Genomic DNA, 71,917 nt, shown 5'->3' with positions numbered 1-71,917 from the left:
GAGGTGTCTGTTACTTGCTCCTGAGTTTGGGTCGAGTCGGAGGGGAAGGAGGCCGAAAGAAGTTGAGTCTAGGTGCGCACGGCATGCTCTCTGTGTGTAGAAAGGACGAAGCCCTGTGAAAAGTGCACATTTTGCCTGAGTGACGGTCCCTTGACTTCCTGTCATCCGTGGGGTTGGGTTTTTTTTGTTTTTGTTTTTGTTTTACTTTTAAAGAGTTTTTCACAGGCCTGCCAAGGCGGGAGGGGCGAGGGGTGTTTCTGGCAGCTGGGGCTGTGTCCTCCCCACCTGTAACACCGGGATTAATATCAATGATATCATCAGGCCTCACCCACCCTCGGGAAGATGGGGAGGAGCAGGGCAGCCAGGCACCAGGCACCAGGGGCCTGCCCGACTTGGCGCGGCGTGCCCGTGGGCTCCTCAGTTTGCGCATCTGCACGTTGAGGCTCGAGCGAGCCCTGCCTCCCCCACAAGGCTGTTGAGGGGCCCTGCTGGCGAAGCGCGGCACGCACCCCACGGCACAAGCGGCAGTGATCGGTGCAGACACTGCAGAGTCCGGGGTCCCGCCGTCAGGTCGTCCCGGTCGTGGAGGGGAGCACCCCGGGTCCCCATCCAGGCTTCATCACCCCACAGGCCAGACCGACCTTGACATCTGGTCATCGGGAGGTGGGTCACCACTGATGCCGGCTCTCGGGCAGGGAGAGGACTTTCTGCAGAAGCCGCCTCTCTTTCCCAGGAGGCGTCTCAATGACTTCTTCTATTTGTTCTTTTATCTTTTCGATGGGCTTGGCTGCAGGCCTTCACTAAGCATTGGAAACACGTTGGAAATGCATGCTCCAGTGACCTAACCCCGCGCTGGTGGCCCGGTGACACGGGGCCGACCCTGAACTGCTAGTGTCACCCTGAGGGCTCACCCTTCAGACCGCAGGCTAGGCGGGGCAGCTTGGTGTACTTGCGGAAGCCCTACGTGCTGTGAGGGGCTTCCCCCTCTTGCACCCTGGGTCTGGACACGGCTCTGGGCGGCTCCCTCGGGCGCTGGCACCCCACGGTGGCCCCCGGCGGTGGCCCCAGCATTTCTGGAGAGGCACGTCCCGCTCACCAAGGCTCCCGCTGGCCTCCACCTCAGCAGCAGATGAAAGGAATTTCTAGTGGCCTAATTTTCTCCCAGGGAGCAAGACAAGTGTTGGAGGAAGAGTTTGCTGTTTGTGTATGTTCTAGAAATTTTTAAAAAGCTTTAGAATGAGGCATTTAAAAAATGGTGTAGGGCCTTGGAATTCTTCATCAGGCCTGCAAGGCCCTGGGGTAGAAACCACAGCTGACCTGAAGGAGCCATAATGCCACGATGGCTTCTTGCATTCCCGGTGTCTGGAAGCCCTGGGCCCGGAACAGACTCACGCCCAGGGCGGCTTCCCCCTCCCCCGGCAGCCCAGGGAGCACTCCTGGGGTGCGGGAGTGTCACGTGCTGTGTGCCCCAGGGCCTTCACGTACCTCCCTATTTAATCTTCACGACACCCCTGTCGGAGTAGGTGTGATCACAATTTTACACGCAAAAACCGAGCCTCACAAAGATTAAGTAATTGCCAAGGTCAACAGCTCCTAGGCGACAGGGCCAGGCCGGGAATCCAGGTCTGCCCGAGCCCACGGCCCACGCTCTTCCCACTCTGGACGATGCGTCCAGAAACGCCACGCGCTCGCTCGGCTCACCACCCAGCCAGCTGGCTCCCACTGCTGGGCGGCAGGAGGGAGCCATGGGCTGGATGGGAGGCGAGGGCCAGGGAGGCGGTGCGCCAGCCCCTGCGATGTCTTCCTGAGGCAGAGGTGACATGGATTGGAGCCCTGTGCGTAAGGGGGTGTGCTCGGAAGTGCCTGGGGCCGGCCGCTGGCTGATGGACACCTGTCATCCCTGTCACCCCCCCCCCCCCGAAGCGGCATCCTGGGGAGACAGGGGTAGTGAGGAGAGCTGGATCATGAGGGAGAGGCAGGAATCGTGTGGGGGGTGGGGCTGCAGACATGTATACCGGAAGTGTGTTCGGTGGAAGGTCCTGGAAGGTCCCACCCCTGGGGGTAGAGGGTGGTGGCATCCTGAAGGAGGATGGGGACCAGGGCGTCATCGTGCATGAAGCTGACGGCTGAAGCTAAGGGGGTCAGCAATACAGATTACAAAAGGTAACACCATGGGGAGGGGGGAGGTGCAGGCGGGAGCCCCGGGAACACCCTTCCGTTCCACCCCTGCATGGACACCAGCCTTGGCGGACAGAGGCGAGCAGTCGGAGAACCAGCAAAGCCCAGCGACAAAAGCCAGCCGGCTCAAGATGGGCGCCTGGCAAAGGTGCCACGGAAACGATAAGGCATGGGGACTGTGGAGGCACCGCAAATGCAGCAGCCAAGGGGGCCTTGGGCCTGTCACCACCCAAAGGCAGCGGGCACAGAAGGCAGACTGCGCAGCTGAGCGAGCAGGACGGGGACTGAAAGCCCCAGGGGAAGGGACTGTTCCCAGATTCCGAGGGCGACATAGGAACATGTGGAACGAGATGGGGGCGGGGTTAAACGTAGTCACAGACGTCGGCATGGTGGAGACGGGAAGGAGCCCATGAAAGATAAGATTGGAGCTCAAGGAAGAGAAAGGATTCATGGGGCAAAGCTGAAGAGGGGCTGAAGTGAGTGGAGTCAGGATGGAGGGCACTCGGATGAGTGTAGATTAGAGAGAAGACGCTCTCTCCTCTAAGGTGGGACAGAAGGGAGCCGCAAGTGCAGAAAGGGGAAAGGGACCTCGCCCAGAGGACGCGGAGCAATCCAGAAAGCCAGCGACAGGGGCACTGCCTGAGCCCAGGGAAAGCTGACTTCTCACTCCCACCACGTCCAGTGCCAGAGGTGGGTGGTGGCAATCCCCTGCGAAGGCATGCAGGAGCCCGGGCCGGGTCCTCTGGCGTGCGCTCCGTCTTCCACAGGGGAGGTGGCAGCGGGCCCTGGAGAGACCCACCCCACACCCAGCAGGAGGCCAGAAGAAGTCGTCAAGCTGGGTGCCCAGGATGAGAGGGAAACAGGTGTCGACGGAACCCCCGACGTCTGCCACTGGGTGAGGGCTCCGGGTAAGGGGAGGGCATTCCAATGACTTGGGCGCTCGAGTGCGAGCCAGACATGATGGAGAACGAGCTGCCCCTCACGTGGGGCAAAGCTCTGAAGATACTGGGCGCATCGTGCCCCCCGGCCCGGCCCACGCTTCTAACTCGCTGGCCACAGAGACTTTCCACACATCTGGGCCATGAGACGGCATCCTGGCTCCAGCTGGCCATTGACCACCAGTGTCCCCAGCGTGGGACATTTGCAACAAGACGTCCTCCATGGTTCTGAGGAGCAAGGCCGTCCTAAACACCGCTCAGATACTCCCTGTAGGCCCCAAGTTCCTGCTCCACTCACCCCACACACAGAGAAGAATCCCAATGGCCCTTCACGGCCAACACAGCTAAGAGACAGGTGTAAAGATGGCCTTCTGCAGGTCAGTATGGCTCAGAGAAATCTCCCTATTTTCCCGTGACTTTTCCACTAGGACTTGGCTTTTTCAATAGGCACCCTGAGCTCCCGCACACCTTCCCTTCAATCCAAACAAAAATATTGGCCTCCGTTTGGCGGGGCGGGGGTGGGGGGTGGGGGGGAAGCAAAAAGCGAAACACATCCCTGGGGCTGTTCTGAGAAGCTCCTGAGGCTCCATCCTGCCCATCCTGGGAAACCTGAGGGGCTTATTTGCCCACAGGGGCGGCCGCGTGAGTGCTCTTACTAACCTGTTCCTTTAATCTATCGACTTTGTCATACGTGGCTGTTGAAAACCATCAGCATGAAAAAGAGCAAAAGAAACACTGGACCGGTGGATCTAACCAGCTTAGCGGAGGTGGATCTACACACCCGTGTTGAACGGATCTTGCAAAATCTGTAACTATGGGAAGAGAGGAAGAAAACACTTGAGGCCCAGAGGCATCTGGAAATGAATGGTAGACTGTGTCTGGGTATTGCTCAATAGTAACCAGGCCCCGGTGAAGGACGGGGCCCCGCCGAAGGCTCATTTCATCCCCGCTGGAAGGAGCACCGGGAGCCGGTTCAAGGTTGCAGTGTCCTTTGAACAGCAAAGAGCCAACGACGCCGGGGCATGAGAAGGGCATCTCTCCCATGCGAGAGGTGAGCCGACAAGCACTTACCTGCACAAGGTGTGTTTACAGGAGGAGAGCAAGGTGTCTATTTGCCTCCAACACGTGTGGTCAGGTCAGAGAACAGGAGCTCATTCATTGCTGATTTGCCCCAAAGCCTAACCCTTCCCCCTTCCTCCCCCTGGAGTTAATGACGACGACCACTCGCCATGAGTCAAGGGACGCGCGGGGGTCTAACACAGACCCCTCTCCGGGAGAGGCGCCATGGCCGGCCGACACAGGCAGCAGAGCCCAGAGCCCCCTCCCCCGCCGCATCGCAGCCGAGACTCTGACATCCGTTGTGGGATTCAACCAGAAGCATCCACCACCCGCCCTTCCTGAAGCCCAAGCAAAGGCCCCCCAAAGGGGAAACCGACAAGGTTTCCGACAAGCCTTGCTCCTCGGAACCAAGGAGCTGCAACTCAGGCCGCGGGGTCCCGGCGGACCCAGGGAATCCGAGGAGGCCGGAAACGGCAGGTCAGAGACCCCCAGGATCTGATGCCACCCCCCTGATGGCTCTGACCTCTGGCGGTCCGTCGGGAGCAGCCAGAAGATCCGACACCCAAAAGCCTCTTCTTCAGTGTGATCTGTGAAGACTTCGCCAAAGCTGGTGGACACCCGCTGGGCACCCAGCTGGACACCACAGCAGGCTGAGCTCCTGTCCCCCAGGAAGTCACACGCCCTGGGGCCAGCCAGCCGTGTGGTCAGCAGCTCTCCACCTCCCGCCTGGCTCTGCCGCTCGCCGTCTCTTTGACCCTAGGAGACTTACAGGACCTTTCTGTGGCTCAGTTTCCTCATCTGTAAGTTGGAAACCATAGCGAGGACCCAGCAAGGAAACAATGTACGGGAGGCACAAGTCTCAGGGGTCCTGGACGCCATCGTGGGGACGCCAGACAGCACGGTGACCTGGGAAACCCACGCCGAGTCCCCAGCCACGGCTCTTCCCTGTCTGAACACCGGATGCACCCTCCTACCAACTCCAACCCACACCCTTATGTCCTGTCACCGGAGCGCAGACGCGAGGGGACAGTTCCCTGGCCTCAGGGGACACAGCCACGAGCCGGCGGGGACGCTCCCCAGAGGGCGGGGCTGGGGCCAGGAGGGGCCGCACAGCCCGAGGTCACGGGGACTGGCTCCTGAGACGTTGCCCTGCCATGTGGGGACACCAGAGCCCCACTCCCGTGAGCCCCGCGCGCCTGCCAGGGTCCCACCCCGGCGCCGGACTCCACGAGAAATAAAACCCAGCGCACACGCCCCTCTCATTATATGCAAAACTGGAGTTCCCCATCTTTGCACTGACTTCTCGGCCTACTTTGAAGCACTGTAAGGACAAGTTCCCTCAGGGCGGAGTGGAGGGGATGCGCCAAGATTGGGGGCTGGCTCTGAGCCCGTCCTTCTCAGGCCCAGGAGACAGGCCAAAAGTCAGGGCAACGGCCAGGGAGGGACAGACCTGGGACCCAGAGGCCATTGCCGCTCAGCCTCTGCCATCAGGACAGCATGGTCCCCACACCTCCAGCAAACCTGTTGAGCCCACAGCCTCCCCAGGCCACCCACCCCTGTTCCCCCTCCCTGGCAAGGGGACCATCCACCCAGTCCCCCCAAGTCAGAAGCACAAGCCCCCTGAAACCTCCTCCTCCTCACCCTCCAAGCCCCTCCGGGCCCCCATGAGACCCCCTCCCTCCCGCCGACCACAATCCACTAAACCAGCAGTAGCTCCCTCGCCCCTCCCACCAGGCCCAGCTCCCCAACTTTGGCAGTTAGGTCCCCCCACTCCCCTATCTTGCCCACTTTCTGAGAAATGTTCCAGAAGAGGCTTGGGGGCAAGAGACCCAGGCCTGGCTCCACCATGTGGCAGGTGCGTGAACTCAGGCAAACTGTCCAAGCTTTCAGGGCCTCAGCTGACTCATCTCTGAGATGTAACAGTACAGCCTGAACCCAAGGCTGCCACGAGGCCCGATGTGAGTGTGAAGCCCACGGCACTGGAAACATTCCATCACTCCCCATTCCCGTCCCTGCGCTCACTCAAATCCCGTTGCATTAATGCACACTGAGCAACCAGGCAAGCCCTGCAGGGCCTCAGGTGGAGAATGAACTTGAGCTAACAGTCACCTCACATGGTGATAAGGCCCCGTGGCGCCCGCGGAAACGAGAAGGGGCACTGGGGCAAAGTGTGCAGCAAGGCCAGCTGGTCAGCAGGGCCAGGCCACGGGAGGAGTGAGGGTGCCCGTGCTGTGCATCCTGCAGGGCCAGCCCTGATCCTGTGGGGGGCAGGGCCAGAATCTGCACTAACCTAGCAGGAGAGAGAGAGGGAGACAGACAAACAGACAGACAGAGAGGGACACGTACACAGAGACGGACAGACTGAGTCCGGGACAGACAGACAAAGACACAAACACACAGAGACACAGACACAGAGAGAGATGGAGAGGGCCCATTCCAGAAGCTGGGCTAGAGGACCGGAAGGAAAGGGTTATGGTTCAAAGGAAATGACTGAATGACGTAGAAACAAGCTGTGTGATCCCGTCTGTGTCTGTGGGGGGGAGGGGTCAGGTGGGCAGCAGCACCAAGGACGAGGGACACCGAGAACGTAAGAGTCACCACGAAGCATCAGGAGTGAGGAATGTTCAGGAAGAGGCTCCAGGATAAGGAAAGGCACAGCCTTCGGTCAGCTGTTTGAGGACAGAAAAAGTTAGGAAAACACTGCCCTGGGTTATCTGCCTCCCACACGACCCAAGTAGTGTTCAAGGCCGGTGAGAGCTGGCACCGTGCCCCGGGATCCTTCATTAGGTTCGCCACACCGGCCTGCTCGGCTTTGTTACCTTTACGTCGCCTTGGAAGAGCCCGCTCCATCTGGTCGCGGCTGTTAAAAATGTGCTTGGCTTTCTTCTTAAAAATAAACCCCCAACCAAGGGATGAAAGAAAGTGCTTTGGAGAAAGGCCAGGGAGCCGTTGTGTACAGGTGGGGATGGAGGAGGGAGGGGAGATGATTGAGGGGAGGAGGCCGGGGGCGAGGGGGGGGGGCACTGAGCGCTGGGGCCGGGGATCCGGCTGACATAGCACCTCTATTAATGAACGGCAGAAGCCAAAGGATGTCTTTCAGTGCTCAGCCCCGGCGAGGATCTGTAATTTAGGGCGTGCAGAAGGAGCGGTCCGGGAGCAAGGGAGAGAGGTGTGAGCGAATATGGCAGGAAGCACACAGCTACTTTTAGCTAGGTAGCAGGAGACTGCTATTAAAAGTCTGCTTGGAAACTGCAAGCAGCATATGGTCCCAGCCCCGTTGTGTGCAAGCAGGTTTCCGCTGGCACCCAAGGCAAGGCCGGCCGGCCGGCGGGGCCTGGAAGGTCGAGCCATCGCCCGGCCACCACTGTCAGGGGCAGCCGGGCCCCTCACTCGGCCATACTTTGGCACAAGGACGGAATGCCCTGGCCGCATCCGGCCACCTCCCACCGACCCGAGCAGAGTGTACAGAAGCCGCCGCGGCTGCAGCCCAGAGGCCACGGTCAGAACCCCCTCTGGCCGCCCCCACATGGCGATGATGTGTCCACAGGCGGCCGTCTCTGACCTCGGGGATCAGCTGTGTTGGGGCAAAAGAGAAGCGGTCCTTGAAGTAAAGGCCGTGGTATGTGAGCAGGACCAGCATGGCAGGACACAGCGGCTCTCGGGGCCCCGCCGTTTCTTAAACTCAAGGGCTGGGTGCCCTTTGGGGACAGGCAAGGGAGCCCACACTCCTTCCCCCGCAGCTCCCGGTCCGTTTCCCGGGGAGGACGCTTCTGCCCAGGGTCAAGGGCTTCCCTTTCCTTCCCCAACTTTTTCTCCGTCAACAAAACCCAGTGTGGGAACAGTATTCCTATAAATTACGATACAAATTGATTAATGCCATAAAAATGCGACTGAAACCACCCGGCCCTTACGAACAGTGGGGCTTATGTTGTCTGTTCGGCTCTCTGGAGGAACGTTGCCTGAAGAGTTCGGGTATTGTTCACCCTTTTTCTTGGCACACATGCCAACTCCAAAGCCTATAATAATGCAGGTCATTAAACCAAACAACTGCACTTGGACCTCTTTCAAGGGAGTGATTCAGGCGAGCGCTCTCCGCACGGAATCGGTTTGTGTACGGGGTGTTATCGGTCGCTACCCTCCACGGAAAAGTGGGCAAGGACCAGCCCCCCGGGGTTTTCTTGGGGAAATGGACGTTTTTCCGTGGCCACCAGGTGGCGCTGTTTACCGAAGCGGGTCGGCTGGGGCCTCCGCGCGGCCCTGGACTTGGGGAAGTGTCCCTCCTCTGTGCACCGAAGTATAAACGGGAGGGAGGGGGCCATATTATGAGACGCATCCGAAAGTTTTATCCCGGAGGGTGCCCTCTCCCGCAGATGTGGTCGGAGAGGACCCCATGCCTCACTTTATCTGAAGAGCCAGGAAGGAAGGGGTGTGAGCCAGGAAGGTGGGGACCCTCACCTGCCTGCTGGCCCCCAGCTCCCCATCAGCCTTCTCCCCTGCCAAGCACGTCCCAGCCCTGGCTCTGCCGGGTCACCGTGTCCACATTCCCAAGCACCAAGAAACGCTGCTGACAACGGCCTGGCCCTGCGGATAGGGCTGCTGGGAGGACCCAACAACCCAAGAAAGTGACAGCGCTCTGAAAAGATAAAACATTCCTCAAACATATACTATTATTGTGTTCTTTGTTATCAGAAAAAAGACTGATAAGCTGAAGAGGGGGGCATAAGGCATTGGCTATGCAAGACATGTCGTTTTGCAAACTCAGCTATCTGAAGCTTTTTTTTTTTTAACGTTAATTCATTTTTGAGAGACAGAGAGAGACAGAACATGAGCAGGGGAGGGGCAGAGAGAGAGAGGGAGACGCAGAATCCAAAGCAGGTTCCAGGGTCCAAGCTGTTAGCAGAGAGCCTGAAGAAGGGCTCAAACCTACAAACTGTGAGATCATGACCTGAGCCAAAGTCGGATGCTTAACCGACTGAGCCACCCAGGCGCCCCTCTGATACTTTTTCATATGTGCTCTTTTTGGTTAAATTCATTTCTTAGGTAACTTTAAAAAAAAAAAAAAAAGGATCATGGCAAAGGGCGTTAAGTGTGCGGTGATCAAGTCCATGAGGTAATAAGCGTCGCTGAGAAAACCCTGCCCAGGCAGGGGGGCTGCGAGTGTGGTCGGGGCCACAGCGGCATGGGCCATGGGGTTCAACAGGAAAGGCTAGCTGACCTTAAACAGCGTCTGATTTAGGAATCAGTTCTGATTTAGGCTCAGTTCAGGGGAATCCAATCATACACTTAAAGACAAAAGCTGGTCGTTAAGTTCTACACAAATCATAAAGTAAAAGCAATAAGAAGTTTATTAAAGCAACATATATATATTTTTTAAAGCAGTAGAATTTTAAAGGAATCAGATTACTGGATCTGGGCAGGAGCCTTTAGCTCCAAGGTCTTCCGGAGCTAAGGAGAGAGAAAGAGAGAAAGCCTTTCTGGGCACGTATATAACATTTGCAAAACTATGGTTCTGGTCTCTTGGATAGCAAAAAGTCTTTTGTTTCAATTTTTTTAATTAAAAAAAATCCAGTGCCCCCTGTCTAAATAAATCCAGAAAGTACTGGATTAGAAAGGAGCCTGCCTGGGTGGCTCTGTCAGTTAAGCATCCAACCGTTGATTTCAGCTCAGGTCATGGTCTGGTGCATGGTTGGTGAGATTGAGCTGAGGGCATGAAGCCTGCTTGGTACTCTCTCTCTCTCCCTCTCTCTCTTCCCTCCCACACTCACACATGTGCGTGCTCCCCCTCAAAACAAATAAATAAAAGTTAAAGAAAAAAAATAGGAATGAAGTGCACTACTAAGGACTCTGGGCCCCGAAAAGGTGGAAGCTAATACGCAGTATTTTGTGAACCTATTTGCTCACGGAACCCTTCTTTCCTAAGAGCCAATCAGCCCTCTGAGAACTAGTATTTTGTGCAATAGTTCTGGAGGAACACCAAGCCGAATGAATGGCACATTCAGGCCGGTGCTGACCGGAAGTCAGGTTGGTACCAACTTCCTTCCTGGCGCTTGAGTAAAAATACCCAAGAGAGTTTGGTCAAAACAGCAGCGACAAGTCCAAGTCACGCTGGAGGAGAAAAGAGGGACGCAGATGTTCAATCAAAAGCGCACAGTCAGGAGTGCAAAGACTTAAAATTCATGATAGAACATTTTGAGCGGTGCCACTAGACTTCTGCGCTAAGGTTTCGTAAATTGTTTGCATCTCACTTTGTGGACTCAGCTTCTGAAACGTCAGATGGACTGAAGCATTATAAACAAATAAGGCCAGAATACTGGAGAAGGAATTTAAAATAGCTACAGCAACACAATGACACTCTTTGTGGGGTTACTGTGGCCCTGGTGTGGGCAGCCAGTGCCTTCATGGGCTTTGGTCTTTTGATTCTGATCACAGCCTGAGAGGTGGGAAGCCCTCAGGTTCAAAGGCTCGCACACAGGCTTGCTGCTTCCCTTGGTTTCCAGATGAGGAAATGGACAACTAAAAAATAAAGAACACTTTCCTGTTAGAGACACAAGTTCTCAAAAATGCAATGGGCTCACTATTCTTATCAAGCTATTGTTTATTATTTATGTCAAAACGTTTTGTAGCCTCAGAAAACAAAAACAAAATGTATTTAAGAGCAGGCTACTGAAAAGTGGATTTCCTAGAAGTACTAAAACCGGTATGGAAAAGTCAGTGAGTGTGCTGTTTTTAATTCTGAGGAGATGGAACATGAGAAAAGTTTAAAGAGACATCCAAAAAATGTCAAATTAAATTTCTTTAATGTTTATTTATTTTTGAGAGAGAGAGAGAGAGAGACAGAGTGCGAGTCGGGGAGGGGAGACAGAGAGGGAGACACAGAATCGGAAGCAGGCTCCAGGCTCTGAGCTGTCAGCACAGGGCCCGATGAGGGTCTCAAACCCACAAACTGTGAGATCATGACCTAAGCCTAAGTCGGATGCTCAACAGACTGAGCCACCCAGGCGCCCCCAAAGAATGTCAATTTAAATCATTAAACAAAGTATCCAAAGTACCTACGGACTCTTACAAGTGGCTTACAGATTTTACTGCTATGACTTTTGCTGCTGTGTGAGCTCAGGCAAGTTCCTGCCCTTCTCTGAGTCTCTGGTTTCTATTATGATGCCTCTAGCCTGCCATGTCAGTGAGGCTCTGGAGCAAGTGCCCAGAGGCGGTCAGCTATATGGGCCACTGTACTCTAAGCTAAGTAAAACATGCCCCCTTCTGGCCACACCAGTCTGTTTGAGAACTGACCCAAAGAAAGCCTTCCTGGCCTGCAAGGTCTGCTCTGTGCCTGAGGGTGACCAGCCCACTGCAGCTGTGAAGACTGAGGCGGCCCCGGTGATCCCCACTTCCTGCTGTTCCCACCTGCCACTGCGTAGTCCCCTCCCCCTCAAGTGTGGACAGGCGCTGTGACTTTCTTCTAACCAACAGAACACGGCCAATGGGATGGGGTGTCACCGCTGTGATGACATTACATTGTGATGTATACAGCCTTATGATTTGCTGGCCTTGAAGAAGCCTGCCATCACGTTGGGAACACCTATGGAGAGGGCCACATAGACGGGAAGCACAGGAGGCCCTAGGAACCAACGGGAGCCTTTCATCAACAGCCAACGAAGAAACAAGGTGCTCACTTCTACAGCTGCAAGGAAACGAATTCTGCCAACACCCTGAGGAAGCCAGGAAGTGGCATCTTCCACTGTTAAGCCTCCAGATGAACACACAGCCCGCCGGCATCCGGACCTGAACAGAAGCCCCAGCCAACCTGCACCTGTACCCCACCCACAGGATCTGCGAGGCAATAAATGTCTGTTTCTCAAGCCACTATTTGCACAGCAATAGATACCTCATATACCCATCCATCATGGGTGTCCAGTAGGCACGGGAGGGGCTGAGGCACAGAAAGGGGCTGATGGCAGGGATGGGAGCATTGGGTGTCAGTCATATCGGCTCACTCGCCAGAGTGAGGACCCCAGTTCAGCATGGGGCTGGCTCTCCATGTGCCTCCCTCTACTACATTCTTCCATCTTTCCCCACAACTATGGTTTGTGTCTCAGAAGGTACAATGTCAGCCTTCCGGCCCCCCCCACCAACGGAAAGCCAGAAGTCACTGTGGATTCGGCCTCTATCCCCCACCCATCACAAAGTCGTTCTGATTTTACCTCTGAAAAATATCTCCACTCCCAACCCTTCTCTGTCTCTCCTCAGCCACTCCCCAGTTCAAACTCTCCTCTTCAAATATCTCAGCTGGTCAACGGCAAGAGGCTAACCAATCTTACTTTCTCCAGGGTTCTACCCCTTGTAAAATACCACTAATGGAGACACGGACCATCGTGGACCATTTTACTCTGCCTCTACCATCACCCACGTACAGCACACAGATTTGGACACACACACACGTACACGCACTCATTAAATCTTTGCAAAGACCCTAACAAGAAGAGTGTCATTATCCCCACTTTAGAGATGAGAAAATGATCCTCAGAGGTATTGAGGAACACATCAGCGGGCACAGGGCTTCATTGCTAAGCCAAGACCGGAAGTTGCTTTATTCAAAACCCACGTTTTTTCCCACAAGCTGCCCCCTGGCTACAAACAGCGTCAAGGACGGGGTCCCGCAGGCAGAGGACATGAGGGTTGGATTTGGCCCGATGTTTCCTGGACATCCTTGCCCTGCACCAGCTCCGCCACGGCCCCCAGTATGGTTCCCTCCAAACCTCTCTGACAGGTTCCTCCCTGAAGAGTCCCTGCTCCAGAAACTCCCCACTGCCTGGCTTCCCCATTTCCCCCATGTGGAAGGTAGAACCTTCTAGAGTTCCCTGTAAGCAGCTGGCGATGTCCCTGATCCTCCTGACTCTGTTCCTATTCTCCCTTTGTCTTCAGTTTTCTCTTTTCTTTGCCTGGTTCTCTCTTCTTTCATCCTTCAAGACTCACCTCATTATCTCCTTCTCTGAGAAGCTTTCCTTCCCCATCCAGATCGGGGCCATTTACTCTCCCGCCATTCTGCAGAACTCTGGAGACACACAGCTAGCATGTGCGGTCCCGTGGCTGATGGCATGACATCACGTGGCTGTCCTGGCACAGACAGCTTACAAGCTGACTTGCATCAGTCTACAGGTCCCCCCCAACAACCTGTATACCCTTTGAGGGCAGGGCTGTGTTCTGTTCCGTTCTGTTACCCCCAGAGCTTAGCCCAGAGCTTGGGACCCAGTGGGATGTTGAAATGAAGCCTTCTGTCCACAAAATGCAGAAGCTGTCAGCACCACGGCCCCGGGAGTGTGTCTGCTGACTAAAGGCAAGGTTCATTGAGCCCTACGGTCCTCTACTCAAGCACCCATCCTGCACAGGCGTTTCTACAAATAGCTACTGGACAAATTTCGCACAACTGACTCTCCTTAGCCTACCCATGCACTTGCTGGGCTCAAGCCCTCCTTCCGGGGCAGAGAGTCCTCAATTGCCTCTGACAGTCCGTTCACCCCCTACCCCCTACACATTGACTGTTGGTGTATCTCCTGGTGGCCATTTAGAAGCCTCTGGATACAAACATGTCTGGGAGCATTTGGAGTGCACCAGATGGAGGCAGAAGAATGATCCCTAGTGGTCCTCGATGGCTTTGTTCATGTGTGAAGCACTGGGCCACTGTGGGCCGGGGGCGGGGAGATGCAGATGTGTAAAGTCTTGACCGTCTAGAAGAGCACCGAATGATATATGAGGATTCCGGCTATCACAACAGAACATACGGCCACAGAACTGCACAGTACATTTTAAATATATCTTTTTATTACTGTCCAACTACCCACCTAATGGAGGGTGACTAACACGTATTTTATCAATGTTTTAAAGTCTATGAAATTTTCCATTTAAAAAAGGCTTCGAGAAGCCTTGATGAGTATTCCAAACACGGTATACAGACAACAGGTACATCACAGTGCATTATTTCTTAAAAGGCGTGTTTTTAAATGACTCTTATCCTTTAAGAAAAAGTCCTCCTCAAGAATTACTATTCTTTTGTAATCGGAGAATTCGAAAGAATTCTACATGAACCACCCAGAGGGTCCATACATCCCAGCGCGTGCCCCCTCTAAATATAAATTTTTAACTTACTCCATTGAGCCATTTTCCCCGCGGCAACTTGTTACAGTGGAAGTTCAGAATTGATCAGCCCAGTCTGACTGTGCTCCTTTTCTGATTTGACTGCCTCTGTTTTCTTGGGTGGTAGTTCTTTTTTTTGATGAACACATAGAGTAGGGGGAACAAAACACCTTAGTTCCTTTGGTTAAATGGAAATGCTACCAGAATTTTCTCCCCGGTTTAGCTCAGAAACAAAGTTCATAACAGTGTTGCAGGGTAACAGTACTGTCAGTCAGTCTCCTTCGGGTGTTTGCTGAACTGTGTGCTTATAAACACGGGGCCTCTGAAATATGAAATAGTCTCTTTACCATGACCTCGAGACTCACGTACTAACATGCTGGCTGCCGCCCTGACCTAGCGGCTCCACGGCACACTCAGCCCGCGATCAAACCTTGGACTCGTCAAACATAAAACCTGAGGGATGGTTTCTACAATCAAGGAACAGCAGAGCAAACCCTACCTCCCTCTAAATTAGATCCTTACAAAGTCTACACCACCAGCCTGAAAAGCAGTAAAGCATGCCTGCTCCAGGAATGGCTGTTGTAAGTTTCAGGCTTACAAAAGATGAGAGTTTCACACACTCAGCAGGTCTTCCTTGCAGGCCCTGGGCTACTTTAACACACAGTTCAAGAAAGGACTTGAAGGAAATTTTATTTTTTTTTAGAAGGAGAGAGAGCACACATGGGCAGGGGAGAGGGGCAGAGGGAGAGAGAGGGAGAGAGAGAATGAGAAAGGGAGAATCTAAATGGTTCAGTCAGTTGAGCTCTTGATTTTGGCTCAAGTCAAGTCACGATCTCGTAGTTCATAGGACCAAGCCCCGTGCCGGGCTCTGTGCTGGTAAGACAGAGCCTGCTTGGGGTTCTCACCATCCCTCTCTCTCCTCTCCCTGCACCCTCTCAAAATAAATAAATTTAAAACAAACAAAAAAAGGTGACGCATTTGGTTAAACATCTGACTTTGGCTCAGGTCATGATCTCACGGTTCGTGAGTTTGATCCCCGTGTCGGGCTCACTGCCATCAGCACAGAGCCCACTTTAGATCCTCTGTCCCGTCTCTCTCTGCCCCTCCTCCACCGGTTCCCTCTCTCCCTCTCTCTCTCAAAATAAATAATCTTAATAAATAAATAAAATACATTTTTATAAAGATAATTTATTGTTTGTAGATTATTCTTCAATAAATCTGACTTAAAAAAAAAAAAAAGAGGGGCGCCTGGGTGGCTCAGTTGGTTGAGTGTCCGACTTCAGCTCAGGTCATGATTTCACCGCTTGTGGGTTTGAGCCCCGTGTCGGGCTCTGTGCTGACAGCTCAGAGCCTGGAGCCTGCTTCCGATTCTCTGTCTCCCTCTTTCTCTGCCCCTCTCCCACTTGCAGTCTCTCTCTCTTTCTCAAAAATGAATAAATGTTTTAAAAAAAGAGTGGGCAAGAGTGAAGCCAGTAAAGGAACAGGACCCAGAATTGTCAGAGGTCCCCGGAAAACGAGGAGAAAAGCAAAGACAGGAAAACGTGAGCAAACATTGGAAAAGGCCTCCGATTTTTCAGGAAATCAGAAATTCCTCTTCTCCACAGGAAGTCCCTGGTGTTTTTGTCCCCAACAGCCTGGCGGAAGCAGAGATCACAAGAGGCACTGGTTCGCATTCCTGGGACCCGAGGCTCCCTCTCCTGGGCACGAGGTAAATAATAACTGGCTTCACCATTTCAGACCAAAAGAACAAAGATGGGTAATGTTTTCCTACACCTACGCAAGGCGAACATCTCTGTAGCAACAACAACAACTACAATGACAACAGCAGCAACCTATGCGCATCCCGAACGCACTTCATTCCCACTAAAGAGCCCAGTCCACACAGCATGTCCTGAGCGACGGTTGACTGCACGGGGAGGTGCTGCTGGTGATGCGAGCCCTTCAGGAAGCTACACCCGGGAGTCTGCACCGCCGGGACCCCTCCCAGCACCTCGCCCACTCAACTGGCCGCGCACCCCTGCTCCACAGGCTGGGAGCCACGGCCACAGGTGGGGGTTAGCGGTGTAGAGGTGAGGAGGGCCGAGAGATCCTCTTCCCTTCCAGGCCGTCTAGCTAAGGCCAGCATGGGACTCGTGAACGGAAGTCCCAGCCCACATTTACATATCTTACCGCAGATTTAAAATAACGATACCACACGTTTGCTTTCCCCAGCTAAATCAGATGGTAGGAAAGCTTTTCCAGCCATAACCACTGAAAATACACAGGGGCTATTTAGTGACAGCCCTGAAGAAGTAAATCAACTTACCCTGTGGTACAGTCACCTTGAGATGCATTTGGTTTAACTACTAGAAATTAAGCTTGTTTTTTAAAATATAAAGTTGATGGGGGGCGGGGGGGGCCTGGGTGGTTCCGTCGGTTAAGTGTCCAACTTCGGGCTCAGGTCATGATCACACGGTTTGTGAGTTTGAGCCCCGCGTCGGGCTCTGTGCTGACAGCTCGGAGCCTGGAGCCTGCTTCAAATCCTCTGTCCCCCTCTCTCGGTGCCCGTCCCCCACTCATGCTCTGTTTCTCTCAAAAATAAATGTTAAAAGTTTTTTTAAATAAAAATACAAATTAAAGTTGATAGCAAATAAATACATAAATAGGAAATAAAAGTAAAATAAAGTCGATGGCAGAAGACAACTGGCCAGACCCAGGTCCGACCCCAATGGCGAAGTCCACACCACTCGAGAACAGGGATTCCTGCAAGCCCCCAAGTTCAAGAAGACCCTGCAGAAGTCCAGAGCTGTGGTTTCACAACCCCCTCTGTTCAGCACCGGTCTGCAAAAGGAGCACACAGTAAGTACTTGTGAAAGCAGGAACAGGCCAAAATGGAAGCATGAGCTCAAACTCCCTCCTGTTTCCTGATGCCTCTGTTCATGTCCTAGTCAAGCAAAAGTCCAACAGCCAAGAGAACGAGCGGGCCACCGGTCGATGCAGGAGTTTGATGAGTTTATGAAAGCTGTGCTCCAGAAGGGCACGGGGAGATAAAGAAGAAGGAAAGAAGGGGTCGCGAAGACGAGGAGTCGATTGCCCAGCAGGAGCCCCGAATGTGCGGACCGACAACCAGTGTGGAGCATAGCGGGACCCAGCGAGGTTAGGGACAGGTCGGCTGGAGACAGTGCACCTCCTCCGTTCTGCAGCAGCTGCATCCGACCCCGGGCTCTGCTCTTGAGAGAAAAAGAGTACGTGGGGAGAACCAGGGAGGTCAGCCTGGCGGCTGCCCCCCCAGATCACACCCTCCCTGCTGTGGCTGTCAGGGGCCGGCGACACCATGATCCCACATTCACCCCCAAGTCAAGCCAGCTGCCTCACAAACCCCAATCCTGTACGCAGAGCTCATGGCCCAGCTCCGCAGTCCCTCATAAGTAAGGGGCTGGCTGCACAACCAGGTCCCCGGATGTTGAAGGAAAACTGCAGCTTACAGAAAACAAAGAACAGAATAAAGAGCAAAACTGCCTAAGCACTAAACAAAGGTAACTCTGGATACCGGAGATCTAATATGCTCCGAAAGTCATGCTATTGCATCCGTGTGGCCAAGAACAGCTGCTGTGAAAAAGGGACAATTAGAGACAAAGAAAGCTGTTGTTCACACACACTGAGACTTAAATGACAAGTTAGAGAATAAAAGCTTCAGGAGAGCAAAGAATTTCATGTTTGGTCACTGCTGAATCTTGAGAACCTCCAACAGTGTTTGGCAAATCACAGGTGATGAAAGGAGATGGGAAGCAAGAAAAAGAGAGAGAGGGGGAGGGAGGGGGGTTCTGAGAAAAAAAAAAATACCCAGAACGTACAGGAAGAGACGCTGCAGGTATGAACCTAAGGGGTCCAAAAGCAGATAGCATGGGGTTTGGAAACAAAGCACAGAAAACAGAAGAGAGGAATTATTCAAAGAAATTTCAGGAGCGCATTTCTGAAGCTGAAGAGACATGAGCATTCACTGAGAGACACAGAGTGCCAGGGGGAGGGATAGGGAAGGTCCACATTTAGATGTGTCACTGTGTCATTTGGACGCTACAGGTGAAGAGAAGATTCTCTATGATTCCACAGGAGGAGTGGAAGCAGAGCGCCCATACAAGGGGACGTCAAGCAGAATAACACCAGCTTTAGCGGCAACAATAGGTGCTTGAAGAGAATGAAGCAAAGCCTCTAAGTTCTTTTTTCTTTGAATTTTTTTAATGTTTTATTTATTTTTTGAGAGAGAGATAGAGACAGAGTGAGCAGGGGAGGGTCAGAGAAAGAGGGAGACACAGAATCTGAAGCAGGCTCTAGGCTCTGAGCTAGCCGCCAGCACAGAGCCTGACATGGGACTCGAACCCATGAACCGTGAGATTATAACCTGAGCCAAAGTCAGACGCTCAACCTACTGAGCCACCCAGGCGCCCCAAAGCCTCTAAGTTCTAAGGGGAAATTATTTTGAATGTAGAATTCCCTTCCAAGCCAAGCCAGCAGCTAAAGGTGGGCAAAGGTACCAATATTTTCACATGAAGGGAGAGACTCTGAGAGTTTATCCCTAGGGCACCTTTTCCAAAAAAGTGCTCCAGCAAAATGAGGTTAAAAACCAATAAAGGAAGATATGGGAGACTGAGAAACCTGGAGTTGACCCCAAGGGGCCAATAAAACAAATCTCAGTGCGGGAGTTGTGCAGAGGACCTAGAAAGTGAGGAGCCCAACGATCAGGTGATCGCTGAGCTCTAAGTGGGACGTTTCCCAAAGAGGAATGGAAGCGGGTCCCAAGTGGCAGGAAGGAAGAAAGTGGTTTTGGGAAAAGAGGACACATCGTTATCCTCTCCCCAGCAACAAAAAAGCCATCCAACTTCAGGAAAACATGGGAGGAAGGGGGGAACCCTGCCTAGGAGACCGTCCCAGATGAAGCGAGCCCAAATGTGGAGTGACTCAGGCAGTTGATAGAAGGGTCCACGTGACTGGACACTCTGGCCGCGCTCCTTGGTGGGAGGGCGCCAGAGTGCGTAGCCTGAAGGAGGTGCACCCACCACATGGCGCGCGGTTCGGCGGTGAGTCATCTTTACGTGAGTCATCCTAATCAAATTGTTGTTGACTGGTATTCCACGTTTAAAAGGAAGCTACAGATAGAGCAGGAAGGCTTGAGTGATGGTCACAGAACAGAATGTTCACATCGTCGACCTCGATAATATACAAGGGAAAGGTGTCACGGAGAAATGGGAGGGAGTCAAGGGGGGAAGGGCAGCCGTGTTAATACCCTCACCTTTTGGAGTGAGAGCCAAGAGATTCTGTCAAGAGTTGCATGAATAACAAAAAAAGAAGCTTAAATATAGTTTTAAGGGGGACCTGGGTGGCTCAGTCAGGTAAGCGTCCAACTTCGGCTCAGGTCATGATTTCACAGTTTGTGAGTTCGAGCCCCGTGTCGGGCTTTCTACTGTCAACACGCAGCCCGCTTTGGACCTCTGATCCCCTCTTTCTCTACCCCTCCCTCTCTCTTTCTCTCTCTCTCTCAAAAATAAAAAATAAAGATTAAACAAAAAGTTTAGGGGCATCTGGGTAGGTCAATCGGCTAAGCGTCTGACTTCAGCCCGGGTCATGATCTCACAGTCTGTGAGTTTGAGCCCCGCGTCGGGCTCTGTGCTGACAGCTCAGAGCCTGGAGCCTGTTTCAGATTCTGTGTCTCCCTCTCTCTCTGTCTCTCCCTCACTCAACACTCTATCTCTTTCTCAAAAATTAATAGATATTTAAATAATTCTTAAAAATTGTTTTAAGTTTAATAAATAAACAGACAAACAAAAGGTGTAACAGTCACCAAGAGAGGAATGAAAACAGTCCCGTTACTGGCAAAAACCGGTTAGGGGTAAGGAACACAAATGAGCTGCTCTCTCATCTACTACAGCAAGTTGTCACTGGGAATGTCCGAGGTGGAAAAATCAAGAAATGACAGCGTAAGAAGGGTACTGAGAAACTCAGGAGCACCTACCACATGATCTGGGGATGGAAATGGTTGAACGGGACTCCAGGGAACGGGGCTGGAATAGGAGCAGCAACTCTAAGGAGCTTCCACCCCAGACACTTCTAGACCGTCAGAAGCGTAAAGCACATGCAGTTACAATTTTGATTAATTTTAATGAATTTTTTAAAATATCCAAGTCAGGGGGCGCCTGGGTGGCTCAGGCGGTTGGGCGTCGGACTTCGGCTCAGGTCATGATCTCACGGTTCGTGGGTTCGAGCCCCGTGTCGGGCTCTGTGCTGACAGCTCAGAGCCTGGAGCCTGCTTCAGAGTCTGTGTCTCCCTCTCTCTCTGACCCTCCCCTGCTCATGCCGTCTCTCTCTCTCTCTCAGAAATCAATAAAAAACATTAAAAAAAAAACTTTAAAAAAATCTAAGGTTCACTACTATAGCATTAGCTGTATCTCTGTGTACTTTCCCGGTGTTAATACTTACCTACTGTTAAGCTTCTATTCTATTTTATTACCATGTAGCTTCTAGATCAACAGAGGTGAATTCTGGATTTCAGGTGTCACTTAATTTAAATTTATATATTGTAATTCACATCATCTAAAACATGTAGCTTTCCCCACACTTTCATGTCGCTGGAATCAGGATCAGTTCACGTAATTAGCAGGGTTTTTTGCTTTGTAGTATATTAATTATGGTGACTTCTTACAGTTAGTGGTGGCTTGGATTTGACGAAGTAGGATACTTAAGAGCAAATTATGTGTCTAGGTATTTTTCCCTTACATCACTTCATGTAATCGTAAACTGCCACATCTTTTTCTACTACTCTGCCCGCCTTCGTTACACTCCAGCCGTACGGTCCGTGGGGTCTTTTCCCAAATGCCGTAGGGCCTTTGGACCGGCTGCTCCTTACCTAGCCCGGGAAGCCCCTGCCCCTCCCCCCAAGTGGCTTGGCACACGGTTCCTCCTTCAGACCTGCAGTCCCAGCTTCAATGTCCCTTCCCTGGAGAAGCCTGTTGACCACACAGTCGAAATCTGCTCCACTGCCCAGAAGCACTTCCAATCATGTTACCCAGCTTTATTGTCATCAAAATACTTACCCTGATACCTGAATGCTTTTGTCTCTTTCCCCACTGGACTATAAGCTCCAGCACAGCAGTGCTCTCGCCCACCTGGTTCAATACCATATCCCAGCACCTAGAGCACAGGCTGACACCAAGGAGGTGCTTAAATACTTCCAGAATGAATATGTTAGGCCTTGGACACAATATATAACCATTTAGCAAGTAACTATGTTTCTAATCTCTAAATAACATCGTGCCCTTTTTTCTATGGAGAAAAATTTCCTATGTATAAATTCTTTTGTTAAGAGGTGCATTTCTGATCACTACCCAGGTAAGTATAATTTTATTTTTTATTTCTTCTTTTTAAATTTTTTTAAATGTTTTATTTCTTTCTGAGAGAGAGAGAGACAGTGTGAGCAGGGGAGGGTCAGGGAGAGAGGGAGACACAGAATCTGAAACAGGCTCCAGGCTCTGAGCTAGCTGTCAGCACACAGCCCGACGTGGGGCTCAAACCCACGAACCATGAGATCATGACCTGAGCCAAAGTCAGATGCTCAACAGACTGAGCCACCCAGGCACCCCTTATTTTTGATTTCTTTCAAATATTTTTTTAATGCTTGTTTATTTTTGAGAGCAAGAGTGAGACAGACCATGCGCAGGAGAGGAGCAGAGAGAGGCGGAGGCACAGAATCCGAAGCAGGCTCCAGGCTCTGAGGTGTCAGCACAGAGCCCAATGTGGGGCTTGAACCCACGAGCGGTGAGATCGTGACCTGAGCCGAAGTCAGATGCTATAGCATGAAATAATTTATACCACCTTTCATATGTTTGTACATATTCTAAATCCACCTACTACTGACTGGAACTGATAGCAAACAGGTAGCAAACTAGGATGAAAATAAAAAGGTTGTTTGAAAACCTCAAGCGTGTGATTACCTTTAAGTCTTTAAATTTTACGATGGGCTCCTGGGTGGCTCAGTCAGTCAAGCGTCCGACTCTTGATTTCGGCTCAGGTCATGATCTCCCAGTGCACAGGATTGAGCCCCATGTCGGGCTCTGCGCTCACAGCATGGAGCCTGCTTGGGATTCTTTCTCTTTCTGCCTCTCCCCCACTCACTCTGTCTCTCTCAAAACAAAAAAATACACATTAAAAAGAAATTTTAAGAAGAAAGAGTAGTCCTCTCTCCCAAAGGAAAGATGAAGTTAAAATACTATTTATATTTAAATTTTATTTCCCACAGTCCAGTTCAAAGGATTCATAGAAACAAAGTTAGTTTGGTATCGCAGAGCACCTAACATAATCAATAATGAACAAGTTACTGTCAGTTTCTTTGATACTTGCATTTTACATGTATGACAAAAGGGTAAAATAAAAAGGCTGAAACCCTGAAAAAGTGTTATTTGTCTGCTTTTTTTTTTTTATTTAAAAAAGACCATGATTCTTTGGGAGGTGATACAAGATTGCTTTCCACTCAGATCATGATTTCCACAATTTCCGTAATAACCATAAATTTGAAAGGCTCCCAGTCTCCCCGCCCCAATTCCCTTTTGGCACCTATATGTGAAATGTCACTTCCAAAAAATGGGGGGAAATGTGCTGAATACTGGCTTTTTATCACAGTACTCCTTTCCTGAGGAAAAGTTTTCTGGTTGCTAAGATTAGAAGATGGATATACAAAAAAGCTTACCACATCTCATCAATAAAAGCCTTTTCCGAACCAACTCTATGGCTGTCTCAGAAGAAAACTATATTAGAAACAGCAGCCAATTCTCAGAGGTAAAAGGGCAATGGCTTATCCTTTCCCACTTCTCATTTTAAATTTAGAATTACAGAGCAATTCTATGAGAGGTAGCAGAATGTCAGACACTGGTGCTGGCTTTGTGATTTGAGGATACAATTTGAACTCATCACATTCTTCAGAAGAGCTCATTATACCTAAAAGAAACAAAAGAAGAGGCTTGCTCAACCTCTGCATGCAGAGAGGTCGACCAGAAGGACACATCGGTTACCAGTGGAGAAGGAGGGGCCTTACCACGACTGGCCATTAGGGGAGGACACATCCAAAGATAGATTTTTTAATCTGATAAGAAGAGTGTGTCACGTATAAAGTATAAAATGCTACTCTGGAGTCTTCACTTAATCTACTAAAACAAAGCTTCTCTGCAAGAATCAGGATGCTACAGGACAGAAATAGCCAACACGCGTTGTCACTGGCTAATATTTAAGAATGAAGAATTCAACTTTTATTTTTCATAGGTGAGAAGGGTTTATGAGCTTGTTACTGATCTATTTGGCCCAATTCATATTCATTTTATTTTTCACTGCACTTCAAATCTACAGGGTATTGCTAAGAAACTGACTGCAAAAAAATCTCTGAATTTTTCAGTGTCATTAGGACTTAATGTCATTAGAACTTTTTTGAGTATTTCTGTTATGCTGATAAGAGTTGGGGAGAGTATTATCCTACCCACCTGTCCCCAAACCCAATAAAGTAGGACATTTTTATTTCAAACCAAAAGATGGTAACGTTACAAACCTAGGGGGGTGGGGGATAAGATGCTATGACAGCGCATTTCTCTTTAACTCTTGACTATTTCCTACTGATAGCACTACACACGTGATTAAACTTTTGGGAGGGAGAGGGGGAAAGAGAAGGAAACTCTAAAACCTCCCGACAAAGTAGCCATTCCAATGCATGGACAGGGCTTCTTTCTTCTGCCAGCCACTGGTTCACCAATATTTTCCCCATTTAAAGAAGTATGTGTGAATGAGGTTGGGAGGGCAGGGAATACATCAAGAAGTGGGCTATACTCTTCCCTTGAGGAGCCCGCCCTATGTCCTTAGCGGCCATTGCTTTGTCCGCCATCTTGGCATTCAGAGTAAGCAACATCTTTCTTTAAAACTTTTCTTGTTCTTGCTGCTTTTCTTGCCGTTCTTGTCTTTGTTCTCAGACATCTTTTTTGCTCTGATTTCTCTCATTAGGTCAAAGAACACCTGGGGTGGGGAGGAAGGAACGAAAAGAATAGGAAGGAAAAAGCCATTTAATGATTTCATGAAGCAATTCTACTAAGCAGGAATTTAAAGCATAAAGCAAGCTTATTTTTGTAAACCCTGAGCCAAAGTTTGCATTAGACTTTCTGGCATTTCCAACCACGAGGAAAGGTTAAGAAGAGGGGTACCTGCTGCTGAGTGCTTTCTTCTATATCCCCACACCTTATGTAACCCTGATCATGACTCTATAAAGGTAGGAACATCACTATGCCTGCGGCTTCCCCAGCAGGACCAGCAGACTTGGAACACGGTGGAACTGGGAGACGGGGGGATAAAGCATAAACAAACTAAGGCTCCTGCACTAGGAAACTGGGGACAGGAGCGGAGAGATGTCGCACTACCCCTCCACAAGCATGCCCCTACCCTCCCTCTCTCAGGAACAGCCACTGTTCCTTGCGATGTTAGCTGAAAGGAACTTTATCGAGAACTGATAAGACTTGTCCTCTGCATGCAGTGTGTTATTCAGACACAAATTATCATTTGTCAAAATAGTTTGGGTTTTGCCCTCTGCTCCCAGCAATCGGGCCGAAGTGCCCAGATACCCAAGCAGACAAAATAAGCCTGAGACAGAGAAACATCTCAGATTTCTCAGGGGGAGTGATAGAGACTGAAAGCATGTGGCTGAGTGCAGGCTTTAATCCTTGGATGTTCACACGAAACTACAACCTCCTTTGATTTTCATAGACATACCTTCTTCTTGGTGAAAAGGAAGGTTAACCTTTCTGAGTGGGGGGCTCCACGTGCATGTACCACCAGCTCCAGGCACAAAAAAGCCCCCCCTCCCCACAAAATGACCTAAGCACCCCGCCCACAAGAGCAGCGGCAGCGAACAATTTCAAATGTTATGGCTCCTTCATTTTGTTCTAACAGCAAAGGCAGAGGAGGATGGAATGTGTCCAACGTAAAATGATGACAAAGTTGTTCAGGGGCCGATCTTATCAACCTTCCGTGTAAACCGTGTACAAGTGAATACAATGCTGCCAGTGATAAATTTCTGTGGCGTCTGGTTTGGCAGGTCAAGCTGGTCCAGCAGAGGAAGGAGACGCAGCTACCCTGTGACAGCTCCCACCCCAGCACCCGGTCAGAAGCTATGCATCCCCGCTTCCGTGCCAAGAAAGCCTTCCCGATGTTTTTAAAATAAAATACATGTCTGGATTTCCTGTGCGTTTTCGACAACCAGGAAACAGAGATTTGGAACGGCACAGCAGCCAGCACCGAGAAATTATAGAAAAAATAGTGAGTGAACATGCTTCCCGTTACAGACAGATTTATATTGTAGACGCTACCAAAACGCTTCCGAAGTGAACGCTTTCTGGGGCACCTGGGTGGCTCACTCAGTGAGGCCTCTCTCTGACTCTTGATTTCGGCTCAGGTCATGGTCTCACAGTTGGTGAGTTTGAGCCCCACGTCACGCTCTGCGCTGTCAGGATGCTATTGGGATTCTCTCTCCCCCATCTCTTTCTGCCCCTCCCCCACTCATGTTCACTCACACCCGCTCGCTCGCTCTCTCTCAAAATAAAGGAACATTTAAAAAATAAATAAAATAAAGTGAACCCTTTCTGAGGAGAAATAATGACTGACACCACAGAAATAAAAAAAATTATTAGAGTATTAAAAAACCATATGCCAACAAACTGGACAACTGGAAGAAATGGATAAATTCCTGGAAATGTATAATCTTCCAAAACAAAATTAGGAAGAAATAGAAAATTTGAACAGACTGGTTACTAGTAACAAAATTGAATTGATTAAAAAAAAACAAAAAACCTCCCAACAAATAAAAGTCAAGGACCAGATGGCTTCAACAGTAAACTGCACCAAACATTGAAGAAGAGTTAACACCTATTCTTCTCAAACTGTTCCAAACAAAAGAAGAAGAAGGAAAACCTCCAAATTCATTCTATGAGACCAACATTACCCTAATATCAAACCCAGAGAAAGACTCCACAAAGAAAAAGAGAGAATTACAGGACAATATCTCTGATGAACACAGATGCAAAAATCCTCAACAAAATATCAGCAGACTTAATTCAACAATGGTTAAAAGTATCATTCACTTTGATCAAGTGGGATTTATTCCAGAGATATAGGAGTGGTTTGATATTTCCAAATCAACCAGTGTGATACATCACATTAAAAAAAGAAAGGATAAAAACCATAGAATCACCCTCAATAGACACAGAGAAAGCATGTGACAAAATACAACATCCATTCATAACAAAAACTTCCGACAAAGTGGGTTTAGAGGAAATATATCTCAATATAATAAAGGCCATATATGAAATATGCAAAGCTAACATCATACTCAATGGTGAAACTGAGAGCTTTTCTTTTATGATGAAGAACAAGAAAAGATGTCCACTGTCACCACTAGTATTCAAAATAGTACTGAAGTCCTAGCCACAGCGATCAGACAAGAAAAAAAAAAAAGGCACACAAATTAAAAGGGAAGAAGTAAAACTGTCACTATTTGCAGATGACATGATACCATGTAGAGAAAGCCCCAAAGATACCACACACAGAGACAAAAACGATTAGAACAGATAAATAAATTCAGTAAAGTTACAGGATACAAAATTAACATATGGAAATCTGCTGTGTTTCTATATACTAAAACGGAAGTAGCAGAACAAAGAATTAAGAAAACAATTGCACCAAAAGGAATAAAACACATAGGAGTAAATTTTACCAAGGAAGTGAAAAACCTATAGTCTGAAAACTGTAAGATGTTGATAAAAGAAATTAAAGATGACACAACAAAGAGAAAGATGTTTCATGCTCAGAGACTGGAGGAACTAACACTGTTAAAGTGTCCCTACTCCTTACAGCAATCTACAGACTCAGTGCAATCCCCACCAAAATACCAATAGTATTTGTCACAAAACTACAACAAATAATCATAGAATTTGTATGGAACCACGAAAGATGCTAAACAGCCAAATCAATCATAAGAAAGAAGAAGAATAAAGCTGGGGGTACCATAATCCCAGATTTCAAGATCTACTTCTCCCAAGCTGTAGTAATTCACCAGCACGGTACTGGCTCAAAAACAGACACAAAGATCAACAGAACGGGAGAGACGGCACAGACATGTACCCATGATTATAGGGTCAACTGATCTAAGACAAAGGAGGCAAGAATATGCAATGGGGGGAAAGCAGTCTTTTCAATAAATGCCATTGGAAAAACTAGACAGCTGCATGCAAAAGAATGAAACTGGACCACTTTCTTACACCACATGCAAAAATAAACTCAAAATAGATTAAAGGCCTAGATGTGAGGCCGGAAGTCATAAAACTCATCAAAGAAAACATAGGCATGAGCACCAGGTGTTGCATGGAAGTACTGAATCACTATATTGTACATCTGAAACTAGTATCATACTGTATGTTAACTAACTGGAATTTAAATAAAAACTTGAGGGAAAATAAAGAGAAAACACAGGCAGTTACTTCTTGGACATCAGCCTTAGCAACATATTTATGGATCTGTCTCTTCAGGCAAGGGAAACAAAAGCAAAAATAAACTACTGGGACTACACTGAAATAAAAAGCTTTTGTACAGGGAAGGAAACCATCAACAAAAGAAAAAGACAACTCACCAAATGAAAGAAGATACTTGCAAATCATATAGCCGATAAGGGGTTAATATCTAATAGGTGAAGAACTTAGACCACTTAACACCTAAAAACCAAATAATCTGATTTAAAAATACACAGAGGACCTGAATAGACATTTTAGCCTGGGAGACATAAAGACGGCCAACGGGCACAGGAAACGACACATCACTGATCCTCAGGGAAATGCAAACCAAAACCACAATGAGATAATCACGTCTCACCACCAGTTGGACAAGTATCTTGTCGAAAAGAAAAGAAGTGTTGACAATGATGCGGAGAAAACAGAATGCTCGTGCCCTGCTGGTGGGAAGGCAAACTGGTGCAGCCACTGTGGAAAACGGTGTGGAGGGTCCTCGAAAAATGAAAAATAGAACAACCATATGATCCTGTCATTGCACTACCGGGTATTTACCCAAAGAACATGAAAACACTAATTTGAAAAGATATACACACCCTGATGCTCATAGCAGCATGACTTCCAACAGCCAAATTATGGAAGCAACCGTAATTCCCAAAGTATGGAAGCAATCCATCGATAGATGAATGGACAAAGAAGATGTGGAACATACATACAATAGAATGATATTACTCAGGCATAAAAAAAGAATGGAATCTTGCCATTTGCAACAACATGGATGGACCTAGGGGGTATTTGTTCCCCTAACAAGACAGAGAAAGACACATGCCATGTTATTTCACTTATATGTGGAATCTAAAAAACAAAACAAACAACAAACACAGACTCAAATACAGAGAACAAACTGGGGGAAAGTGGGGAAAGGTGGGGGGATGGGAGTGTTAGATAAAGGAATTTGGGGGTGTGGGGGTGCCTGGGTGGCTCAGTCGGGTAAGCACCCAACTTCGGCTCAGGTCATGATCTCACAGTCTGTGAGTTCGAGCCCTGCGTTGGGCTCTGTGCTGACAGCTCAGAGCCTGGAGCCTGCTTCAGATTCTGTGTCTCCCCCTCTCTCTGCCCCTCCTCCACTCGCACTCTGTCTCTCTCTTAAAAATAAATAAACATTAAAAAATTTTTTTAAAGAGGGGATTTGAGATACAGACTTCTAGTTATAAAATAAATAGGTCACAGGGAGAAAAGCACAGCCTAGGGAAAACAGTCAACAACACGTAATAACGTGGTGTAGTGATGGACAATGGCCACACCTGTCATCGTGAGCACCAAGTAACATCAGGATTGTTAAATCAAGTTGCTGTGCACCTGAGGTAAATGTAACATTGTATGTCGATTATACTTGAATAGTAAATAAATCATTTAAAATAATAAAGTGAGCCCCTTCTAATACCAACATTCTAAATACCAATGTTCTTCTAGGATCATTTCAAGCTAAGACAAAGCTTTGGTCACAATCTTCCCTCTTCAGGTAAGAAGTAAAGGAGAATTATTTCCCCGTAAGAAAGAGCAACATAAGCAATTTGGGGACTCAGATGCTGATGCCACATAAAAGCAGATGTATCCGGTGCTTGGCTGCCAAAATGAAATGGGTTCAGATGTTACAAGAGCATGGATCACGAAGTCAGAGCTACAAACACGGTGAAGGAGGAAGGTAAAGCCTCCTCTCTAAGGCTGTCCACTCTCACTGTGTGGCAACCACTCTGAACCTCAGTTCTTTAGAACCCAAAACCTGACAGCGGCAATCACTGGGAGGTGGATCTTCCAGCTGTCAACGTTCATCACTGTCAAGGTCGCCCTTTCACTGGCTTCAGAGATTTGAAGGAGAAAGTATGCTGGGCATGGCTGAGAGAGAGAAGGGGAGGGGAAGGGAGGGGAAGGGAAGAGAGGTCCCTGGAGAGTCGATTCCTGAGAGCAAATGTTGTCTAGAGACTGAGTTATAAAGCACAACACCTTGGCTCTGCCGGCGGGCAGTAAGGTGAAAGGAGGAAATCTAACCTATAAGTCACGACCAGAAAGTCAAGGCACCCCGTGATTCCCTGGGGAGCCCCCACGAAGCTGCGGACGGACGTGCTCGTGGAGAACGTGGGCCATGGCGGATGAGAGCATGGGGGCTGCTGCGCCCGTCCTTCCCGCGCTGGCCTCACTGACCCACGGTCCCGGTCACACTGCCATATGTCCCCAGGCCATGCCAGCAAAGGCCCGAGGCTAAGGGAGGGGACTCTGGGTTGGTTTACGTTCACGGCCAGACTGTCCTGGGGCTTCCCCTACACTGACTGAGACACCTAGAAAAATCAGCACCCCCTGCTTTCCGCAAACGGTTCCCTCAAAACCCAACAGATGGGACGTCCCCGTCCTGCTGTTTTCTAAGAACCACGTGCAGAGCAGAGCGCACACTGACCTTGTCCACGTTGGCCCGCGTTTTAGCCGAGGTCTCCACGTACTGCACGCCCCACTCCTCTGCTCTCGGCCTGGCCTCGTCGACGGGCACCTGCCTGCGCTCCTCCAGGTCGGACTTGTTTCCCACCACCAGCAACGGAATTTTATCTTCTTCGGCCTTGACGCGGAGGATCTGTTCCCTAAGACATTGCATCAAAAGACAGCAGCTCAGAAAGCTAGACTACGACTCCACTCCATGGACGGACTCATCGAAAATGAAAGGCTTTTGAGGACATCCAGATGGCCAACAGACACATGAAACGATGCTCAGCATCGCTCCTCATCAGGGAAATACAAATCAAAACCACACTGAGATACCACCTCATGCCAGTCAGAGAGGCTAAAATGAGCAAATCAGAGGACTCTAGATGCTGGCGAGGATGTGGAGAAACGGGCACCCTCCTGCACTGTTGGTGGGAATGGAAACTGGTACAGCCCCTCTGGAAAACAGTGTGGAGGTTCCTCAGGAAACTAACAATAGAACTCCCCTATGACCCAGCAATAGCACTGCTAGGAATTTACCCAAGGGATACAGAAATGCTGAGGCATAGGAGCACATGACCCCAATGTTCATAGCAGCACTCTCCACAATAGCTAAAACAAGGAAAGAGCCTAAGTGTCCATCAACGGACGAATGGATCAAGAAGATGTGGTTTATCTATACGATGGAATATTTCATGGCAATGAGAAAGAATGAAATCTGGCCATGTGTAGCAACATGGATGGACCTCGAGGGTGTTATGCTGAGCGAAAGAAGTCAGGCAGAGAAGGACAAATACCATGTGTTTGCAGGTATAGGTGGATTAGGAGGAACTTAACGGAGGACCATGGGGGAGAAGAAAGGGGGAAATAGTGGGGGAAAGGGAGAGAGGCAAACCATGGGAGACTCTTGAATGCTGAGAACAAACTGAGGACTGATGGGTGTGGGGGGAGGGGGGATGGGCATGGAGGAGGGCACTTGTGGGGATGAGCACTGGGTGTTATGTGGAAACTAATTTGACAATAAACTATTTGTAAAAAAAAAAAATTAAAAAAAAAAAAAATAAAATGAAAGGCTTTTCTCGCGCGGAAAACATGGTTACCCTCAGGGCAGGCCCCAGGGCAGCTTTTGAAAACAAGTGTTTTCAAAGCGTGGTTCTCAGGTTGCCTACACCGGAAGGACCTGGGGTGCTCGTCACAAACACGGATTTCTGGGCCCAACAGGAACCCCACAGAAGGAATGTCTGAGTCGGAGCCCAGGATTCTGCGTTTCATCGAGGTCCCCAATTGAGGCTTAGGCACCAAAGCTTCTTAACAAAAAGAACAACCTGGGAACCTCTGGGATAAAAAAAACAAGCTAAAAGAAGTGTCTTCGGGGGCACCTGGGTGGCTCTGTCAGTCAAGTGCCCAACCCGTGATCTCGTTTCAGGTCATGGTCTCACGGTTAGTGAGTTCAAGCCCTGCATCAGGCTCTGTGCTTCCAGCATGGAACCTACTTGGGATTCTTTCTCTCCCCCTCTCTCTGCCCCTCCCCCGCTCACACTAGCTCGCTCTCTCGGTCTCTTGAAAGGAAGGAAGGAAGGAAGGAAAGAAGGAAGGAAGGAAGGAAGGAAGGAAGGAAGGGAGGGAGGGAGGGAGGGAGGGAGGGAGGGGGGAAGAAAGAGAGAAAGAAAGAAAGAATCTTCGTACATAAAATGCTTAATAATTCCCCTGAAAATATGGTATGATTTCTTTGTGAGAATAACAGCTGTGAAATCAGCGGTTTTCATCTGGAAGGTGGGAGTCTATTAGCAGATCATGATATCAGTTTAACAGGTCACAACCAGATGTGTTTTTTTCTCTCAGTGGAACAGAGCACTATGGACCAGAACACAAACATCAGAGGGGATCTCAAGTATTACATCAGGTATGGTTTTGTGAAACTTCTCTTTCGATTACATCTATGTGTGTGTGCACCTACCACCCCCCGCAAACAGCGTCCACTTAGATACAGTAAATGTTACAAGCAATGGAATGAGGTCAGTTAACATTAGGCAGGAATCATATTTTGTTCTGTGTTGTTTTTTGACTACAAATTAAAAAAAAGGGGGGGGGAAGGAAAGGAAAGAATCCAATATCTATGGAAAAGTACTTCAAAAACATCTCCTTAAAAAAAAACATTAACTGTAACACCTTAAATTTTACCTCTACTAAAACTACCAGCTACCTAAGTTACGAATCAATACCAAATATTTAAAAAATAAATATTCCATTTCCATTATTTTGGTCTAGTGAAGACATTTCAACTTCTACATTCCAATATACTCCAAAAAGGGACCACTTCAAAAGTATATTTTGTGGAGATCTGTACTGATTTCTATATGATATAGGGTAACTTTTCATAATAATGAAAATATTAAAAATGTTTCCATTAGATTCAATTTAAGTATCAGATATCAAATATTTTAAGAAAAACCAAAAAGAGGTAGATGCTTAAAAATTGCCCCTAAGTAGCTTTGCTATAGCCTACATTTCAACTAGGGGTCAAAGAACAGGCCACATTTAGAAGTTATGCGATCAGCACAAACTTTGAACAAGAAAAACCAATAATTCTCTGGCTCATTAGTCATGCAGAGGTTTGTAAAATTATCTCATTAATAAACATATTCATCCCAAAATAGGAGCACTGGCTCTGGTCTCTTAGAAAAAATCCTAGTTTTCGAGCTTATCGAATACTGTTCAGGGCAAGGTTCAAGGAAGACAGAGCGTATTAACATTTTGTTTTGTTTTGGGCCTTTTCCATAAATACCGAAAGCTATGTCTGCAATCTGCTAACCAGCGTAAACTGAGTTTGACCACAAAGGCTCAGATGCCCTACCTCCTTTCTTCTGGGTCTGACGCCGTGAGAAGCCTGGACAGTCCTGTGCCTTTTCTCTGAATGCCCGGAGTTCAAGTCAGAAGAACTCACCGGCCCTTCCTTTTTCTTTCAGGCAGTCATCTGTGCTTTTTCTTCTAGGGGGTCCCTGCTCTCACATAATGACCGAAACCCACCTCCCGAGATGAGACGAGGCTCTTCTCCAAATCTCTGAGAACACATAAGAACTGGGGGTGGGGGGTGCAGGGAGACAGGATGAGGGTGGCATCATCTGTCCTCTGGACGGGACTCTCTCACTGCCCACCACGTCCTTTCTGGGTGAGTCATGGGGTAATGGGAAATCAAAAGGCTCAGGACATGCAAGAAAATAAGGAAGTGTGTGCATCTGGTCTGCTTTATCCTCAGGGATGGATAAAAACACGATGACACAGATGCAGTCACAATTATGAGTACTGTACCCACAAAGAGAAAACTCTAGGCAAGTCGGGGAAGTCTGGGAATTAACAGGTCTTCTCCTAAGAGTCCTGGCCACTTAACTGATCGCCCCCACGCACACCACAGTAGCGGAGAATTTACATGGTCTGCCTTTGAAGACTTAACACTAGGAAGCAACTGACCACCACTACATTGACCTGGGTTCACCCCGTGAGGCCCCCCCGGCTCACTGATGCTTCCTTCCAAATCTTGGGGGGATATTTAGTTTCCTCACTTTCACCTTTGGTTGACCCCTTGATTTCTGACCAGAACTTGCTACAGAATGAAAAAAAAAAAGGTGGATTTCCCCGCCTTTTTAGATCCCTGTTAGACGCTAGATTCAGCTCTTAAAATCAGAAGTCATCTGGGCAGATGTGCTTATAAGGAGAGTAGAGGAAAGAACGCAATTGTATAAGAGAAACGAGAAAAGCATGCCGGGTAAAGAGAAAGACACCGTCCCCACTGGAATTCCTCTAAGAACTTCTGTAGAAGAGAATGAACGTCAGGTACCTTTAACTACTGCACTTAAAATGAATCACAGCGGTTCATATCCTACTCACGGCATAGGCACCATGTGACCACGCGGAAAGGGGGCCTGGGGACATGGCACAGTGCGGGGTGGCGTGGGTCCTGCCCTTCCAAATTTACAGTCTAAAGCATCGTTTCATTTCATCTCATCCACTAACAAGTACACCCTCAGACAGACAGACAGACTCTCCAATGCTTAGCATCCCCAGACTGCTACGTGGTGGCCAGGGCGAGGATTCAGACCAGGTCTGCCTGGTTCTAAAGCGGGACTCTTCCGACTCGCGTAGGTTCAAATCCTATGGGAGCCGCAAACGGTCACTCTGACTGGCATCCTTCCCTCTCCTGACAACGTTTCATCAACCTCAAAACAGACCAAATGTATCACTTCACCAGCCAAATGATAAAAAGGATAAAGATAGTTAACCCATGCATCACTGTCCCTCAGGATTTATATGAAAACGAAATTCGAAGTTCTTGAGTACCTGAAATGGCTTCGTCCTCTTAAGATTCTTCTTTTTTTTTAACGTTTATTTATTTTGAGAGAGAAAGAGAGCACAGGTGTGCACACACGATCAGGGGAGGGGCAGAGCGAAAGGGAGAGAGAGAGTCCCAAGCAGGCTCCGCGCTGTCAGCGCAGAGCCTCAGGCCAGACATCTGACGACCCTGAGACCATGACCTGAGCTGAAATCAAGAGTCCGAGCTTCACCAACTAAGCCACCCAGACGCCCCATCGTCAAGATTCTTAAGGTAATTTATATTCAAAAATGTTAAAAACAGGGAAGTTCAAAGAGATAATAACAAATGGTGGGCTCTAATGTGCCAATATTCAAAAAGCTCCAGAAAATTCATTAATGAAATTCTTCTTAATAACAAGCCCAACCCTCTGTTACTCTGCTCAGCCCCAGATTCCTGCCAGGCTGAACATGCGAGAAAGACGGGCAGAAAGTCTCCTGGAGTCTGGGGCTCTTTCAGCTCAAACCTACCTGAATTCGGCAGTTGCTGTAAAGGACTCATGTTCTGTAATGGAGAACACCAGCAGGAAGCCTTCCCCGCTACGAAAGTAGTTGTCTCGAATGGCCGCATAGTCCTCCTGTCCGGCCGTGTCCAGAATATCTATCTGGACTTCTTCGCCATCAAGAACCACCTTCTTTCTGTAACTGTCGGCTTTGGTAGGCTCATAGTCTTCCACAAACTGAGGAAACGAACAACATCACCAGTCATTAACAAAGTGTTGAGGGAAAGAAAACTTGCCAAAGAAATAAATTTCAACATAGGGGCACTTTGCCTATAATCAACTGAATATTTACTGAGAATTCATAATGATCACACTACGTTTAAGGTATTGTAAAAATAAAGTCCTTCGTTAACACTTCTGTTCTTTATTGCTCTCGGTTCTACTGTTTTTTATTTTGTTCTTATTTTTTTTAATACAATTTATTGTCAAATTGGCGAACATACAGTGTGTACAGTGTGCTCTTTGTTTTGGGGGTGGACAAGGTCCGATATTCCCATTTTATAGATGAAGAGACCAAGCATAGGGCAGAAGGAACACTTGGTGATACTATTCTCGGTATAAAATTATGATATAAACACTGGCAAGAGTGAGAAACAGAAGCTCTTACACAAAATCAACCAAAGTATAAAACTCATCTGAAAAGCGATTTGACGAGAGAGGACTAAGAGGCTTAAAAATACAACATAAACTTCAAATGGGTCAAAGATACAATATAAAAAATAAACCCATCAAGCACCAGAAGAAAACATGGGTGAAATCCTTTTATTACCTTGAAGTAGGGAAGGCCTTTTTAACTATGACTCAAACTCCAGAAGCCATGGAAGAAAAAATTGATAAATTAGACTACGTAAAAAATTCATTAAACTTCCATATGGCACAACACACTATTAAAAAAAAAAAAAAGACAAATGACAAACAGGGAAAGAGTATTTGAACCCATATCACAGAGAGCTATATTTAAACAGTTCCTAGAAACAGAGAGAAAAAAAAAAGTCAACAATCCAATGGGAACAAATGGCAACAGACATAAACAATTCACAGAAAAATAAATACACAGGATGCTAATCATACAAAACGATGTTCATCCTCACTAAGCTTTTAAGTACACGGAGATACCGGTTTTCACCTACCAGACCGGCAAAACCCCCAGCGTCGGACAACAAGCTCTAAGGGGAAAACCCTCTTGCACACGGCTGGTGGGGGGAGAGAACAGTACAGTCCTTATGCGGTGAATATGGTTAAGTGGAGAGGCACTCCTCTGTGCCAGCACCCAGCTTCTAGGAATCTAACCTACAGCAGCATACAAGGCGATCACCGTGGCGCTGTGTGTAACAGCAAATGATTAATAACCACCCAAATGCCCAACAGCAGGCACCCACCGATGGAATACTATACAGCTATAAAAATGACAAGGAGAACCACGTACAGATACATAACAATCTCTGGAATATAACAGTCTACCTTTTGCACAAGGAAAAGAGGGAGTATAAAGAATAAGATAGGTGTGGGTGAGTATATGTAGCTGTTTTTATATGTATATATGCCTTAATAGGTGCATTTATGCATATGTACATATGTATTTACATATGTACATTCCCTAAAAGGACAAACAAAACAAATGTAAAAGTTGTGAAACAGAAACACTGAAGCAAATGAACCCGAATGAATATTAAAATGGTTATACAGCCACAAAGAGAACTAATTCAAGAGACTTTAGTACAGAATATTTTGATAGTATGCATCCCACTCAGAGAGGCTAAGGACAAAAAAAAATTTCAAAAAATGCTAAACTTCTCTTAGTGATTATATTACTGAGTAATAACGATATTAGTATTTCAATGCTATATTCTTTATATTGTGGTATACATCAAATAACTATAAATCATTATCTTAATGATGTCAGAAGTACAGATATTCAGAAAAAAAAACTTAATTAATGACAGCAATGTGCCATTAAAATAGAATTGGTGAGGGGTGCCTGGGTAGCTCAGTTGGTTAAGTGTCCGACTTTGGCTCCAGTCACGATCTCGGGGTTTGTGGGTTTAAGCCCTGTCTCGGGCCCTGTGCTGACAGCTCCAAGTCTGGAGTCTGCTTCAGATTCTGTGTCTCCCTCTCTCTCTGCCCCTCCCCTGTTGTGCTCTGTCTCTCACTCTCAAAAATAAATAATAAAATATTTTTTTCAAATTAAAAAAAAAATAGAATTGATGCTGGTTTAAGCAGATATCCAGATGCAAAAGAATGAAGTTGGACCCTTACTTCACGTCACATACAAAACTTACCTCAAAATGGATCAAGACCGAACTATAAAAACTAAAGCTATAAACTCTAAAAAGAAAACATAGGTATAAATCTTTATGACCTTGGATGTGGCAAGGCATTCTTAGATAGGACATCAAAAGCACGAGCAACAAAAGAAAAAGTAGGTAAATTGAACTTCATCAAAATGTAAAACTTTCATGCTTCAAAGGACATCATCAAGAAAGTTAGAAGATAACCTATAAAATGAGAGAACATATTTGTAAATTATAAATTTAAAAGAGACTCATATTCAGAATACATAAAACACTCTTAAAGCTCAACAAGAAAAAGACGAACAACCCAATTTAAACATTTAGACAAAAACCCTGAACAAACGTTTCTCCAAAGAAGATTTTCAAGTGGCCAACAGGCACGTGAAACGAGGCCTAACACCACCAGTCATTAGGGAAATGCCGACCAGAACCACAATGAGATACCACTTCATACTCACTAGGAGGTATCATCAAAACGAGACAATATCAAGTGTTGGCAAGGATACAGAGAAATCGGAACCCTGGCATGTTGCTTGCGGGATTATAAAATGGTACAGCTGCTATGGAAAGAAGTCATGCACTTCTCAAAAAGTTTTACATAGAGTTACCATATGACCCGGCAAGTTTCATGCCTCAGTATACTTACGCAGGAGAATTTAAGACATAGGTCTACATAAGAATGTATACACAAACGTTCACAGCAACAATATTCAAAATAGCTAAAAAGTCAAAACAATCCAAATGTCCATCAAGTGGTGAAAGGATCAACAAACAGCATACCCAGACAATGGAGTATTATTCCATGATAAAAAGGAACGAAGTACTGATACGGATAACAACATGGATGGGCTTTCAAGACATTGAAAGGAAGCCTGATATAAAGATCACATAATGTAGGATTCTATTTATGTGAAATGTCCAGAACAGGTAAATCCATAAAAACAGAAAGCAGTTGCCAAGAACGAGATGCAGAAGCAGGAGAGGCAGTAATGAGGAAAGACTGCTAATAGTAGAGTGTTTTCTTCTCCTTTGTGCAGTGAGTAGATTATTCTAATGTTACATAATGGTGATGGCTGGCTGGCTGTGTGACTATACTCAAAAATCATTGAAATGTACGCTTCAAAAGGATGGATATCACAGTATATGAATTATAACTTAAAAAACTAATTTAAATGTTTAAAATTTTAAAATCTAAATTGAGGGGCACCTGGGTGACTCAGTCGGTTAAATGTCCAACTTTGGCTCAGGTCACGATCTCACAGTTCATGGGTTTGAATCCCACATCAGGCTCTCTGCTGTCAGCAGTGGCCAGCTTTGGATCCTCTGTCTCCCTCTCTCTCTCTGCCCCCCCGCCCCCCACTCATCCTCTCTCTCTCTCTGTCTCAAAATGAAATAGAGCATTTTAAAAGAATTGAGATTATTGTTATGAACTTAATAGGCCCTTTGAAGAACACCCTCAAAAAGAGCCTTGTGCTGCTGATTAAGAGCTACTGGTTCAGATGACTGTAAGGCCCAAAATTTAAAAAAGACAAGATTTTTAGTATTAGGTTCTTAAATTTGTACTAATAGTTATCTTAAACTAGACAAAATGTGAAAATTGACCTGTGTTTCACAACAGTGTCTTTTTAACTCCTTTCCAAAGAGACAAATCCATGACCCCAAAAAAACCCAACCAAGGGGTGCAAATCTCCAAATATCACCGCCATAAAGCATCTCAAGCGTGTATTTCTGAGCTTTCAAGGTTAAAACCGGTGAGAGTTCCCTAGACTTGCTGGATACAGGATGTCAGAATGTCCTGATAATACTGCATTCCTCTGTGTCAGTGAAAAGTGTGCAGATTATTAGAACATAGATTGTAATCTTGATGTTTTTGCTTTTCCACTAGAAACAGGAAATCCCTGCAGTCTTGGTATCTGTTAAGACGCCCCCTCACTCCTGGCCTTACGGGGCTGCGTGTGAGTCCATTTCAGCTGCGCAAAACACACAGATCTGAGGGATTTGTCTTTGAGGTGACTTAGCTGGTCACTGACGGTCTGTTGTGGTGGCTGCCAAGGTCCCCCATCACCAACCTCCAAAGGTCCATAGCGTTAGAGGTCTTCAAGTATGTCAGGTCAAGGACAAAAAGATTAAGATCTTCCTCCAATTTTTCTCAAAGTCAGACCTCAGCCAAAAATAAAAACTTCTGGGATCACTGCCGCTCACATAATCCAACCCTCGCAGCTATTTCACCATAGAAGCTTATTTATTATTTTTTGTAACTTAGGGTAAAGCACTGGACCAAGAATGAAGGATGTGGGTAGACTTTAGGTAACTGACATCCCGAAGCACAGGACTGTTCCCTTTTCTGTGAAACCAGGCTTGACCAGGTGATGTCTCAGGCAGGAGTCACCACACTCACTGGGACAGCTATGCCTAAAAAGAGTTTCCCCATTTTCAACTCTAGGAATGTCATTCAGAAGGTGTTGTTTTTTTTTTAAAGGTCTATGATTCTATGATAGGCTAAGTTTGGGAATCACTGTGAAGATCTCTTCCAGCTCCAAAACTACGATTCCAGAACTCTACTGCCCAACATAGTAGCCACTAGGCCACGTCCGCTGGAGTTCAACAGCCACATGCATAGACGGTATAGATACAGAACATTTTCAGGGCAGCGGAATGTTCTAGTGGATGGACAGCATTGCTTTAGGAAATCAATTCAAGACTTCTCTGAACATACATGAGTCCATCTCTATTCTTTCCTTGCTCTCATGTTACCATTTCTTCAACAACCACTGCTCTCCAGTCCCCAAATATGTTAGCTTATGAAAAAATAGGCTAAGATCGAGCCTAGCTTTCCCTTGTTTCTCCGAAGATAGCAGGACAAAATTCTTCTGTGCGCATCTTCCCCACACCGCCACCCCCCCGCCGCCACTTAACACACATACACACATACATAATAAAAATGAACATCCAGATTCAACTCTCCTGCTAGTTGGCCTCCCCCAGCGTCAGCTGTGCTGCAGATAAGACTATTTGGGCTGGATGATTCTCTGTTGTGAGGTCTCTCTTGTGTGCGGTAGCATGTTTAACATCATCGCCGGCCCCTACCCACTAGGTGCTAGTAGTAACTGCCCCCAGTTGTGACACTCAAAAGTATCTCCGGACAGGGGCGCGTGGGTGGCTCAGTCTGTTAAGCGTTCGACTTTGGCTCAGGTCATGATCTCACAGTTCGTAGGCTCAAGCCCCGCCACGGGCTCTATGCTGACAGCTCAGAGCCTGGAGCTTGCTTCAGATTCTGTGTCTCCCTCTCTCTCTGACCCTTCCCTGCTCACGTTGCCTTTCTCTCTCTCTCAGAAATAAATGAAATATTTTAAAAAAAATTTTTTAAATATATCTCCAGACATTGCCAATGATTGATTCCCTACGGAGACAAAAAGAAAAAAAAAAAAAAAGTCCTCTTCTAATCCAGTCTCTATCTTAACTCTGCTCCCCACCCTCTCCTCTTCCGAGCCTGCATAGAAGAAGAAGAATTTTTAGTAGCAAATCATGTTATTAATCAAAAACAAAGACTTCCAAAGTCATTTTCAAAACTTGTTGCTCCTCATTTATGCAAAAATGTTTGGGGTCAATCAAGCAGATTCTGCTAGATTTCCCCATTTGGCCCTTAGTATAAGATAAAGAGAAACAAACATCAAAGACAATATTTTTTCATTATAAGACACAGAAAGGAATGATCCCGGAGGAAATCAAGGTTTTGGTCTGAAGCGTGTTCATCTTGGGGCCCCTCTTTAAGGAAAGAATAAAATATTACACACATAATATTGGATATAAAAGTCAGTATCTAGAGTGAGAAAAGAAATCATAATCCATATAAAATTTTTTTTTTAAGGACAAATACTGGAGGCACCTGGGTGGCTCAGTTGGTTGAGCGTCCAACTTCAGCTCAGGTCATGAACTCACGGTTCGTGGGTTTAAGCCCCATGTGGGGCTCTGTGCTGACAGCTTAGAACCTGGAGCCTGCTTTGGATTCTGTGTCTCCCTCTCTGTCCCTCTCCCAGTTGTGTGTGCTCGCTTGCTCACTCTCTCAAAAATAAATAAACATTTTAAGAAATAATTTAAAAAAAAAAACGGACAAATACCGTGGCCAATATACCCTCAGGTGACCCTCAGTGAGTCACTCCCTGGAATGTTACTCTCCCTTTAAATACAGAGGAATCTGTAACTGGCTTCTAACCAACAGAATATGGCAATGACCATGAGATCACCCCATGATTACATTTCCTTATATAAGAATCTGTCTTAGCTAACCAGAGACGCTCTTCCTGGCCTTGAGCAAGCAAGCTGCCACAGTATGAACTACCTATGGAAAGGACCTGGAAGCAAGGACCTGTGGGCCTTCATCCCGTGTCTGCAAGAAACCGAACTTTGCGAGCACCCGGAGCTCGGAAGGGGACCCGAGCCTCAGCCGGGCTCCCAGCCACCACCAGCACTGACTGTGGCCTTGTGGGACCCCGGGCAGAGCACCCCACTAAGCTGTGCCAGACTCCAGAGCCCTGGAAACCATAGGTAACACATACGTGTTGATTCAAGCTGCTCAATTTCTAGTAATGTGTCACATGGCATAAGAAAAACAATACAGGGGCATCTGGGGGGCTCAGGTGGTTAAGCGTCTGACTTCAGCTCAGGTCATGATCTCAAGGTTTGTGGGTTCAAGCCCCGTGTTGGGCTCTGTGCTGACAGCTAGCTCAGAGCCTGGAACCTGCTTCCAATTCTGTGTCTCCCTCTCTCTCTGCCTCTCCCCCACTCACACTCTGTCTCTCAAAAATAAATAAATGGAAAGAAAAAAAATTTTAATTAAAAAAAGAAAACCAGTACAAATACCACTTATATCACAAAATCCAGCAAAATAACATATTTTTTTTATTAATTAACTGCCTGGCATAACTCTAGAATACCTTCCTACTGGTTTGTTTGTTCACTGCATACTCTTTGATTATCTCGTCATATAGGCCAACGATTGTGTAATATTTCCTATAGGGAATAAAAAACAATTTAGTCTTGTCTTATAGCATAATTGGTCCCAATTTCTCTTTTCTTGGAAGTTTAGAAGGATTTTCTTCAGCTTCACAATGACTTCACACTACTAGTAATAACAGGTTTAGGACTATTGTCAAATTTAGGAAACCTCTATTAAACTTCCCTGTAAGAAACTATAATATCTGGAAGAACTTTCCCGACCAGTTTCTCGCTTCACGTCTCTATCCTTGTTTCTCGAGAACTCTACGCCCCACATCTTTCCAGAGCCTGGTGCCACAGGACAACACTCACACCATGATAACCTTCTGACCCTGCCCCTCCCATCGCAGTGCCAGGTGAGTCAGCAGAGTGGGTGGTGGGAATATTCCAGGAAGCCATCCCTGCAGCGAAATGGCTAGTAATAACTTAACCACATGCCGAAGTGACTCCAAACCACAGAAATAGAGACCACTAATTCCCAGCTAAATATATTCTTAGCCCAACTTCCCTCAGCTAGATCCCAGAAATGGCCATTGCCATTCCACCACCACCCAACAGAAGAGGAAGTTGGAAGAGGGCAAGTCTAGTGAAGATCAGATAATGATCTTCACCGACTCTGATGACGGGTATCTTCCTTTCACAAATTCTGTAAAGCACACACCCATGTGAACATGACGCGATCTCTGGTCAGAACACTCTGCCCATGGTGCCAGCCAGCGGCCATCAGGCAGGGATATTTATTGCCACAGGAATCAAAACTGTTTGTTGCCTTGGACTCAGCACCAGTTCCATTAACCACGTTTAGTGACATAAATGTGGGGCAAGGATGGTGAGAGCTTCACTTTGCTGCATGGCAGAACTAGAGAGAACCTGATGTCTATGGCCTTGAGAAAATGTCTCTATGTCTCTCATATGTCTCTACGTCTTGAGAAAAGAGTGTTTTATGACAGCTTAGCTCTCCCTTTCATTATTGCCCAAAATGGACTGTCACAAAGCTAAATCTGACCTGTTCTTTAGAAACATCTATATAAAAGTCCCTTCCTCTTCCCTTGCTCCTGTCAGAAAGCTCAAAGGATAACACTGGAAATCATGCAAGCAGGGACCCCTCACATCCCTGCCAGAGGTGAAATTATTTACCAAAAATCAGCAGCCCTGATCTCATGAGCGTTAGACCCTCTACAAAGCTGTTCAGAAACCACATTACATAGATTTGCCTCGTGGTCCTCCATGCATGTGGGGTAATGAGCACATGAACACAGCTGGAGAAGGGACATTATGACAGTGGACTCGAGGATGAAAGCTATGTCTGCGCCTGGCTTGTCTTACCTCATCGTACATGAACTGAAGCGTCAGGGCCGACTTGCCTACCCCTCCGCTGCCGACCATGATCACCTTGTGAAGGGCCAGGGAGCTCTGGCTCTTACTCTTGTTTGCCGCCATGCCGCTGGTTGTCTCCGGTCACGACACACGAACAGAAGACCCAGGTGAAGAGCTGCCAAGGAATGAGACAAAGACTTAGAGGCAGTTTGACTTCTACCCATTAAAATAAAATGAGATCCATATGCACCAGGAAAGCCTAACCCAGACATTCCGACAGAGAAGCAAAACTTCTAGGTTCCAGGCAGAGATAAAACAATCCTTCCAACCCCAGGGGTCATTTATCATAGCAGAGCCTGAGAGAAAGCGGGCAGAGAGAGGAAAAAAAATGGCACCCTATGCCTGTATCACTGGGGCATGTGGGGACGACAACTGGACGCTAAAAATCGACACATTCTCAAAGGTGCTGCTCTGAGGCAGAGTGATCAGAGAGCTCAGAGCCCCATGTTTCACCTCTCCCCCACGTCACCTGGTGCCACAGACCACACCAGCACTCAGGGGACTCAATTTCTACCTCTATTCTCACTCCTCACCTCCCCTTCCTGATACACACACTCCCACAGCCCCCCACGGGGGCCATGGAGCTACTCTGCAAGGAGATGAGTAAATGCAGTTTTTATCATAAGTACCCCTTTGTGACACATGATAGAGCTAAAAGAAAGAGAACTAAAGTATTTTCTTCAAGTGTATTTGAAGTGGTGAACTAAAATGAGTTGAATTTGGGACACCTGGGTCTCTTGGTCAGTCGCATCTGACTCTTGGTTTTAGCTCAGGTCATGATCTCACGGTTTGTGGGTTCGAGTCCTGCATCGGTCTCTGCGCTGACAGTGCGGAGCCTGCTTGGGATGCTCTCTCCCGCTCTCTCTCTGCCCCTCCCCCACGCATGCGCAAACGCACACATTCTCTCTCAAAATAAATAATTTTTTAAAATTTATTACTTTAAAAAAATTTTTTATGTTTTATCTTTTTGTGGGGGAGGGTCAGGGAGAGTAGTACAGAGGATCTGAAGCAGGTTCTATGCTGACAGGCTGACAGTAGTGAGCCTGATGTGGGGCTCAAACTCACAAACCATGAGATCATGACCTGAGCTAAAGTCGGGCGCTCAACCGATTGAGCCACTCAGGTGCCCCTAGAAAAATTCTTTTAAATAAAACAAGTTAAATTCTCCTACAATGACAGTTGATCAAAATCAGTTTAACCTCTTCAGATGTGAGATAAAAGGAGGAGGGAATCCCTGGCACTGTAGGAAGATCAAGTATTCCAAATAAGTGAATTTAATAGATAACCTGGAATTGATTTTAGTTCCAGGACCAATTTTTATCTTAACCAGTTTGTATGAGAAAGCCTGTGTCACATACACACCACAGAGTGAGGAAAGGACGCGGGCTAGGGCATCTCATGGGCCCGAGCCTGGGTCTGCCATTTGTGAGCTGGGCAACCTAGAACCATTTGGTTACTCCAAGCTGGTTTTCTTATCTGCAAACCCAACCACTACCTCCCTTGCAGGACTCTTCTGAGGACGACATGAGGGACAGCATCTGTGAAGGACCTAAGTGCGGTGCCTAGCACCCAGTAGGAATTTAATAAAGGTTGGGTTCCTTCCCAGCAAATTTCAGCTTTCTGAAATTTTAAATTTTTTTCTCATTCCAATATGGCAGGCTCCTATTTCCATAACTACTGACAAAGTAACATGACAGCATCCGCACTAGAAAAATAAATTAACACACAGAGCACACATATAAATTGTCTAGGCAAAATAAAACAGCATTATTTTAAATCCGAGGCTTCCATCATTGGCTGCAAAATGGAATCACCTGGAGGAGTTGTAAAAACATCCTGATGCATGGCGCCTAGGGGGCTCAGTCGGTCAAGCGGCCAACTTCAGTTCAGGTCACGGTCTCACGGTTCATGGGTTCGAGCCCCGCATCAGGCTTTGTGCTGACAGCTAGCTCAGAGCCTGGAACCTGCTTCAGATTCTGTGTCTCCCTTTCTTTCTGTCCCTCCCCCACTTGTGCTCTGTCTCTCTCTCATTCTCTCTCAAAAATAAGTAAACATCAACAAAATTTAAAAACAAAAAACAAAAACCATCTTGATGCATGGGTCCCGCCCCAGAGATTGATGGAATTGGCCTGGCATGGGGACTTCTAAAAGCTTCCCAGGTGATTACAGTGGACGTCCGAGGTTGAGAACTTCTCTTACATGCACAGCAGAGCATGTAAGGGTGAAAACATCAGGGCGGGAGCGGCCGCTGTCCCCACAGTCCTGAATGGCTGTTGTTCTTGGTAACTGAGGATTTGCCAAATACACAGGGCTGGGAGACCAGATGCCCAGGCCAGCCGGGAGTCAGAACTGACACCTTTTCTCAACAGAGAACTTAAAAGCCAAGGCCCTTGGAGGATCCTTCAGGTAAAGAATGGACTAGAAAACAATTTGTTGACCAAAAGGGGACAATGACAAGGAAGTTTATCTGACTGAGTCCCAGCTGCATGGAACTGTACCCAGAAAAGTCTGTGACCAAAGCACTTCTCCAGAGCCAAGAAGTTAACATAAAGAGCAGTCAGAGTCTGATCGCGGTGCTGGAACACAAGGCCGAGTGACAGACAAAACCTCTCTGGGGACACAAGAGGCAGTAAGACAGATCAGGATACTCACAGCGAAAAACCGCAGATAGGAGCCCACAGCTCCAACCTACGGACACCTAAGAAAATCACCACACATGGTAGCCCACATCCATGACAAGTAGGGCTCTTCAGACTGCTATTATAAAAAGTATAACTTGAGCATTTTTAACAAAGGCAAAATCAAAATGCTAGAAAACTGACATGATCAAAATGTCATCAGAATGACATGATCTTGTTCAACTTGAACAAGAACCCCTTTGAATGTCTAAAATATTTTAAGTATTTAAAACAAAAAATAATAAAACCATTGGGGGGGGGACAATAGTTTTTGGCTTTTGGGATGGGGCCCTGCAGATCTGACAAAAAAAACAGAGTAACAAGAGAAAAACAAATGGAAGCTTATTACTGTGTACATCTCACACACGCACACACAAAATTCAGTGATGAGTAACTCAAGGGGGTGGTCAGAACTTTGGCTTACATAGCGTCTTAACAAAATAATAATAAATTTCAGAGAGAACAAAACAAAACAAAACACCAAACAAGCAACAAAACAGAACTTTGCACTTCTAGGGGTTACAAAGTGTGGGAAGGCAAACACTATATAAGGAACCTGATGGACCAGGTGAGGGCTGGTGAGTAAGGTGTGTTATGCAGGTTTCTCTGGTGCCCTCTCCGGGCTGGTAAGAGCCTAGAGCTGCTTTGGGTGATTCAGAGTAGCCCTGCCCTTCCGGGGCAGGGGGGCGGGGAGGGGCGCGGGGTGAAGGCAGAGAATGTGATTTTGGTCTGTTTTCAACTGTCTCCAGCTCAAAATAATCCTATGTCAAAGTGGCGTATTTCAGGGTGGCATACTCCAAACGCTTTCAATGCTCAATAGAAAATTTAGGAAATATCTAAACTATCTTTCAAAGAGGAAAAAAAATCACTTATGATTCCACCACCCAGAGATACTCGCTTATTAACAGTAGATTTCCTGCCAGTTTTCTAATCTATATAATCCTATATTTAAAACCTATGTAAGATCATAGTTGCGTTGTTTGGCATGTTATCTCTCACGTACTATCTCCATCTGTCTTCTTAGAGCAGACTGAACATAATGAAATCCTTCCTTGATGATTTAAGGACCATCAAGGGCTCTTGGGCATAGGATCGGATGACTGCTTGTGCCGCCCCTTCCCCCCACCCCCGGACCATCCACCTACTGCTTACGCCGGGCCTTCTTTCCACCACCCCTTTTCTAATTATGTGACTTTTAATAAGTGTTCTAAGCAATTAACTGGATAATTAAGCACATTTGAATTGTGACTAAAATAGAATAAATGGGATAAGGCATGGGCCTCCCCAAAAGGCTGCAGTTTAGCAAAGTGAAACCGCTTTTGGCCTAATTTCTGGTCCACCAGTGCTTCGCAGAAAGCAGATCCTGGGGCATGAGGCTGGGGCCTCCAGGCCATCCATCTGTCACAGTTGCTCTGAAGCCACCTTGCTTCTGTGAATTATTACAGTTGTATGAAAATGGAGAAGTAATTTTCCAGGTTGGGGTAGGGGAGACTTTCAGACCCATCTATCTAATTCTGAGCTGCTATTTTCAAAACACAGAGTCAATTTCTCTAGAAGAAACCACAATAAATGAACTGAAAACTATTCAACAGGTCGAAAGATATTTGCCAGAGTATCTGTGCTCAAAGCTCAAAAACTGAAATAACCATGGCGGATATTTCCAACTCACATGACCACTTTGGCCAACTTGACCTGAGGAAGGGAAAGACAGGAGACAGACGGAAGGGCCAACCAAGTGCCCGTCACCAAACTGATTCTGGAAACTGGAAATGTCTGACCTCAGGGCTCCTGACATTGGAAATAATAAATGCCTATTTGTTTAAGTTACTGTGAGTCTACTTATTGTTGTTGTTTTTGTTTTCGCTTCTACCGAAAGTGTTCCAGAAACATAGTCATTGACTCAAGAAACCCCAAGTCTAGTGGTTCAGACAGATTAGATCACAGTGCCCGAAAACAAATTCCGTGGCAGAAGTGGGACACAAAGGGTGCTCCGGGAACATGGAGGAGAGATATCTAAACCACCTGGAAGGTCAGGGAAATTCTCCTAAAGGGAACGACATAGGAACTGGGATTTGAAAGCACCGACTAGATAAAGAGAGGAAGAGAAATGCCAGGAAGAAAACAAATCAGTGAGGCTTAGAAAGTGTGTTGAAGACTTAATGTTCGTGATTGATATGCCTAGCCAATAAATGTGTTTTAAAAAAAAAAAAAATACAAGTACCCTTTTTCCCAACAGTTTACTAGGAAAAGTTTCAGATTTCCAGGAAAGTTGAAGGAACCGCAGGGTGAGTCCATCTCCCCGCCACCCAGATTCCCGGATTTGTGTTTCAGTCCACTTGCTTTACCACAAACCCTGTCAACTGGCGTCTTTCTCCCTACCCATCAATCTGTCTTATTTCTTGCATTTCCATGTAAGCTGTAGCCATCAGTACACTTCATCCTTGCCTTCAGTGTAGACATCCATTTATTTTACAAAGCAATCATATCTACCCCCCACCCCAATCCTGCCTTCACTGATGATTTCAGAACTCTCTCTCTAAGAGGTTTGCAATCCTCCTAAATCACTTCAATGCACTATTTGGGTTCATAGCAAATACATGAAGCTACAACACTGACCTTCCACCAGGGGAATTCGGGTCCATAATACCAAGTCTTGGCATGTTTTTCCCTTTGGGTCAGAGTCTCTTACAGGGGACTTGAGAAACACACCAATGGATGCCCTTCACTATGTCTCTCCCTAGGAGCAGCCAAGTTCTACAGTTAGATTCGTTTTTGTACAAAAAAAAAAAAAAAAAAAATTTAAGTGCTACTCTGTGCCAAGCTGTGGGTCTCTGCCCTTAGAAAACTGAATCCTCTAAGGAAAGTCATACAACTAAAGCATTATAATGTAATTTCCCACATGCAGTGATGAAGATGGCACAAAGTATAAGGGAGAGCACAATGAACTCTGGAAAAAAAGAATCAGGAAAGGCTTCAAAATTGAATAAGAGTTCACTCGGCAAATGGGGGTGATTGAAGGGAGCTTTTCAAGCATAACTGAGAGCACAAGCAAAGGAACAAAGGCATCAAACATCCCAGTGGGTACCAGGTATCACATAACACTGAAGCATAAGGTGAGAAGTGGGGAAGTGGGGGTGGGGAGCATCCAAAGACACACATGTTCACCTATAAACAGACCTAAGATGCCATTTTAAGAAACATACCCTGGAGAAAATGGGAAACCATTGAGGGGTGTGTCCCCCAGCCCAAGTTAGCATGTAAGGCACTGGATCCATAAGAACAAACACACACATTCCCTGGGGCACGTGGGTGGCTCAGTCGGTTAAGTGTCCAATTCTGGCTCAGGTCACACTGCTCATGAGTTCGAGCCCAAAGTTCGGGCTTTGTGCTGACAGCTCAGAGCCTGGAGCCTGCTTCAGATTTTGTGTCTCCCTCTCTCTCTGCCCCTCCCCAACTTGTATTCTCTCTCTTTCTCAAAAATAAATAAACATTAAAAAAAATTTTTTAATTAACACACACACACACACACACACACACACACACACACACACACACATTCCCATACGGAAAAACAAGACACTCCAAACTAAAAGAAGCATCATTCAGATGGTTTGGCAGGGAGCCAAGGGTGAGGAAATGATTTTTCTATGTCATGTCCTATGATACATTAATTTGAGGTAGGGCTCTCTACCACTCAGCATTAATTCAAAGACCAGAACACATTTACTTGAGAAGTAAAGTTTTTAACGCAGATCACAACATATAAATTGCACAAATGTCAGGAAGGAGGGAGAGAGTGGCTTCTAGTGAACCTTAGTCCCATAGGTTAATATAATCATTAGTCTTTTATTAAACTGAGGCTGGGAGAAAATGAGTTGGTAGATAGAGGAAAATGACACCTTGTCTGTATCACAGGAATGTCAAAAAAATCAAATGATTATTTGAAAATGCAGAGAACTCACGCCTCCAGTCCCCCTCATAAAAGTCAAGTGTCCTAGGTAGCACATGTCCACAAAAACACATGGGAAACTCTCAAACACTACCCACGTGCAAAGAATTGCACTTAGCACTTTTTTAGCATAACTTTGAGGTAACCTAGATATTACTAGTAGGCCATAATCATAATACTTGAGTCTCCCAAAATATTATCCATGTCTTTTTCATCCTCTAACAGTCAAAAAAGGAGGACAATCCTAAATCTGGAACAATTTAAGCACCAAAATAATTAAGGACAGTAATGAAACAGACCATTGAAAAGTTAGGAATTTGTGAACTCCTATATGAAATACTAAATAAACAGAAGAGGGAGGGCTCTTGCTTCCAGTAGACCACCAAAGGCAGACTGATAAATAGAGAGGGTGCGTCTGAGTTGGAAAATCCACATGCATATGGAAACAACTTCATATGGAAGTTCATATTCATTCAAACAATTCATATGGAAAATCAACTCTCATAGTAAAGATTGGCTCAGGCCAGAATCGTTAATAGATGCTAAGTCTACTGGGGAGATCTGGATGAGACTATTTGCATGGTCTTAAAGTGCCTCCATACATTACTTATGAAGCAGAATCTGCATTTTAGCAAGCAGAGTGCTATTTAAGTGTCAAGGCAAATCCCGATTATTCATACTACTTCCTGTTACAATCCAAAATAGGAACGATCTGATCTAAATTAGGGCCATGAAGGACTCTTCCCCCAAAAACAGTGCTTTCAAAATATGAAGAAACACAGGAAACAGATGGATTGCAGGGATTGTGAATAGTGAAAGAGTAAAACGCAATGACACCATCTACTCAGTAGACGTCATTTCCATTAGTCTTGAAATTGACATGGACTCTTCTATTCCTTAGCATCTAACTCCAAGTATTAAATAGCTGTAACCAATAAAATGAGGGACTCTACATAGGAGCGTGTCAGTGTGTGTTGACAGCACCTCCCTTCCTGCCCTGAATCCCTAGATCACTGTCATTTTAATGACAACACAAACTTGTGGTGATTGGTACACAGTCTCAAAGGCTCTCCCTGGGGAGAAAGACAGTGTGTCACCAGGACCTGGGATTCTGACCTGTGGTGTCATAGAGGCCTAGAAATGCCCAGAGAATGAATAAAGGAAGGAATGGGGGCACCTGGGTGGCTTAGTCGGTTAAGCGTCCGACTTTCACTTAGGTCATGATCTCGCGGTTCATGGGTTCGAGCCCCGCATCGGGCTCTGTGCTGACTGCCAGCTCAGAGCCTGGAGCCTATTTCAGAGTCTGTTTCTCCCTCTCTCTCTGACCCTCCCCTGCTCATGCTGTCTCTCTCTCTCTCCTAGAAATAAATAAAAATATTAAAAAAAAAAAAAAGGAAGGAATGAATGAGGGAAGAGTCTTAAGAAATAAAAACAAGGACACATTTTAAACAATATTTCAGGACACGCCCCATGCCACACTTCTCTTCAATGTTCCAGTAAGGAAATACTGTCTCCTGAGTGTCCTATTGTGAACACTGATTGTGGAAGGCACATCATTAACGTAGCAGACCTCCCCTGAGGTTCTTTTTATGGCTTAACAATAAATGCTGTTGGCTACAAAAAAACGATAATAATTTAAAAGTACACCCACGTGCACGCACACACACACACTTAGGAGCCAAGATCAATAACGATAGTAACTGCAACGGCCTGAAATACATCAAATTTGTTCATGGTGATACTTTAAATGCAACTTATTAGTCACCTTTGGAGAACCATGAAAATAACGCATTATTTTGAAAATTGGTAAATAAAGGGGAAAAAATTAAAAATGTACCTCGCCTCTCCTCTACAAACTGTACGATAAGGTGACCAAATACAGCTGATCCTTGAACAACAAGGAGAGTTAGGGGGCACTGACCATTCACCCACAGTTGAAACTCTGCATATAACTTCTAACTCTCCCAAAACTGAACCACTAATAACCTACTGGTGACTAGGAGCCTTAGCAATAACATGAACAGTCCACTAACACATGTTTTGTGGGTTGTACATATTCTATACTGCATTGTCACAATAAAGTAAGCTAGAGAAAATAAAACGTTAAGAAAATCATAAGGCAGAGAAAATACATTTACAGTGTGTACTGTATTTATCAAGAAAGATCCACATGTAAGTGGACCCACACAATTCAGACCTGTGATGTTCAAGGGTCACCTGTGACAGATGAAGCAAAGTTTCCTTCACAGAATCTCGTGACAAATCAAGGAACAACAGAATTTGGACTATCACTATTTGGCAATTCCTCGTGGATTAAGAAAATCTGAGCAAACATTACAAAAAAAAAAAAGATAACCTGACATGATGAGCACCTTGAAAAAGGCAAATAACCATCAATGATGTCATCTTGTGAAAGAAGCTTCTATATCCTGATGCATGGGAAACAGAGGAGACAGGGATATGGTGAACAACACACAAATACACCAGCAGCAACACGAAAACCATAGAAAGCTCTATGGAATAAGCCACCCAGTTTCTTCAACAAATAAACTACATGGAGAAAGAGAGAGAGAGAGAGAGAGAGAGGACCTATAAATTATGAGACCTGAGATATATCAAGGGACTGAAACCTAATGGACCTCAGCTTGTACCCTAAACACGTAAGAAAACTGGGGAAAGCCCAACACTGACTGGATTTGATAACTTGAAGGAATTATTTATTTTTAAAAATTTAAAGTAACTTAAATTAACATCATTACAAATGAAGCTAAATGGGGTTTGCTTCAAAGGTAGCACGGAGGTTGGGACACAGATGAAATAAGACTGGCAGACAACTATTAATTGTTGAAGCTGACTGATCAACATAAGGTGGTGTGTTACACATTCTCTGTATTTTCATATGTGTTTGGAAATCTCCACACTTAAAAAGTTAAAAACATAAAAAGTAATGACAGAAATATAGGGGCCTGGGCCCCACTCCCATAGAGATTCCAACATAGGAGCGCAGAGCTCTGACACCTATGTTCTCAGGTTCTCCAGATAAGTCCAGTTCATGCCTCGCTTTGAAAACCAGACTCTACACTCTTTGAGAACGGATTCTGTATTTTGTTAACCACTGTCTCACTATCTATCACAGAAAACATACTTAAATATTAATTGAGTTCATTAACTAACGTCAGAGCCATTGTCTCACCTTAATTCTACAGGCAGAATACTCAGCCGGTTGGCACCATGAGTCTAACTGCAAATGGAATCCTTAGTTGGCCGTCTCACAACTAACACTCTGCTACCACCTTTGTTTTTGCAAGGGCCGTGGTACATTGCCATCTTAAGAAAACGGATTCAACTTTCACAGTCTGATTCAAAATTTTTTGTGAGTTTTAAAAAAAAAAAGTGTGTGTGTATGAGTTTCCTAGTATCTAGACAGTGACGACGACATGTAAGACCATCCTTAGAGACATTTAGTTTAGTTTTCAATCGCTCTCAAGTGAAGGCTTTTCCTCTTCACATCTGCCTCTTGACTACACAGACCCTGCCTCGTACTATCGTCTTCTATCAATCTGCTGTTCTTCAAGTTCAAGTACAATGATTTCCATATATTCACTCTGCTTTTTTATTTATTATTTTCTTAAATAGTTTATTGTCAAATTGGTTTCCATACAACACCCAAAAAGTGCCCTCCTCCATGCCCATCACCCCCCTTCTCCTCTCCCCCACCCCCATCAGCCCTCGGTTTGTTCTCGGCATTCAAGAGTCTCTCATGGTTTGCCTCCCTCCCTCTCCCCCACTATTTTTCCCCTTCTTCTCCCGCTTCTTCCTACGTTAACTTCCTCCTAATCCACCTCTGTGTGCAGACATATGGTATCTGTCCTTCTCTGCCTGACTTATTTTGCTCAGCATAACACCCTCGAATTCCATACTCTGCACTTTTAAAGTCTTCAGAAATAGGGGAGCCCTAAGTAAATGAGAAAGAAAGTTCTTAAAAGATGTGTGCCTTGGGAATGTAGAGAATTTTACCAGATTTGAGACGATATGCTCACTTCAAATAATGAAATACATTTAAAGAATCAAGAAAAGTGATTCTGATTTGAAAATGCATTCTTGGGTTTTCACAGTATTTAACGAAATAGAAACTCTAAAAACCAGGAAAGGGTTTTTTTTTTTAATACTTTACTAAACTCTATCAATATCTACACTTTAATTTTTAGTAAATCAGGTTTGTAAGATTGTTAGTACTTATGGTGCCAACCAGCTGAGTATTCTGCCTGTAGAATTAAGGTGAGACAATGGCTCCAACCTTAGTTAATGAACTCAACCCTTTGCGATCCTAGATTGACTCATCCATAAAAACAAACAGATAAGCCATGTTACATCATAAACTAACTGAGATGCTTAGCTTTGACGGGCACATTCACAGACTGAATTATCACGAGAGCCTCTATGAAGTCTTCCAGCTCTCCTCCAAAATAAAAAAGCAGAAGACCACTTAAAGTATGTTAAGCATGTTAAGAATAACAGGCCCTTTTGGCAAAAGGACATTGGTAAAAAAGGAGTTTAAAAACCTTTTTCACTAAATAACATACAACTTTTTCCAAATACATCACTTAAGGTACTGCCCGCCTAGCACCGGTTTTCTAGAAACTGCTCCCCTCTGCCATCTGCATGGGACAAGGGAGAGGGGTGAGGGAGATAAGACATGCCAGGTCAGACTGTGGCCCCATCCCCTGGGAGAAACTGATCCCGAGGAGGGCACTTGACCCAGGCCAGGGTCTGGGTACAAAACTGAGTGGCTGGGGGCTGGGTGAGGATGGCTACAGCTGGAGCAGGGAGCCCCCAGGAAGAAGGAAGAGAGCAGCAGCCCTGTGGGCCTTTAGATAGTGCACTGCCCTTCCAAAGAGCAGCACCTGCTGATTCCTGGAATTTAGGGATGTCAGACTTCCACTTCTTTAAGAGAGGTCAGGAACTTGGAATTTTATGTGAAACTCCCTTTTTAAATGTTAACAATCAAATCACTTTTTAAAAGCACTGTGAGCAGACAAAGCTCGTCTGTGGGCCACCCATTTTTGCAAATTGGCAGCTATGGTTTTTGCCAAGTTGGGAGAGCCGATCTAGAGCTAGAAAGAGAGACGGAGCCTGCGTGGAAAGGAAACACCGGGACAGTCCCGGCAGCACTCAGGGGGCTTGTTCCAGCTGCTCCTGAGTCCCGGCCGCATCCTCAGCCCCTGACTTGGCGTGGTTTTCCATGTCTCCGCTGTCAGTGAAGTGCGCTGGGGCCCACCCAATAAATCCCCCTTTGCGGTGTGAGCTCGTGTACCTTACGTTTCTATCACTTCCAACCAAGTGAGTCCCAACAGACTGTACATAAAGGCTTTGAAAGTACATATACAGTTCAAGTCCAAGGAATCAGACCCAGGCAGGGCCGGGGGTGTGGGGGAACATAATGACACAAAAATACTTCACTCTGAATGAATAACGCATGAGCTCTACGTATAGCAACTCCAGCTGAAGGCATTTCCAGGGAATTCAAATATTCTGTCCCTTATATGGTTAGAACTCTTGTCCACAGTGAAAGAAACCCCCACTGAAAGTAGCTTAAGCAAAACAATTATGTATCAGCTCGCCTTCTGGTGTGTCCAGGAACAAAGCTGGCTTTGGGGGCTCAGATGGCTTCTCTGCCCCCTATCCCTAGGCTCCACCTCTCCAACCTCATGGCCTACTACTCACCCCTCTGCCCCTTCCCAACCCTGAGCCTTTCTATACTCATCATTCACAAACCCAATTCCTTCTAGAACTTTCCATTTAAAGGTCAGTTCTTCAGAGAGTGAAGGACCCCCACACCTCAAGTAGACCCTCTCTCAGCCTCCATGTCAGCCCCTTGGCTCCCTTCACTGCACTGGTCACAACTTGTAATTCCTTTCTTTTTTGGCTTACATGCTTTTGGCTTATTTCCTCCACGACTATTCAGGCTCCATGAGGCTGGGCGCCAGGCCTGCGCTTTTCCTTCTTACACCCTTGTGCGACAGGAATTTTTCTGTTCTCATCAACCTGAAGGGTCTGGGTAACGTTTACCCCAACTATGGTCATCATAAAAGCTAGAATACAGGGTAAACTTAACACCTGGATCCATCCATATCTTGCTTCCATTACTTACCATCAAAAGCCCAAAAAGTTGAAGCCTTTTGTTCCGCATTTCAAAAGCAAAGTTTGGCAAATAGGTAATGTTAATTTCTACTTTTTTAAGCTTTGTGAATTTGTTACTAAAGACTTTGACTCTCTTAAGGTTGGGGTTTAAGTGTTTATTTGAACTTACTAGGGGGTTCTCACTATTAGTTATGACCCAGGCTCCTTAAAACAGAGATTGCCGGATCGTCAGGTTTCAGAGTCAATAAAAACCGGGAGCTTTAGGGTCTGGTATTTCAATACAAAAATACACCAGAGACACTTTGCTTACACCAGAGACACTCTTTACAAATGAGAACAACCTAGCCCTCGTAAGAATCTCATCATGTCACCCGCTGATTTAAATAGGGAATCCTGAGTGGGCTTAGGATCATCCAAGTGTTATTCGATTTGCAGTGAGTTTGGAGACTGACCAGCTGTCCCATGACTCTGCACTCGCAGAAAGGACCACGAGCCCTTGCCGGGGCAGGCGGAACGTGAATGGTTATGGGACCCGAATAATCTGGACATGGCCCGGAGTACCTGAGCTCAAAGGACTGCGGGTCACATAGCAAAGAGGCTGCATTGGTCAGCTAACAGCCTCTCCACAGGCACCAACTCACTAGCACTACTGCTCAACTTCTGCTACATCTTTTTTTTTTCATGTTTAGTTTTGAGAGAGACAGAGTGCAGGTGGGGGAGAGGCAGAGAGAGAGCGCAACACAGAATCCAAGTTGTCAGCTTAGAGCCCGACGCGGGGCTCGAAACCGGGAACCCGTTGAGATCACGACCTGAGCTGAAGTCGGACACTCAACCGACTGAGCCACCCAGGCGCCCCTCTGCTACATCTTTCTATGAAAGGAAGACACCCAGTCTTGACTGCTCTGTTTGGGAAATTTGTATTTTCTTATTGCTCTTCATTGAATAGGGCATTCCAGGAGTGACAGTCCTGGCGAGAAACAACTGAAGTCACCACGGTTCTCTGAGGACAGGCTTTCAGTACCCTCAGCCTTGCCTGCACATACTAACTTAAAGAAGGAAACTCCATTTTCCCTTCCCTTGGACAACTGCTATTGTCATTAGCACCGGGGGAGAGAATATTTTTGTACTGTCATACATGTATGACTCAGTTTCCATGTCCAAAAAAGTAAGGAAGTTGAATTAAATGATCTAAGTTCCTTTCCAATCTTTTGCTGGTTTTTTTTTCCTGCCACAAAATCTGCAAAACAACTTAAAGTGCTGCTACTGAGTGCCGAAGGAAATCTGTTTTAGGTATGCCCGCTCCCTGATGAATATCTCTTTATATGTTCTCCCGCCAACAAAACAAAACATACCCCATGACTAAACTAACAAAACCCAGCTAAAGTCACTAAAACAAAACCCAGAAAGCTCTGAAGTCGCTCATCACACACATTCTGTTTGCAGTCTGTCCCCTTATGTGCATGTTATTCTTTCTGCCAGGATTAACCTTCTTCCTGATCAGGGTCACCTAGAATTTAACACTCAGCCAGAACATTCCTGCCACCACCTTCCTGGATCTCGCCCAGCAGCGCTGACCCTCCCTGAGTAGGCCCCTCTGCCTGTCAATATACCTACGTTTGCACTGAAATAAACTGCTAATTTCCTCTTAGATGAGGTCTGTCTTTTCCACCACACAGAGAGCGGCGCATTCGTCTTTGTGTGTCCAGCGTGCCTGGTACTTCGGAGAAGCTCAGGACTTGATAGATAACAGAAAAACAAGTTCTCCGTTGGGGCTGAGAGGTCCGTTCTCCAGAGGATAGTGGTAACTGGTAAACTTTGAAAGGTTCATTCATTTATATGATGACTTTCCTGAAGCAACGAAATAGTGGCAGGTAATTTGCAAGCTCTGTGTTTTTTGTTTTTGTTTAAGCATACAGCTATTTCTGAAATAAAGTCCTCTCCCCCCAGTGGAAGCTGGGGGATTTCACTGGCCTTGGAGAGGTCTACCGATGTAACCAGACTCCAGTTCCTTCCACCTGCAAAAGCAGCCTCGGACACATTAGCACCACCGCATGTCTCAGCAGCTGAAGGTCAAATCTGGAAGTAGCATACGTGTCGTGTTCTGAATTACTTACCCCAAACCGATCCTGTTTCGAGACGTACTGCTACCATTTTCACTTCTACGGCATCTACTGGTGTCTCGCACACACTCAAACAGAGCTTGTAGAACTTGCTAGGTCACTTAACCAGTCTGTCGCTAGAAGGGCAACCCCAGCAGTCTGGCTTCAGAGCCCACACTCGGAGCCACGCCCCTGGGCTGCTCCAACAGCGGATTGGGGTCGGGTGGGGAAGACCTTCCAACACAGGGGGAAACACTGGAATTGTTGTCACTGACACAGAACTGTGGATCAGAAAGCTCATTAAGGAGAGAGAGGCCCAGGCGACCACAGCACAAGTTCAAGGAGGAAATACCCAACAGAAAGCAGTTATTATACACCCCAAACACCCGAAAGCAGGGACTTGCACAGATTTGTATGCCCGTGTTCACAGCAGCACTATTCACAACAGTCAAAAGTGAAAGTGACCCAAGTGTCTGCTGATGAATGAATGGAAAACAAAAATGTGGTGCATCATTACAGTGGAATACTATCCAGTCTTCAAAGGGAACTTAATTCTCACAAAAATGAAAGCTACAATACGGATAAACCTTGAAGACATTGGGCTAAGTGACATAAGCCAGACACGAAAGGACAAATACTGTATGATTCCATTTATACAAGGTACCTAGAGTAGTCAATTCATAGAGATGGAAAGTGGAACAGTCGTTTCCAGGGGCCAGGGAAGAAGATGGCAGTTAGTGTTTTATGAGCACAGACTTGCAGAATGAAATGATTAAAAATGTTTTGGAGGGGCGCCTGGGTGGCTCAGTCAGTTAAGCATCTGACTCGATTTTAGCTCAGGTCATGCTCTCACAGTCCATGGGTCTGAGCCCTGCATAGGGCTCCATGCTGACAGCGTGGAGGGCACTTGAGATTCTATCTCCCTCCCCTCTCTCTCTGCCCCTCCTTGCTCATGCACATGCACACTCTCTCTAAATAAGTGAATAAACATTTAAAAATTAAAAAAAGAACTATAAAAATGTTTTGGAGATGGATAGTGGTGATGACTGCACAACACTGTGAATGTATTTAATGCCATAGGACTACACACTTTATAAAAATTACTAAGGGGCACCTGGGTGGCTCCATCGGTTAAACCTCTGACTTTGGCTCAGGTCATGATCTCCTAGTCTGTGAGTTCAAGCCCCACGTCGGGCTCTGTGCTGACGCCTAGAGCCTGGAGGCTGCTTTGATTCTGTGTCTCTCTTTCTCCCTCTACCCTTCCCTGCTTGTGTTCTGTCTCTGTCTCAGAAATAAACATTAAAAATTTTTTTTAATCACTAAAATGACAGAGAAGTGTCTGGCTGGCTGTCGGTAGAGCATATGACTCGATCCTGGGGTCGTGAGTTTAAGCCCCACATTGGGTGTAGACTTTCCTTTTAAAATAATTGCTAAAATGACAGGTCTTATGTAAATCTTACCACAATGTTTTAATTTTAAAAATTTTATTTATTTTTGAAAGAGAGAGAGACAGAAAGCGAGCAGGGGAGGGGAAGAGAGAGGGAGACACAGAGTCCGAAGCAGGCTCCAGGCTCCAAGTGTCAGCACAGAGCCCAACACAGGGCTCGAACCCACAAACCATGAGATCATGAGCCGAAGTCGGATGCTTAACTGACTGAGCCACCCAGGCTCCACAATGTTTTAAAGTAGTTATATACCAAATACAGTGTGAGAAAAAACATTCAACTTGGAAGTTTGGAGCCTATCAGTGGGAAGCTAACACCCTTAGTTAAGTTACTTTCCTCGGCCTCGGTCTCGTCCATAAAACGCACAGGGTGTCTGTATCCTGGGGTTTTTAACATTCCGTCAGAAAATACCTGGCTTCGAGTAAGCACTTTACTGATCTTTGAACATCATTCTGATATTCTAGAAAGTTCTGAGAAAGAAACTGGCCTACCAGCCAAACCTATTTGACGGCAGAATAAACTGCCTGTCCTTAAAGAAGGACGAGAAGGGGGGAGACGTCTTTGCCAAGACTGAGTCCTCTCTGCCAGCGGAGGTGACACCTTCCCAGAACACCACTAGGAGGGGAGAGGACCGGGTCAGATAGGACCGGGCGAGCCACTCCACCGCCCCCTGCCCCACCCGTCTCTCGTCTCTCCGGGAACCGGAGAGGAACAACAGGACCGCAGCCGGCCTCTGACATGACTCCTCTCCCCCAGCACCAAGCAACTCTTTAAGAGACTCCCCCCTCCCCCACACCTCTTCCAATAAGCTCCCGCTAGCTTTTTGCTGTCCCTGAGACTTTGGTGTGCCCTGGGGACGCTCCATCTGAAGCAGATGCGGTCTTCCGCTCCCACCATGCGCCTCAGGGCCAGGAAGCAGTAAGTGTGCTTCCTCCCTCCCACTGTCACTTCCAGTAGAGGACATTCTTCCTCTTGCAAAAACCCTGTATCTTCGAGGCTTGGGCAATCCGCTCCCCCCCCCCGCCTTGCTGCCCTCAGGTCATCTGTGGACAATGCCGTCACTGCCCTCAGTGGTATTTACTTCTGGTTCACAGACTTCCTTTCTACCCCCCTCTCCTGTTACCCCCTCAGTGACTCCTGTGTGCATTCAGACAACCTGCCACAGAGCCCGGCCTCTCCCCAGTCCTTGACCCCCTCTTCTCCGAAATCCAAGTTTCCTTCCTCCTACCTACCACTGCCGTGCTCACGCCCTTCATCCTCAGCAGAAAGGGCCAGTCTCCTCCATCCCCCAGCTCGGCCTCCTCCCTCCCAGCTCGCTTGCTTAAATACACACTACCTCACCGCTACCACCACAGTTCCCTGCCTGATGGCTGCTGGCAAGCCCTGGCCTCTGGCACTTTCTAGAGTGTGTTACCTCCCCCCGGGCGCCACCTCCCTCCTTCAGGAGCTTAGATCTCATGAAAGCCCACTTGCTGGTGCTATCCGCCCTGGCCCCTTTCGCTCCTTTCCAGCCCCAGCCTCTGGCGCATCAACGCTGCCGGAGAGGGAGAGAGACCCGTGCAGCCAGCCTCGGGAAACTTCGCAATAAATGCACTTAGGATCTAAACCCAGGAGTGGGCATCCACTGTACACTGCCTAGAAATTTGACTGACTCTCCCCTATGCCCTCCCCGAGCTCACACTCTACCTTCTTTTGCCCAAACACAAGCCATCAGGCACAAACCGCCTCTTTGCTCCTGCACCAAATCTACAGACCCCCTGGCATCCATGCCCGCCTCCTCCCCGTCTCCCGCGGCATGAACAGCACACTCCTGCTCTTAGCAAAGCCAAGTACCCCACACAGGCTTTGGGCTCCACACGCCCCCTACCCCCACGCGTCCCATCCCTCTGCCCAGGAACGGCATTCCTGCCATTTACCATTCCTGCCACGATCCCCTTTGTCCTGCGCGTCATTCGCCAGTCTTCACCTCTGCAGGGGATCATCCCCAACAGCACACAGAAGCTACTACTTTATCTTCATCATAAACACACACACACACTCACACACACACACACACACACCGCCCCTTTGATGGCCATATGTCCCTCCCAGCTAGTGACACAATCGGCCTGTAGCCCTGGTTATCTCTCCCAATGCTTCTCAAACTTTCAACTACCTGGGAGTCCTGTTAAGATGCATATTCTGATTCCGCAGGTCTAGGGGGAGCCCGAGCCTACCAACCCCCGGATGGACGAAGCTCCAGGCCCAAGGACCCCGCCCCGTATGACAAGGCTCTGCGTCTCCTTCCCCCCCTACTTCATTTACAAAACCCCTTCCAGGGTGGCCCCTTCCCCGAACATAACTTCTCCACACTGGGCTGGTCAGGGTCTTGCACAAACCCCACATTGCAAACTCCAATAAAAACCGTTCTCTTTCTCCTCCCCCACACCCTCCCCCTGTCGCCGAAGAACATGTGGCAACTGTGAGCGAGTGAAGGCTGCCTGGAAAAGGGAAGGGGTGGCAGGCGATTCAAAGATCCCACTTGGCATCTCCCTCTGGGTCCTGTCCCTTCTGGCCTCTAGAGCACCACACTCTCCCCCGGGGCTAGCTGCTTCTCTGTCGCCTCTGTCAAGCATCGTAGGCCAGGCCTTCCTCCTCTACCTGGCTCCTAAATGTCAGTCCCCCTCAGAGCTCTGGCCTCCACATCTCCCCTCCCTTTTGGTGACCTCATCCATTCCTGCAGTGCTACGCGGCGGCCGCTCCCAAACTTTTAAAATGCTGCCTGGGCCATTCTCCTGACCTCCAGACTCCTGTCCCTCTGCCAAACCGCCACCTCCCCCCACGTGGCTGTCCTGTGAGAATCTCAAACTTAACATTCCCAAAATAGAACTTCCTTCCCTGCTTCAAATCTCTTGCTTCTTCACTATTCCCCGCCTAGAAGATGCTCAGGTAACTCATTGCGCCCACGTTATTACTAAAGCCAACAACCTGAGACTTATCTGCGGTTCCCCTTGACTCTGCCCCAACTCAGTCCATGACCAATTCTCCAAAACCCACATCAAATCCATCCACTCCTTCCATCTCCTCTGCCGCACACACACCAGGCCCAGGCAACCATCGCCGAACAGCCGTGACCTCCTAAATGACTCATCACGGCCACCTTAGCCCCTCTTCAATCTATCGTTCACACAGCCCCTACTGTGAATTTTCCAAAAGCGCAGGTAACAGTGGGCATAAAGCTCTCTACTGGCTCTGGCGCACCACGGATAAAATCCAAACCCGCTATCCACCACGGCCTATGAGCCCCTCCGCCAACCTCGTCCCCAGCCAGCTTGGCGGTCTTTCAGCTCCACAAATATGCCGAGTGCCTTCCCACCTAGGATTCCTTTTGCTTGCTCTGCTCCCTTGTTGGGTTGCTTTTAGGGAGACCGGAAGCAAGAGGAAGCAAGCGATAGACAGTCAAGTGACTGAAGAAGACCTTGTGGCTGCCCGGAGCGGAGAGAGAGAGAGGCAGGCTCTGTCTGAGATGATGCTGCGCTGGAAAGGAAAGGGCCAGATCATCTGAGCCCCCGCAGGCCCAGCAGGTCAGAGATTTTAGACTTTCCAGCGAGGGCAATGGAAGGCCACGGAACTGATGCAGGCAAATGGGTGACAAAATTGAGACCGGCATGTTGAAAAGATCAGTCTAGCGAAAATGCGGAAAAATAGAGGGGCCAAGGGCAGATGCGGGACACACAGCAGGCTGGACCAGAGACAACGTGGCCTACAGGTTGGCAGAGGATATGGGGAAAGGAGGCAGACTGTACAAGTATTTAGGAGGCTGTGACGCTGTGATTTATAAGAAGTGCAGACCTGCTCCTTCAGGTGGCCAAATATCTCTCTCATATACACGTGGTCTTCCTCCAGTTTCCATCTCACGGCTCCCCAAAGCCCTGGGGCCTCCTGAACGCTCAGAGCAACGGGAGCACCTTCTGCTGTGATATTTAAGTCTCATGTCCTCAGTTCCTGAAAAGCTTCAGAGCCACAAAGGCGAAATGGGTGTTCTGTTATCCACGACAAGATCTGTCCACCACGGCTAGGTCTGTGCTAATGAGGTGGCCTTTAGAACACCTGAGCACGGGCACTGGTGGCCAGAGGCACCAACCTTTCAGTTTGCGACCGACATGTGAAGTGCAGTGTGGTCCTGGGGGCCAGGCCCTTCATCTGTGGAATGTGCTGCTGTTCCCGGGGAGGCTGTGCCAGAACGGAGTTGAAATGTAGACACCCAGCTGGTGTCAGAGAATCACACAGCGGTGGGGGGAAACCACACGCACACTCCACCTTGGAACTGGGTCCGGAGCCCCTTTTGAAGTTAAAAAATGGCAGAACGTAATGAAGGAAAATATATAATTTTAGATTTTTCAAAAAGGCTTAACACACAAGTATGAGTAGAGGTCCCACACTGACTAAGTCCACCACTGATAACAGGATCAGCTAATCCACACTGGATGCCAGTCTGCCAGTCCTTTCCTGTTGTTACTGGCTGATTGGGGTGGAAGGAAGGAGGGTGACTCCGGGAGAGGTAGGATGACAGAAAAGAAAGATACTAGCTCATAAATTAGGGCAGCGGATGGGAAAAGGGCCAAAACGGGAAGAAAGGAAATGCCAGCTTTGCTGAGTTTCCAGTCTGCCTCATGACCACTCAAGCAACCTTGAACTGGGCCAGGCTGGACAAAAGCCATTCCCACCACACCTCATTTTCTGAAGTTACAACTTAATATGATTCGTGAAAAGCCTCTTTCTAAGTATGCTTTGTGCAAAGGATATTTGTTATATGAAAATACTAGAGTCACGGAGGTTTTCGAGCTATTAGGGAACTTAGAAATCATGGAATCAGGCTTTAGGCTCAGGATTCCTCTTCTCTCTACCTACAGAAACTTCAGGAAGATTTCATCTAGAAGCTAAAAGAATAAAGTCTTTCCATCCAGGTGGATAAGTAAAAGGTGTCAGGTTTTAAAAAGAGAAATGAAAAATTGCTGGCCAAATACATATTGCCCAAAGATTTATAATACTTGGGGGAGAGGGCCAGGGATTACACTCTCCAAGATTTCTTTATTTTATTTTTTTAAATTGCTTTAATGTTTTTATTTATTTCTGAGAGAGAGAGACAGAGACAGAGCATGAGCAGGGGAGGGGCAGAGAGAGGGAGACACAATCTGAAACAGGCTCCAGGCTCTGAGCTGTCAGCACACAGCCCAATGCGGGGCTCGAACCCACAAACTGTGAGATCATGACCTGAGCCGAAGTCAGAAGCTCAACCGACTAAGCCACCCAGGCACCCCTCTCCAAGATTTCTTTAGCTCCTTTGCCAGTGAATTTTATTTTTAAAAATACACAGATGATTAATGACTAATTTTAAGCTGTTCATCAAGGAGATCATTTTGGCAATATTTTTTTTTTCTTCACCAATTTGTCTTAGGGTTAAAAAAAAAACCTCAACTGTTCCATTTGGTTTAGGGATCAGCAAGATTTAAATTTCTAATTTCCAAAGCTAGTGCATATTTGGCTAATTAATTCTAGCATCTGACAATGAAGAACCAGAAGAAAGAACATAACGTTAAAAGTAAAATATTAAAAGTTTCTAAAATGGTAAAAACTCTGGCTGCATTTTATTCTATCACACATACTTCAGGAAGCATATGAAACAAAGATGTGCTCAATAATGTCTGGTCTAAACCTTTAAAAGGAAATTTGGTAGCCTCCACGAGTGTCCAGGGTCCTCAAGCTCCCTGTGTATAGTCCCCTCCCACATTGTACCAGGAAGTGAGGGTATGCCTGTCACCTCCAAGATTAGACACAAAGGCATCACGCTCTCCATCTTGACTGTCCTCTCTCTCTGCCTTTCAGATCACTTGTTCTGGGGAGAGACTTAGTCACCGCATTGTGAAGAGTCCTATGAAGAAGGGCCCATGGTAGAGGCACTGAAGCTTCAAGTCAGCAGCCAGGTGGGTGAGCCATCGGGGAAGGGGATTCCCCAACCCCAGTCGAGCCATCAGATGACTACAACCTCCAAAGAGACTCGAGCCGGAAGCACCCAGCCAAGCTGCACCCAGATTCCTGAATTTCAGAAACTGTATGAGACAATAAACATCTATTGCTCTAAGCTATTACATTTGGGATGATTTATTATACCGCAGTAGAAAATTCATTCAAGACGGATGAACTCTAGAGGTAGCCAACCACACAGGGCCAAACCACTATATTTCCTTCAACTCATGCCATATACTAAGTAAAATTACACTGCCTAATTTAATTGTCTAAAGTAAAATTACAATATCCTAATTGGGATCAGATTTCACTTAATATTTTCCACATCAATTCCCAATCTCTGTGGGCCTCAAGTACACTATGTATACCTGAGCAAAAGCAACAATGACAACAATGTATCAGCAATTATCACTGAATTGCATCATTCTCTGCATTTAGATTTCAATTTTTTCAAAAAGCACAAACTCCCCAAAGGTCATCTACGACCACCACAGGGAGCACTCACAAAAAGTTCACTTTTTTTCTTTTAGAGTAACATAAACTTGAAATGCTTTCCCTCTTTTTTTAATTTTTTTTTTTACATTTATTTATTTTTTAGAGACAGAGCACGAGTGGAGGAGAGGCTGAGAGAGAAGGAGACACAGAATCTGAAGCAGGCTCCAGGCTCTGAGCAAAAGTTCAGCACAGAGCCCGATGCGGGGCTCAAATCCATATGCCGCGAGATCATGAACTGAGCCGAAGCCTGACGCTCAACTGACTGAACCACCCAGGCGCCCCAATACCTTCCCTCTTTGACTTTCCGTGTCCACATTCTCATCATGTTTCTCCCCACTCTCACTCGTCCAAAAGCTCATATACCTTCTTGCCTACTGGGTTCTCGTTTTGGAAGTCTCTAAGAATAGGTACATATATACACCCATATTTGGATTCCTAAGTAACCTAGAGAACTGAGAGCCAGCTCATGGTCAAATCTCCAAGGTCAGGTACGTATCTGGTATTGGTTAGATCAGTGGGTGAGTGCCAAGGGGACAGCAGATGCTCTATAAAATGTTCATTTCCCACCTCTTCCTTCCCACCTCCCCCATGATTAGGAAGGATTGCATTTCCCCTGGGATTCTGTTCTCTTTGATTCGGACTTCTCAGCAACATGCATGCACTCGAAAAAAAACAAATTTCAAGGGTCTTGCCTTTATCTAACAGCAGGGGCTATTTGTTCAGAAGCAACTGGGACCAGGGAAAGGTGGGACACTTGCCTTATCAACTCGAGACAAATTACCATGGGCACTTCAGACGAGTTCACCAAGATCTCTTCCAGAAACTGCAGCTCTACGTGGTTAAACCTTCTCCACAAGTAGCTCTCAGAAAAGGCCTCCAACAATGTCTCTAACTTTCATAACTTTCATGAGTGGAGAAGGATTTAGTAACTGAATGCAAAGAGGCATTGTGGGATTGGGCGATGGGGTACAAAGGATTACCTCAACTCTGGTTTACAAATTTCCAGAGTCTCCAGCCATCTCCAGCCAAGGCAAGAATTCAGAACGTTTCTACTTCTTCCACCTTTCACCAACACCTGTTTCGATCTTATTTGACATTTTAATTCTTGTCTCCCTACCTCTGTGTCTGGGTCCCGTATTCATAAAGTCCTTGCCAAGATCTCAGACAGCCACTGTTTCCAATGGGAAATACCATGAATAGAAAAGGAAGTTAAGACTCAGATGTGGTCAGAAGAACCCAGTCTAGGGGTCAGGACTAAAACCACACAGAAGGAATGTATATCCCTGTCGTTATTCGCACCTTAACTCCATTCCACCCCCACTACCAAACAGAACACCTTAAACATTCCTAATTTCATGTACTCCTAACAGGCGGCATGACGATTTACCACCTTCTTACTGCCGAGGACTCTCCAGGACACAGAGGTGAAAAGTCATGTTCAAGATCCCACCACTAATAAAGTTTCAAAACCAGCATCACACCTAGGTCTTCACACTCTGCCCTCCTCTTCTTCCCGATATTCAACGCCACCTCCCCAGTCATTCTCTTTCTGAGAACTTCCACGTTCTAATTCCGCTGCTCCGGGATTCAGGAACATTGCCTTCACCTGTTTTGAGCTCTGACATCCAAGAATCTTCGTTGCTCTGCTGAACGTAGGTCATGTGCCCATCTAAAAGAAATGCTACACTCTCTGGCAATGGGTTGCCCACTATCCATCCCCAAAACTTAAAAAAGAAATAAGGTTAAAAGCTAGGCCAAAGCAGAAAGTTTCCTGACGTCACAGGGGACGCAAATGAAACCATCAGCCAAGTCTCTTTCATGGGCAAATCTAAACATTTTTTTTTTAATGTTTATTTTTGAAAGAGGGGGCCAGAGGGGCAGAGAGAGGGAGACACAGAATCTTAAGCAGGCTCCTGGCTCTGAGCTGTCAGCACTGCTGCCCCACTCAGGGCTTGAACTCACAGACTGTGAGTTCATGACCTGAACTGAAGTCTGATGCTTAACCACCGAACCACCAGGGCAATTCTAACGCAGTCCACCAGACGCAAGAACTTCTCCCCAGAAGGCTCACCTGAGAACAATACCAAAGCTCCAATGTTTCCAAAATTCATCTGTTACGTTAGCACAGAAAGGACACTGCTCAAACAAGCAGCCTGGGCACAGCTATCTCTGCCACTAGCAGTTCCCAACCCACCGGGACACGTATAACCTTATCCGTGGATAAGAGGCCCACGTGGAAGCCTGGTCCACCACACAGTTAAGTCCGCGGTGCTTCCTATTAGAAGTCGCGGTCGGTCGATGGCAGTCCTACTATCAGAAAGGAACTGACGCGGGGTGGGGGCAAAGAAAGAACTTTACGCTCACTTGGAAGACAGGACCAAAAACAGACCAAACAGCTTTTGGAACACGGCCCCGGGTCCAAGTTCTTAAGGTTCTAGTAAGTTTTTGCAACATTTATTATAGCTCTTACCCTGCCCACAAAGGCGACTAAGGGACTGAGGAAGTGGACCATCCTCGGGCTGGAGGCCCGAAAGGGCAGGAAGTGGAAGCAGAGGCCATTTGTGGGAAAAGGGAAGGAGCGGCGAAAAGGGAGGGGCTGGGGCTCTGCCCCCATTTCCTCAGCCCCGGGCCGGGTCTGGGAAGCCGGGAGGCTTTCTCCAGGGGACCTGCCGGGGCCCCAAGGGGCCGACAACCCCGTGTCGCCCTCCGCCTCCCTCCCCAGCCTACGCGCAGGGCGCGGGGGCAGGCGGTCACCGAGCGCAGGACGGCGCACCCGACTTCCCCGGCCCGCGCCCCACCCCGCCCGGAGAGGGGCCTGTCGAGGCACGGGCACCCTTACCTGGGACCTGTCCCGCGCCGCCTCGGCCGTCCGCACCGACCCCGCCGCTCTTAAACCTGCCCCGCCCTCTCCTTCGCCTCCTCCCGGGGCCGGACCCCAGCAGTCCCCTGCCGATTTGTCATTGAGCAGCCCTGGCTCGCTTCCCTACCCCGGGCGCGCCCCCGGCGTCACCTAGGCAACCCCACCTCCCGAGAGAGCGCGCTTTCCTTCCGCTCCCGCCCGCCCCCTGGAGGCCGCGCCCACTAAGAGCATACCAGCCAATCCGAAGCGGGTCTCGGAGGCTGGGGAGGAGGCTTTGCCAATGAGATGCCGCCTCAGCCGGGAGGGGCGGGTTCGGCCCGCCTGCCCCGCCCACCCCTACTTCCTCCTCCTTTCGCCGGGCGGCTGGCCGGACTCGCTGCGCGTGACCGCGGCTGCAGTGGAGGAGTCGAGCTGGTCTGGGGACTCTGGGCGTGGGCGGGTGGAGGGCGCTCCAGTCGTAGATTTAGGTCAGAGTGAGGCCAAACTAGTGGAAAGCAAAAGGGAAAAGCGGACCGATATAGAAAAAGCAAAATTGCGCTGCAGCGCGGGAGTGTCTTAAGTTCCAAGCTGCTGCCGGACTCCGTCCTGGGGACATCTGAGACAGCGGGACCTCTGCCTGCCGCCACGACTCGCTTGGCTAAATGACATCCCATTAGCAGCAATGGAGCTACTTGCCCAATGCCTAGCAACAACTTGATCCAGATCACATACAAGGGTCAGAATCCTAAACCCAGCTTCCCGGAGGCAGGAAGTGCAGTGGGCAAGCTTTCTTCACCCACAACCTGCCCCCCTCCCGCCGCGTTGTCCTTCGAATACAGGGAACTCGTAATTTTTTATCCAAACAGGGCTTAACCTCGGGTTGATTTTCCTGACTATCTGCCCCTCCCTAGAGCTGAATCCTCTTCAACCCCCCTCAGCAGGATGTGTGGCCCCACTGCCGCCTACACAAACCTCACAGCAGGTCACATTGTATCACAATTGTTTAAATGCTCTCCCCGTACAATCTCTAGGAATGGAAACTCTTGTTCAAGTTGATATCCACAGCAGCTAGCTAATTCTTTCCTTGTTAATAATTATACATTAGGATACATGTGTATTTTATGAGAGGTTTTATGCCTTGATGAGATTGCTATGTAAAAGCAACTAACACATACAGGCCCTCTACCAACCACTGTGTCAAAAGGCACAGAAGCTTTACCTTAGTCTTCAGTAACAGGCTTACAAAAAAACATTTAACTCGAAGAATATCCTAGTGTCATACTATCTTAAATATTCTGTTTTATCTTTCTCATACACATTAAAGACTTATTGCATGCTAAGCATATGAGAGAAACACTGCCAGATACTATAAGGGAGAAGGAAGGAGGGGTCTCAAAAAGAAAGTTCTGTAATATGTATAACCTGGAAGAGGAATCAGACCCAAACCTCTTCCTATGGAGTGATGGTTAATCACAGGTTTGGAATCAGGAAGCATAGGTTCAAAGGAGGACTCTACCATGTAACTAGCAGTAGTCACTTTAGGAAACAACTAAAGCTCTGTGGGCATCAGTTTCCCCAGCTGCCCAATGGGAGCAGTAACTCCACTAGGAACTTGGGAGTGTTAGGATCTTGGTGAGGGCTCAACAAATGTTAGTTTAATTGTTCTTAATGTGCATTTATTTTTGAGGGGGGGGGGTAGGGCAGAGAGAGAGGGAGGCAGAATCCGAAGCAGGCTCCGCACTATCAGTGCAAAGCCTAACGTGGGGCTGGAACTCATGAACCGAGTGATCATGACCTGAGCAGAAGTTGGACGCCCAACCAACTGAGCCACCCAACAAATGTGAGTTTAAATAGTGATTACCACCAGAGGCCGAAGCTGTGGAAAGAACATTCTAGACACTCCCTCCTTCAAAATATTTACTGAGGGGAGCCTGGGTGGCTCAGTTGGTTAAGTGTCAGACCTTGGCTCAGGTCATGATCTCACGGTTGGTGAGTTGGAGCCCCGCGACAAGCTCTGTGCTGACAGCTCAGAGCCTGGAGCCTGCTTCAGATTCTGGATCTCCCTCTCCCTCTGCCCCACTCCCGCTTGCACCCTGTCTCTCTCCGTATCTCAAAAGTGAATAAATGTTAAAAAAAATTTTTTTTAAATAATCTGGCAAACAGGTTTGCTATTCAAAAGTACTTACTGAGTATTGCATGAGACTTTACTGCTTTTGACAAACATTTCCGTTTCTCTCTCCTAGGCACTGATTAGGATTGAACTTTCTAGCTCTAGTGTTGGGTGAGGCTATGCAACTGGCTCTAACCAATGACTTGTGAGTAGAAGTAACACATAAATCATTTGGAGACCAGAGAACTTATTTGCCAATACGAGGCCTTTCATAGCTCTTGTCTCCTTGGTATGGC

At 47.1% G+C, this 71,917-nt stretch overlaps 1 protein-coding gene across 3 annotated transcripts; it reads right to left on the bottom strand.

Annotated features, from left to right (window-relative positions):
- Nucleotides 1-22,644: 22,644 nt before the first annotated feature.
- RALB (RAS like proto-oncogene B) lies at nt 22,645-69,640 on the bottom strand. 3 transcript variants are annotated; one of them, XM_039234870.1, is made up of 5 exons: nt 69,512-69,640; nt 43,809-43,974; nt 35,165-35,373; nt 30,309-30,486; nt 22,645-24,323 (listed from the first exon to the last, which is right to left on the bottom strand). In XM_039234870.1, the coding sequence occupies exons 2-5, from the start codon at nt 43,920-43,922 to the stop codon at nt 24,204-24,206; spliced, it is 621 nt and encodes a 206-aa protein (XP_039090801.1). In that variant the 5' UTR covers nt 43,923-43,974; nt 69,512-69,640; the 3' UTR covers nt 22,645-24,203. The 3 variants fall into 3 exon arrangements, with proteins under 3 accessions (XP_039090801.1, XP_039090800.1, XP_039090802.1); XM_039234869.1 differs by lacking the exon at nt 69,512-69,640 and adding an exon at nt 62,088-62,194; XM_039234871.1 differs by lacking the exon at nt 69,512-69,640 and adding an exon at nt 61,404-61,428.
- Between the last annotated feature and the right edge of the window lie 2,277 nt (nt 69,641-71,917).

The sequence above is a fragment of the Hyaena hyaena genome, unplaced genomic scaffold, assembly GCF_003009895.1.
Source record: "Hyaena hyaena isolate Hyena2069 unplaced genomic scaffold, ASM300989v1 scaffold_91, whole genome shotgun sequence".
In the NCBI taxonomy this organism is placed as follows: Eukaryota; Metazoa; Chordata; class Mammalia; order Carnivora; family Hyaenidae; genus Hyaena; species Hyaena hyaena.
Note: the sequence above shows the minus strand (reverse complement) of the source record. Positions and strands in the feature narration are given on the sequence as shown.

Excerpts from the sequence above, each read along its gene's own strand:
- RALB (XM_039234870.1), bottom strand. The coding sequence starts at position 43,922 with ATGGCGGCAAACAAGAGTAAGAGCCAGAGCTCCCTGGCCCTTCACAAG. Across the intron at positions 35,374-43,808 it reads TTCAGTTCATGTACGATGAG|TTTGTGGAAGACTATGAGCC; the intron begins GTAAGACAAGCC and ends TCGTTTCCTCAG. Across the intron at positions 30,487-35,164 it reads ACAGCAACTGCCGAATTCAG|GGAACAGATCCTCCGCGTCA; the intron begins GTAGGTTTGAGC and ends GCAATGTCTTAG.